Source organism: Sceloporus occidentalis, unplaced genomic scaffold (genome assembly GCF_023333645.1).
Source record: "Sceloporus occidentalis isolate IW3139 unplaced genomic scaffold, rSceOcc1.0.p SCAF_59, whole genome shotgun sequence".
NCBI classification, from domain to species: domain Eukaryota; kingdom Metazoa; phylum Chordata; class Lepidosauria; order Squamata; family Phrynosomatidae; genus Sceloporus; species Sceloporus occidentalis.
In genome coordinates this window covers 1,819,724-1,891,812 of record NW_028317039.1, presented here as the reverse complement: position 1 = coordinate 1,891,812, position 72,089 = coordinate 1,819,724, and the positions used below count along the sequence as shown (strand labels likewise).

Here is a 72,089-nt window from a genome sequence, read left to right as displayed (position 1 = left end):
CACAGGCAAGCTTTTTCAGGGGCAGAAATGACACAAGCAGGTTGTTTAAGGAGCAGAGATGGCAGGGACAGAGATTGCATAAGCAGGCTGTTAAAGGGGGCAGAGGTGCCACAGGTAGGTTGTTTCAGGGGCAGAGGTGACACAGGCAGGCTGTTTATGGGTAGAGATGGTACAGGCAGGCTGTTTCAGGGGCAGGGTGGCACATACAGGCTGTTTCATGGGCAGAGGTGGCACAAGTAGGCTATTTCAAGGGTAGAAATGGCACAGGCAGGCTATTTGGGGGCAAAGGTAGCACTGTGGGACATGTTGCTTGTGAGGATGGGGTGCCCGGGGCCCTGTGGCTTCTAGTAATATCCCTGGTTTGGCATATGGGCACATGAGCTCGACCACTAAAAAAATATATGGGGCAGGTGTCCAAATATTTCCAGGGCTGCTTTTTTTTTTACTCCCGGTCCGGCCCTGCACACCTTCACAAACCTTTATAAATCAACTCAAGTTGCATGCTAATTTTGTTACCAGAAGCAAACATTTCAATATTTTCCGTAAAATGTTAAAGGGTAACCTTAACTGACCACACTCTACTTCAGTCTTAAGCCTTTGCATGCTAATACTCACAGACCAACTCTGATCTTCACTGATATATGAGTGGTATAAAAGTACATGGGAGTTCATGTGAATACATTTTGTGAGTTGCAGGCCAGGGTTATTTAAAAATGATGATGAAGTATCAGTGTCAGGACATATTTTTCCCTGTGGGAGGCCAGGCATTTTTTTGTAGTTTACATTTAGTTTACAATGCTTTAAACTAGACTTGGGCACCAGGGGGGTCTTCGTGTTCGTCTTTGTGCTCGTCTTCTGCCCAAAAAAAAATCTTCGTATTCCACGAATATTCGCCCATTCCTGTCATCTCTTCGGGTGAATATTCGTGGACCTTCTTCGTGTTCATTTTTTCCAGTTCTGTATAAGCGGTTAATACGGGGTTAACGCATACCGCAGCAGCTGCGGCGCCAGGAGTTTAAATGTCCGTATGAGCAACTCTATTGGTCCCCAGCAGGGGGCTCGTCTGCCATCAACCAATGTTAAGGAGTTAAGGGGCCGTGCGAGGTAGCCTATTGGTAGCTTGCATGGCCCTTTAACCTACGGATTTCCGCTCCCGTTATCTAACGCAGCATTTAGCTGGGAATAATTTGTCCCGGAGTCTTATTGCCATAAAGGACCATGCATAAGATCTCTAAAAGTGGTTATCATTAATATGGAGTTTCTCCCCCCCACTAGGGTGACCACATGTCCTGGAATCAGTGGCCTCCCCGATTGAAACCCTGTCTTTTTTTTACGCCGAGGAGAGGGGCGCCAAGCGGTCGCTCATGAATACGTGTTCAGCAACCGCTTGGCGCCCCTCAGTCTCCTCCGCAAGGTCTCTAGCTTAGGTAAGTGAACTTCAAAGGGGAGAGTAATAAGCGGAGGAGAGGGGGTAGATAGTGAGAAAAGAAGGGAGAGGGGGTAGATAGTGAGAAAGGGGAAAGAGGGGGTAGATCATGAGAAAGGGGGAGAGGGGGTAGATAGTGAGAAGGGGGAGAGGGGGGAGATAGTGAGAAAAAGGATAATAAGAAAGAATATTAAAATAAATAAAGACTGAGAATGAGTGAGAGAATGAATGAATTAATGTGTGGATGCATTATGTGAATGAGCGAGAAAATGAATTAATTAATGTGTGGATGAATTGTGTGAATGAGTGAAAGTATGAATTAATTTGTGGATGTATTGTGAATGAATGAGAGAATTAATGAATTAATGTGTGGATGAGTGATATTATGAATTAATGTGTAAATGATTTGTGTGAATGAGTGAGAGAATAAATGATTGCGTGAATTGTGCTATTGAAAGTGTGAATTAGTAAGTGACTGTAAACGTGTTTGTGTGTATCATAGATGTCAAATTGATTTGTGAAAACACGGTACAGGCAGGGCATTTTTGGGGCAAATATGGCACAGGCCGGGCTGTTTGGGGGCAATTATGGCAAGTCATATGTTAACCGGGTGCTGGTCGAGTTCTAAGTGGGCAGTGTGGATGCCAGGGCTGGCTTTGGGGTGTGTAACCTGTGATCTATGCCTGTAACTTAGGGGGTTTTATCTATACCTTTAATGCTGATTTTTAATGCAAATTACAATTGATCTATACCTGCAAAGCTGGATTTGTGTGTTTTTCTGTTGATCCATATCTGCTATGCTATGCTATGCTTCCATGCATTATTTATGTATACCTGCAAATACAGGGCTTGTATGTCTGATTCTATTTATTTGATGTATACCTGAACTACAAGGAGTAAGTAAAAGAGAGGTGTGATTTAGTGAATGAGGGGACAAAAGGGACTCTGGGGATGATTACCAGGAAGAGGACCTCTCAATGTCATGGTAGGGTCAGAACAGTAGCGTCACCAGCTTTCATATTTTGAGGGGGCACATGGGGGGGCAGGGACCCCTCCCTATCTACCCCTTCTCCCTCCCTTCGGCTTTATCTATCCCTTCTCCCTCCCTTCGGCCCTCTCTACCCCTTCTCCCTCCCTTCGGCTTTATCTATCCCTTTTCCCTCCCTTCGGCCCTATCTACCCCCTTCTCACTCCCTTCTGCCCTATCTACCCCTTCTCACTCCCTTCTGCCTGATTTACCCCTTCTCCCTATCTACCCCCTCCTCACTATCTACTCTTACCCCTTTGAAGTTCACTTACCTTGTGGCGGTCCTGCAGTCATCTGTCTCCCTGCTCAGCCGCGGTGTGCGCTGCTTCATTGCTGAGCACCGGAATATGACGTCATATTCTGGCGCTCAGCGTGAAATGCCGGCACCGCGACCAAGACAGAGGCCTCGCAGAGAGGCGCCAAGCAGTTGCTGAAAACTTATTCCTGAGCAACCGCTCGGCGCCTCTCTCTCTCTCCTCTGGTTGCGCAATAAAAAAACGGTGTTTCAATTGGGTCAGAAAGAGTGAAGACTGCACTGACTCTCTCTCTCTATATATAATATAAAGAGAGAGTCATATATAATGTGTAATCTCATGCACTTCATAGTGTGTCCTTCAATGGCAGAAATAAAATGTGGTCACCCTACCACCCACTTTGTAGAAGGATTTCTATGAAATTTTGCAGTATGTCTGCTGGGATTTGTGACCATTCAGCCAAAAGAGCAGGCCACTTGAGTTCCTCCAGACCAAACTATTCAAAAACACCCAGATATGTCTACCAAACTTCCAGATAGACAAGCATAATTCATCTCTCCAGATAACATGCTTCCACTGCTCCAGAGTCCAGTGGTGGTGTGCTTTACATGTCTGGTGCCTTCCAGCCTTCGATTGGTGTCCTGTCTCCACTACACTTACCCCCGGGGTCTATGTGAAGCTTAACAGGCAGCTAAACACCCTCCTACAAGACAATACATGAGACTAGGTTGAAGCCTGTAGGGAAAAACAGAATGATGCAAACTGTAAGAGTACATAAAGATAATACACCATTACAATAATACAATTGATAAAGCATGTTACCAAGTGTGATAGGCCATATGTAAGTAAGCCAGACTGCGAACTATTTAAAAGGCAGCTGACTATTAATATATAAATATAACAAATATATCATAAATAAGGTGTCTCTAAAGCTACTGAAACCTCTAAACCTTATCTTTTACCGACGATGCTTGCATAAGAGGAGAGATTGAGACGAGGTGCTCTTCCTGGCTCATGTGGTGAGAAAAAAATGGCCTTCTCTTACCCACAAACTGCAGAGGCAGAAAAAGGAAATACATCACCCTTTACAGCTGCCAGTATTATGCAACTCCTACCAGGTAGGGCTAAGATGCTCAAATATTAAAAGCTGGTGATTACAGCAAATAGCCACCAGATGGCACCAACATCTATAACACTATACATAATAGGACATCATAGTAGATCTCAAATGTACCTGATTATAAGACGACCCCCCAAAATCTGAATATTAATTTATGAAAAAAAAGAAAAAGCCTGAATATAAGACGACCCAATTTTTTTTAAATAAAAGCTATGATTGAGAAAAATATTTTGTTTTTAATTCCTTTTTTTTTTTCAACCTGCCCCCCAGTTATGCACATCTTGCCACTGTGCCCCAGAAATGCCTTATACCCCTATATGCCACTCTGGCATTTAGGGGGTTAAAAGGCATATTATGGGGCAGAGTGGCATATAGGGAGGTATAAGGCATTTCAGGAGGCAGAGTGGCGTATAGAGGGTTAAAAGGCATTTCTGGAGGAAGAGTGGCATTAAGGGGGTTATTAAAAGGCATTTCACAGAGCACTCTGCCTCCAGAAATGCCTTATGCTGATGGACGCAGACAACCCCCGCTGCTAGCCGCACCTCCTCCTGGCTGCAGTGGAAGTGGTGTACGTGTAGCGCTCTACACGCTGCCCGGACTAATCACCGGGGACTCAAAAGTACCGGTAAATGGGGGGGGGGCAGGAGGATCCAAGTCCCCTGCATTGCTGCGGGGATCTGGATCTTAGTCTCATAGTCAGACCTAGTTGAGGTCTGATTATAAGACGACCCCGATTATAAGACGAGAGGTATATTTCAGAGCATTTACTCTGGAAAAAACCTTGTCTTATAATCGAGCAAATACGGTAATACCCAAACATTTCTACATCATACGTCCTAAGGACAGCACAATTGGCATCAGACGTAATGATTTTTGCAGAGCTGCTCAGCCATGGAAACTCAATTCATTGAGTGCTGATGTTGCTTGTCCAATTTGTAACTCTGTATTGAATGACGCTACATAAGACAGGTAATTTATTTAGCACTCAGAGGCGCCATTTGAAAGGGGGCAAGTGAGCGGCTTTCAAACGCCGTCTTTTTTTTTTTTTGATGCGGAGGAGAGAGAGGGGCACCTAGCAACTGCTTTGTAGTTCTCTCACCTTGAGGTCCAGCGACAGGAGCACGAAGCTTCTGTCTTCCTGCACTGCTGCGGTGCCCGCTGTTCACTGCTGAGTGGCCTAATATGACGTCATATTTCGGCACTCAGCAGTGAAGCAGCGGGCACCAGTGAACGGCTTTTAAACGCTGTCTTTTTGTTTTGATGCGGAGGAGAGGGGTGCCAAGCAACCGCTCGGTGCCCCTCGTTCTCCCCCGCATAAAAAAAAAAAAAAAAAGACTGATTAAAAGCCGCTCGCTGGTGCCCGCTGCTTCACTGCTGAGCGCCGAAATATGACGTCATATTAGGCCACTCAGCAGTGAACAGCGGGCACCGCAGCAGTGCAGGAAGACAGAAGCTTCGTGCTCCCGTCGCTGGACCTCAAGGTGAGAGAACTACAAAGGGGAAGAGGGGTTAGAAAGTGATAAGGGAGGGAGAGGGGTTAGAAAGTGATAAGGGAGGGAGAGGGGTTAGAAAGTGATAAGGGAAGGAGAGGGGTTAGATATAGGTAATGAGTGTGAATTGATGTGTGGATGCATTGAGTGAATGAGGGAGAGCATGAGTTAATATGTGAATGTATTGTCTGAATGAGAGAGAGCATGAGTTGTCTGTATGAAGGAGAGCATGAGTTAATATGTGGATGAGTTGTCTGAATGAGGGAGAGCATGAGTTAATATGTGGATGAATTGTCTGAATGAGGGAGAGCATGAGTTAATGTGTGGATGAGGTGTCTGAATGAGAGAGAGCATGAGTTAATGTGTGGATGAGTTGTCTGAATTAAAGTGCGAATTGACTGTAAAAGTGTTTTTGTGTATCATAGATGTATAATTGTGGAAGGGCAAAGATGGCACTAGCAGGAGGTTTGAGCCTTGGGGACCAAGATGGCAAAGGCATGGTGTATATGGGACAAAGATGGCACAGGCCGGACTGTTTGGGGACAAAGTTGACTTGTGCTGGGCTATTTGGGGACAAAGATGGCAAATCTTATGTGAGTGATCTGGGTGCTGGTCAGGTTCTGTGTGGGCAGTGAGGACGCCAGGGCTGACTTTGGGGTGTGCAACATGTGATCTATGCCTGTAATTTAGGGGGTTTTAAATATACCTTTAATGCCGTGTTTTTATGTGAATTCCAATTGATCTATACCTGCAAAGCTGGGTTATTGTGTTATTCTGTAGATCTATATCTGCTATGCTATGTTTCCATACATATTTATGTATACCTGCAAATACAGGGTTAATATGTCTTATTCAGATTAATACATGCAATGCTGTTTCCATGTATTTATTTGATCTATACCTGCGATGCTACGTTTCATATATTATTATTGTATACCTGCAAATACAGGATTTGTATGTCTGGTTGTGTTTATTTGATATATACCTTCATTGCTGAAATCACAAGTGAATTTCAATTGATCTGGGATTGTGTGTTGCTCTATACCTGCTATCGGCAGCAGGGACTAATATTTATATATATATATATATGGGCAGCAGGGGCTAGTAAATGGGTTTTAGATATTTGGACAGGGGCGCAATTTCAGTGCTTGCCATAGGTGCTATTTTCAGTAGATACACCTCTGTTAGCACTATATGCTTCAACACTTAGCTGCTAAAGTCTGCTAAAATTAGTGTGTGAATTACCACTCAGTAGGTGATCTGTTGTTACTCCTAAATGCTTCTACTTATTCATTGCTTCACAATAATAGCACTTAGAGTTGACAAGGGATGATCTAGCAGGGCAGACATTTCACAAACTGACTTACCCGGAGTGCGGATATTCTAAACTCCTTAATGTGATTATCTTTAAAACAGGTAGTTGAGGAACCAACTCGTAAGGAGGCCATATTGGATTTAGTGTTCACAAATGGAGATTTGTTAACAGATATTTCTGTAGGTGAAAGTTTGGGATCTAGTGATCATCAGTCTGTGTGGTTTAATATACGAACAGTGACTGAGTCATACCACACAAAAACAAAAGTTTTAGGTTTCAGAAAAGCTGACTTTTCTAAAATGAGAATATGTATAGAGGAGTCATTATCAGACTGGGACAATTTAAACGGCGTTCAGGAGAAATGGGATTTTGTAAAAGCTGTATTTTTGAAGATAACAGAAAATTGTATTAGGCTGGTCAGTAAGAGTAAAAAATTCGGTACTCTGCAGAAGTGGCCAAAATCGTAAAAGACAAGAAGTTAGCCTTTAGTAGATACAAAAATACCCAAAGTGAGGAAGATAGACAGATCTATAAAATTAGGCAGAATTTAGGCAAAGAAAGTTATAAGAGCTGCCAAATCACATGCAGAAAAGCGAATTGCCCTCTCAGTAAAAAATGGAGATAAAACATTTTTTAGATATATAAATGAGAAAAGGAAAGTTAAACAAGGATTAGTTAGACTAAAAACAAAAGGAATATATGTAGAAGATGATAAAGGTTTAGCTGACTGCCTCAATGAATATTTCTGTTCAGTTTTTACAGATGAAAATGAAGGAATGGGACCTCAGTTGGGAAAAAAGACTGAATCATTTGAAATATGTAAGTTTATCGAGGCGGAGGTTCTACTTCAGCTGTCTAAGGTAAAGACAAATAAGTCGATGGGGCCTGATGTGATACACCCCAAGTTATTAAAAGAGTTCGGGGGTGAACTAGCAAAACCGTTAACTGATATATTTAACGAATCATTGGTAACGGGAGTTGTCCCTGGGGATTGGAAAATAGCGAATGTTGTGCCCATTCACAAAAAAGGCAGTAGGGAGGAGTCGGGCAACTACAGGCCAGTCAGTCTTACATCTGTAGTGGGGAAATTAATGGAAACAATGTTAAAGGAAAGGATTGTTGAACATCTGAAGTCACATGGGTTTCAAGATCAAAAACAACATGGGTTTTCCTCAGGAAGATCATGCCAAACAAATCTTATTGATTTCTTTGATTGGGTGACTAAAGTAATTGATCAAGGTGGTGCAGTAGACATTGCGTATCTGGATTTCAGTAAGGCCTTTGACACTGTCCCACATAGAAGACTTATAAATAAACTGCAATCTCTGGGTTTAGATCCCAATGTTGTTGAATGGATTAAGGAGTGGCTGAGTGACAGACAACAGAGGGTTGTAGTCAATGGCGTATATTCAGAACAAGGTCTTGTTACCAGTGGGATACATCAGGGATCTGTACTTGGATCCATTCTCTTTAATATTTTTATTAGTGATATTGCAGATGGTCTTGATGGAAAGGTATGCTCTTTTGCTGACGATACAAAAATTTGCAACAGGGTTGATGTTCCTGGAGGAGGAAGCCAAATGGCAAACGATCTAGGTAAACTGGAAAAATGGTCAGAGCTGTGGCAATTGGCATTTAATGTAGATAAATGCAAAGTAATGCACCTGGGGCATAAAAACCCAAGGGCAGAGTATAGAATATTTGATACTGTCCTAATCTCAACGTGTGAGGAAAGGGATTTAGGGGTAATTATTTCTGAGGATTTAAAGGTAGGCAGACAATGCAGTAGAGCAGCAGGTAATGCTAGCAGAATGCTTGGTTGTATAGCAAGCGGTATTAGCAGTAGAAAGAGGGGAGTGCTCATGCAGTTGTACAGATCACTGGTGAGACCTCACTTGGAGTATTGTGTACAGTACTGGAGACCGAATCTCCAGAAGGATATAGAAATGTTGAAGAAAGTGCAGAGAAGGGCTACTAAAATGGTTTATGGATTACAAGATAAGCCTTACCAGGACAGGTTAAAGGATCTTAACTAGACTTGCGCATTCGTCTTTTGGCGAACATGAAAACGAGCACGAAGAGGCTGTTTTTTTGTTCGTTCCAAAGACACGGCGAAGAGAATACAGTGCCGGCAAAACGTAGGAGAAGACGAAGACTCACAACCACGAAGAATCTTCATTTTTGCCGCGCAGCCGGCAAAATTTCAAACAGGAGTGAGCTGATCTCGTCTGTCCAATCAGCTCATTCTTGTGACGTCACGCTAAGGGTCTCGTCCAATGCCTGTGCTGCTGTTTTTTGAATGCGCCTTTATAAGACCAGAGCTTGCCTGAGAGATCCATTCATTTTTCGCTGTGACTGCTGTGCTGCATCCGAGCGTTACAGAGAGATTGTTCTGTTCTGTGTGAGACTGGTAAGCCTTAGCCTGCCATTTCTCACAGTGTACTTCATCCTCACTTAATGTGCTACTTAATATAATTAATAATAATAATTTGATTAATTAAATTTTTTTTTTTATTTAATTTGTCATCAACTGTAGTGTAAGTGCTGTTGAGTTGACAGTGCACCCAGTGTCTCAGTGGCACTGGGGTGCCCTTGCCCTGGGCTGGCACTAGTGCCTACTGCCTGTCCTGCTTAAATAAATTAAATAGAATTTATAAATAATAATTTAATAGAATCTATAATTTAATAGTTCATTATAATATTATATATATATATATATTTGTTAGTCATATATATATATACTATAGTATACTAGTGTAGAGTGTACTGTAGACATTCATCTACTAGTGTCTAATTTAAAATCAGTAATATTAATTAATATAATTAATAATTGAATTCATTATAAAATTATATATATATTTGTCAGTTATAGTTAGTAATAGTATACTAGTGTAGAGTGTACTGTAGACATTCAAGACATCTACTAGTGTCTAATCTAAAATCAGTAATATCAATAATTCTATAATTCTTTCTTATCTTAATAGTTAATTAAATTAGCTATAAATAAAAGTAATAATATTAATTAATTACTACTAGCGTATAGTTCAGCTAATCTTATTAGTACTAGTGCTGCAGCTCTATAGTTTGTGCTTTGTTTTAGCAACAGCAAGAGACCAAGTCAATTTTTCTTAATTAATAATCTTTCATTTTATTTCATTTGTTTTGCTCACCTCAGTCCATCAGTGAAGTGAACTTGTTGGGCTAGTGAGTGCAGCTGCATAAGTGCTGTGTTTTTTTTTGATCAGCAAGCAGTGACGTTAACTGTTTTGCAAAGATTTTCTCATTTATTTTACATTTTATTTCAATTTTATTAAAAGTACCCTTAGTGTTTTGCTCACCTCAGTCCATCAGTGAAGTGAACTTGTTGGGCTAGTGAGTGCAGCCGCATAAGTGCTGTGTGTTTTTGTTCAGCAAGCAGTGAAGCTAACTGTTTTGCTGTGACATTTTATTTTATTTCTAATTCTTTTCAATAAAAATTGACTGTGACGAGCTGTACTAAGCAAAGCTTCTTTAATCTTAATCTATAATATATTATAAATAATATATAACAATATAAATTCTAATTCATAATCTATAATATAAGTAATTCTAATTCTAAATTCTAATTCGTAATCTATATTCTTCTATCTATAATACATAATATAATCTATTAATATTATATAACTTAATATTAATTAATAAATCATATACTGAATCTGATTTAACCTCACTTTAGCTTAGTGGGTTTGAGAGCGTCTGCCTAGAGGTAGACTTATAGTAAGGAAATATAGCTTTAGGCTAGCATAGTAGTAGGCTAAGCTCTTAGGCCCGTGTAAATTCAAATTAAAAATAAAATACTGCTAGTTATTAAATAGTTAATCTTGAGTTAATAATTTAAATAACTTTAGCACTTTGGCAGATTGCACACAACAGCACAGTGCAGTAGTGCATAGTTTTACTTTTTAAGCAGTAGCACTGAAGAGAACTTCCTCTAATTTTTTTGTCTTTAATTAGTTTTTCCTTTTTTTTTTTTTTTTTTTTTATATAGTTTTTTAAACACTACACTACACTACACTACACACAACACACAATTTGAAATGGATCCTCCTTTTGGGACTAAGGAGGGACAAGCTCCATCTACCACCACCACCACCAGCACCACCACCAGTTCTAAGATGCAGCCTTTGCGTCAGTCTAGTCGGCCAAGTAGGCCAAGCTCTCGCTTATCATTTGGGGAAGCATTGCTTGAAGGATCATCAAGTAAAGGAAAGGCACCAAAAGCAGGCAGTAGTAGTGCGGCTAGGCCCACAAGCTCTATGTTTTTTTACGGAAAGCCTAAAGCACCAGAAGCACGTTCAAAGTTAAAGGGTAGCACAAGTAGTACCAGCCCAGTGACTAAAAAGAAGTGCCTTTTGCCCAAAGCAGCATCTTCCCCATCCACAAGCAGCATGCAAGGTACCAAGCAGAGCCAAATTAGCAGCAAGACTCAGAGGGGTCCCAAACCAAAGCGATCTCATTCCTTTGTAGGGAAAACCACCACCACCACCACCACCACCACCCCCACCGCCTCTACCACCACTAGTGCTGCGCCTACTGTTCCCACTGGTACCGCCACGCCATGTCCTCCTAGTACCTCTAGCAAGCCACCAAGTCCTTACAAAATTTTTGTAAAGACAGTAAGAGAGAGGGCTACACATAGTGGAACTCCACCTAGTGAGGTAGCAGAGGAGCCTGAGACTGAGAGGCCAAGTGCAGAGTCTATTCTTCCTGCTCGCACTACTACTAGTCACGAGTCTCACGACGATATCAGTCTTAGCTCCAGCCTAGCAGGAATTCCATTCGATCTGGCTAATGAAGAGCTAGACTATGAGCCAGAGGAAGTAGAGGAGATGAGTGGTCAGGAATCAGATTCCTCAGGGAGCAGTGTCCAAATGACTAGTGCAATATTTTCCCCTGAGCCTCCACCTTCTCCGCTACGATCATTACCATCACCACCACCACCAGCAGCAGCAGCAAAACCTAGCAAATCTAAAGCAATTAGCAGTCCCACTATGGCCAGTACTGTTATCACCAGTCCCACCACCACTAGTTCTGCCTCTGTTCATCCACCCCGGGCAGTAGGAGCAGCACCCAAGGCACACTCCAAGGCTATGCGCGCCCCAATTTGGGAGCACTTTGAAAATGTTGAAGAAGGGCGCTATGGAAAGTGCAAACATTGTGGGAAGCTAATAAGCAGAGGGAAAGTGTCTGGCCATTTTACCAGTGCTAGCATGAAGCATCACCTCAGCACTCAACACAACGCTGTGCTATTGGGGAAAGATGCAGAAGTAAAACTTAGTGCAGGCAGCATAGCTGGTGGCTGTGGAAAAGCCCCAACAGCTTCTTCTTCTGAGCCAATAGCAGCAGCAGCAGCAGCAGCTAGTGCTGGCAGCCAGAGACCAAGGCAGGTTGGAGCACTGCATGTCCAGCCCACCCTGGAACAATTTGTGGCATTCCAATCCAAAAGGTCAATGCCCAAACAGCAGGCCAATAAAGTAACGCGACTGATTGGTCAGTTCATTGCTGTTGGAGGGGCATCATTCTCTATGATCGAAGGGGAGCCTTTCAAACAATTGATGGCGGCTGTGGCTCCACAATATACAGTTCCGTCACGTTCCACTTTCAGCAGGAACATTGTCCCCTCATTGTATCGGTCCTGTGTTGCAGCAGTGAAAGAGGAGCTTTCCACGGCTGCTGGTCAGTCTGTTCATTTCACTACAGATTTGTGGAGTGCACCTAGCGGCCAGCATGCCTTTCTTTCTTTGACAGCACACTGGTGGCAGCCCGGTGTGTCTAAGGAAGCTGCTGCAGCAGGCTACCGATCTTTCCTTCTCCATGCAGAAGTGATGGATGAAAAGCACACTTCCCAAAATATTCTGCATGCAATGAGGAAAATGTTTAGCCTTTGGGTGGGAGCAGAGGCGGGCACCAATGTTGAAGTTGGTTTTGTGGTAACTGACGGAGGTGCCAATATGGTGAAAGCGCTGCAAGATGGTCATATTGTTGGTGTGCGCTGTGCAGCCCATATCATCCATCTTGTAGTGAAGGCAGCAATGTCAGAAGGAACTAATGTGGCAGCAGTAGTTCTGTCCCGCTGCAGAAAGATCGCTGGGCACTTTCACCATAGTGTTAAGGCTAGCCAACTTTTGAGGGAAGAGCAAGAGAGGTCAGGTCTTCCCGTACACTGCCTACGTCAGGATGTCAGTACACGGTGGAACTCCACGTTAGACATGCTGGAGAGGATTTTGGAGCAGCAGAGGGCAATCCATAATCTTGCCTCAGAGCACAATATTGGGATTACCTCTCCATTGAATAGGGAGGATTGGACAGTGATCGCCCAGCTAGTGGCAGTCCTTAAACCATTCAGGGATGCCACAGAAAATTTAAGCTCAAACACTGCCAGTCTGGCCCAGGTAATCCCAGTGTTCTCCCATCTAGGCAGCAAGATGGATGTGTTCCTTGGAAACCGTGAGGCCATAGTCAGGAAGCTGAAGGATCTGCTAAAAGTACACCTTCGCAAACGAATGGAAGAGAGTCCCGAAATGATGCTAGCATGCCTTTGCGATCCAAGAATTAAGGGAAAGCTAGCTTTGAAATTTAATGTTCTCAGTAGCTACCGGGAGCAATTGGTCAACAAGGTGCGTGACTGGCAGCGTAAAATGGGAATGCTGTCCGAGGAGGGAGAGGTGCAGGAGGAGGAAGAGATGATGTGGTCTGCTACTCCTAGCAGCAGCATCAGCAGCAGTGCCACAAGCAGCACAACACAGCTGAGTGGAGCAGCTGCGTTTTGGGAAGAGGCACTTGGGAGTATAGTTGGACCATCTGACAGAGCTAGCAGCAGAAAGGAGAGTAGTGCTGCTGAAATGGTCAAACTTTACCTCTGTGAAGTTCCTTCTGCGCCTAATGTTGATCCTCTTAGCTACTGGGATGAAAAGAAGAGTGTGTGGCCTGCACTCTCATGGGTTGCGCAGCAGCTTCTATCATGTCCGCCAACCACTGTTCAAAGTGAGCGCGTGTTTTCTATGACTGGAAACATACTGAGTCCACAGCGCTCACGCATGGCACCTCATCTGATGGAGCAGATTGCCTTTCTTAAATTCAATCTGCCCAAGTTGGGTTACCCAGCTCTTAGCTTGGAAAGTTAATTTTTTTTCTCTGTAATGTTTAAGGTAGTTTCTCCCCCTGGTTGCACGTGTTTGTGGTGTGGCAACGTCTGCTACCTCCGCCGGTGTAGCCAATTTACGCTAGGGCCTAGTGTCTGAGTTCTGGAAGTCCGCTCCCAAACGCCATGGACTGACAGACTTTCATGCTTTGTCCTGGGGTGAAACAGGTGAGCGGGTCGTCAATTGCCCACTCATTCACCTTTTTCCTTTTCCAACGCTGCTGCTGGTGGTGGTGCCAGCATCTTTTGCCAGTTCGCTTCCTGGCTGAAATCATGCCTCAAATGTCCCTAATGGAGAGGGTAGTTTCTCCCCCTGGTTGCACTTGCTGCGGTGTGGCAATGCCTGCTACCTCCGCTGGTGTAGCCAATTTACGCTAGGGCCTAGTGTCTGAGTTCTGGAAGTCTGCTCCCAAACGCCAAGGACTGACAGTCTTTGGATGCTTTGCCCTGGGGTGAAACAGGTGAGCGGGTCGTCAATTGCCCACTCATTCACCTTTTCCAATGCTGCTGCTGGTGGTGGTGCCAGCGTCTCTTCTCTGCCAGTTCGCTTCCTGGCTAGTGTCATGCCTTAAATGTCCCTAATGGTAAGGGCAGTTTCTCCCCCCTGGTTGCACTTGCTGCGGTGTGGCAACGCCTGCTACCTCCGCCAGTGTAGCCAGCTTACGCTAGGGCCTTGTGTCTGAGCTCTGGAAGTCTGCTGCCAAACGTCTAAGACTGACAGTGTTTGGGTGCTTTGCCCTGGGGTGAAACAGGTGAGTGGGTCGCCAATTGCCCACTCATTCGCCTTTCTCATTTTTCAATGCTGCTGCTGGTGGTGGTGGTTGTGGTGGTGGTGCCAGCATCTCTTCTGTGCCAGTTCGCTTCCTGGCTAGAGTCATGCCCAAAATGTCCCTAATGGTAAGGGCAGTTTCTCCCCCTGGCTGCGTCTGTTTGCGGTGTGGCAATGCCTGCTACCTCCGCCGGAGTGGCCAGCTTATGCTAGGGCCTTGTGTCTGAGCTCTGGAAGTCCGCTGCCATACGTCTAGGACTGACAGTGTTTGGATGCTTTGCTCTGGGGTGAAACAGGTGAGTGGGTCGCCAATTGCCCACTCATTCGCCTTTTCCATTTCCATTTCATTATTTTCCTTCTGATACACAACCAACCAACCAAACATAACACACACAATAACACAAATAACACAGTGACATAACACACAACACATATAACACACAGTGACAACACATAACACACATAAGACATACACGTACAATGCACAAATCACAAGGACCTTTCCTCTTGTTATTTGTCCTGGCCTTCACTTCTACACTCACTAGCATTAACGCTATAACTCACACTTCATACTATAACATTTTTCCATCCACATACCTGCCAACAGACCCAACTTTTTCAGGGACAGTCCTGCTTTTTTCCAGTCCTGTCCCATCTAATTTAGCTATCTAGGTATGCAAATACACGTTGGTAGTTATAGCTCGGTAGGTAGCACTAGTATAAACATTAAATAAATATAATAAAGTACTAAATAATAAATATAACTTTAAAATACATTTAAATAAACTAATTTTTTTTTTTTTAAACCCATTAAAATTAAAATTTTATTATTATTTAGACATAATACATCTTTAACCAAACCAGTGCACTGCTACTAATCTTAAACATAACCGTACATTAACCCTAAACTATTTTTTAGTTCTTGTCCAACATTTTTCCATCCGCATACCTGCCAACACACCCAAGATTTTGGTGGACAGTCCTGCTTTTTTCCAGTCCTGTCCAGTAAAAGTTGGGTTGTTGCAAAGTATGCCATTGTGAATAGGTAGCAAATGTTAGCCATGTATTACAAGTGGTCCAAAATCAATTTAAAAATGTAAAATAATCCCTATTCTTTTATTAAACATCTATGGATGTGTGATTGTGTATGATAAACGGAGGCCACGTTCCTTGGAGCATTTGTCTCTAGGTCATTTTGTGTACAGTACACCTCAGTACGTGTGTGCAACTCTATTGGTCGCTTCGGCAGGGGGCTGGCCTGCCATCAACGAATGAAGTGCGTTCTGCAATTCACTCGTTGATGCCAGACCAGCCCCCTGCCGAAACGACCAATAGAGTTGCACACACGTTCCTTCACGGCAGCTGCTGCTATTCCGATGTGTTGTTAACCCCGTATTAACCCCTGCTAGGCAACCGGGAAGGAAACGAAGATTAAACGAGCACGAAGAATGTCCGCGAATATTCACCCGAAGAGAAGACAGGAACGGGCGAATATTCGCGGAATACGAAGGTTTTTTTCCCCCTGAAGACGAGCACGAAGACGAACACGAAGAGCCCCCTGGTGCCCAAGTCTAATCTTAACCTATATAGCTTGGAAAAAAGACGTGACAGGGGGATATGATAGAAACATTTAAATACTTAAAGGGAATCAATAAGGTAAAGGAAGATAGTTTATTTAAAAGGAGAAATACTACCACAACAAGAGGACACAACCATAAACTAGAGGGGCAAAGGTTTAATGGTAACATCAGAAAATATTACTTTACGGAAAGGGTAGTGGACGCATGGAATAGCCTTCCAGCAGAAGTGGTAGATGTTAATACAGTAAAGTCATTTAAGCAAGCATGGGATAGGCATAAGGCCAAGCTAGATATAGGATAAGGGCAAGTACTCAGAGGTTGGGCAGACTGGATGGGCCTACTGGTTCTTATCTGCCGTCACTTTCTATGTTTCTATGTTTCTATGACTTGTGGTAAAGATGATCTTCTGTACGACCATTCAATGTGGTGATGACAAGATAAAAGAGGGATATAAGATAAAGGAGGAATGAGAGTAGATGGAAGACAGACAATAATTAAAACAGTAATTGAGAGAAAGGAAGAGAAGATGAAAGAGAGAGAGTGTGGTTAGTGAAAAGAAGTGAAGAACAAAGGAGCATGAGAAAGACAAAATAGAGAAAATTGTGAGGAAAGACAGGTCAGACACACCTATAGACTGTAACACACAGATAGTGGCACTAACACACAGACTGACAATCACCAATGCACCCAGACACTGACATTCCCCACCCACTGTAACACACATATATACCCAGAAACTAAAATACACCCTGATACTCACACTAACACGGATGCACATACCAACACACCCAAATGCCCCGACACTCACACACACATATAGCCAGACACTCACATTAGTACACATACCCAGACACCAATATTCAACCAGGTACTTAAACTCACACCAACACACAAATACCCTGACACTTACAGACACAAATGTTAACAGAGATAGACAGAGATTCACACAAACACCCACCCTCACTAACATAGACATATGCTCACACTAACACAGATACCCAGAACCAACACAGACATACACAGGTCACAGACACTAACGCTAACACAGACACACATACACTCACAGTAACTCACGCGCAGACATTTATAATAATGCAGACACACGCTGACTCACACTAAAACAGATGTACATACACACAGACACTAACTTGGGACTCTTTATTCTGGTATTGCCTGGCCAAACCAGGATGGGTGGCAACCCTAGTTGTACAGCAATAGCAGTGAACCGTGTTGGTATCTACCTAAAATTTTAAAACCAGGGGGGCAGGGTACTCTTATATGTATGGTTTTCAGGCAAGTCGGTTTACTACTTCTCAGGTGATGTGCAACCCCACATTGTGAATTAAGAACATATGATAGCATGCAACGGTTGTGATTATATTAGAGTAACATAATCTAACTAGCCTTTAACTGGCCTATGAAGTATACACCAATCAGCCATTACCTTCTGACCACCTGCCTAATATTGTGTAGGTCTGCCTTTTGCCTTGTCCAGGCAAGCACTCCACTAGACCAATGAAGGTGTGCTGTGGTATCTGACAGCAAGATGTTGGCAGCAGATCCTTTAATTCCTGTAAATTGCAAGGTGGAGCCTCCATGGATCAGACTTGTTTGTCCAGCACATTCCACAGATGCTCCTTTGGATTGAAATCAGGGGAATTTGGAAGCCAAGTAAACACCTTGAACTCGTTGTTGTGTTCAACAAACCATTCCTGAACCAATTTTGCTTTGTGGCAGGGCACATTTTCCTGCTGAAAGAGGCCAATGCCATCCGGCTTGCCTTCTTCCCAAAGTACATCCTGGTGTCATATGTTCTCCAGGTAAACAGCACACACACATCCGGCCATCCATCTGATGTCAAAGAAAACGTAATTTATCAGAGCAGGCCACCTTCTTCAATTGCTTTATGCTCCAGTTCTTATGCTCAGGTGCCCATCGTAGGAGCTTTCGGCAATGGCCAGGGGTCAGCATGGGCACCTAGACCAGTCTGCAGCTATGCATGTCCCATACGCCACCAAATGCAATCCAATGTGACACCTTTCTATGAGAAATAGCATTAACTTTTTCAGCAATTTGAGCTACAGTTGCTGGTTTGTTGGATTTTATCATACGGGCCAGTCTTCACCTCCGCATGCATCAATGAGCCTTGGCCATCCATGACCATGTCGCTGGTTCACCGCTTTTCCTTCCATGAACACTGCAGACTTTGAACACCCCACAAGAGCTGAACTTTTGGAGATGCTCTGACTCGTCTAGCCATCACAATTTAGCCCTTGTCAAAGCTGCCCAGATCATTACGCTTACCTATTTTTGCTGCTTCTAACACATCAACTTTGAGGACAAAATGTTCACTTGCTACCTAATATATTTCACCGACTGAAAACAAGATTAGTGTTATTCACTTAGTGGTCATAATGTTATGGCTGATTGGTATTTATGTGCAGTGTGCAGAGAAACCACTGCCAAAGCAGATGCCACTGCTAAATCTGCTATGGGCTCTAGCTTTGGATCCTTTGGATTTCCTACAAAATCAAGAGGGGTCATTAGGTGTAATTGCTGGACTGGAAGGGCTATGACTCCTAGGAATCAGCTTAGAATTTCCATGCTCCGAGGTTGGTGAGGTTATTCAACAGGTCTCATCCATCCAGCTCTTAGGCATGACCTCCAGGAATGGTAGGAGAGATGTCATGATTGCAACTTACCTCCACAGCAGGTGCTCCGGCATCCACTGCATGGAAAGTCTCCCTCCCATGTCACACTTGGTAGCAGCATAGATGGATGCTTTAGATACAACCCTCCAGATCCTGATGTCCCAGAATGATTTGGACCTTGCCTTTTCACATATCCTTGTGCTCCTGTTATCTGGTTCTCGTGATCTCTGGCTTGTTTAAGGTTTTGTAGATCAACACAGAAGATGGACACCTTTGTATATGATGGATTAACCATATTAACTCAACCTCTCTTTTCTCTATCAATCTCCCTTGTGTAATGGATCTCGGTACCCCAAATGGGTATATAAAGTCGGCTTCCTCCGTTACTCCGACTGCTGAACCCCTTGCTTATTAGAGAGAGACTGTGCACACTCAGCTGCTGGGGAGTTATGTAACATTCATCCCCTTCCTGGTACTCATGCTGCTGTTGGTGAGATGGGCCGGCTGCACCATCTTCTGGGCACTCACTCAGCTGCTGGGGAGTGATGCCTCCTCCATCCCCTCCCTGGCGCTCCTGCTACCGCTGGGGAGATGGAAAGGCTACACCATCTGCAGGCTCCAAGACAAGTAAAGGACTGTTTTCAAATAATTCTAGTTAATCTACCTCGAAGTACCATTCCTGGTAAACCAGCCATATCAGGTTGGGCTCCAGGGCCAGTGCTTCTGATAGCTGCAAGATCGCCTGTCATCTCGAATGTCCCAAGATGGTAAACACAGATATTTTTCTGACTTCAGGCTGAAAGGATATCAGCTCCTGGTGCAAATACTGGCCATAGAGGTCTCTTTCCTGTAAGTCCTGACCCGATGGAGAGTAAAGCACCACACATAAAACAACCTCCCAAAATGCAGATACCCCAAATCTGTGTCCAAGCTCCACAGTCTTTAGAGTTTTTAGAGTCTTGTAAAAGGTAATTGGGGAAACATTGCATTCTGTCCCAAATGACTCATTGTACCCACCTCCCCAAAAAGAGAACCCCATCCAAGGCCAGGACCCATAGTCTACAGGGAGGAGGGACATCTTTTATTTAATAATGAAGTAGCTCTAGAATCCTCTAAACAATGTACAGCTTGCGTCAGTTCACCAAACATGAGACAAGGGATTCATGGTTGAACAGACGTACGGTAAAAATCAGACTTATGCATTCATATTCGGGAGAACATGAAAATGAACACGAATGTTGCGTTTGCGAATAACGAATAAACAAATATGATGGCGTTTGTTCATGTTCGTCTTCGTTTTCGAGTCGCGCCTGCCATTTCTTGAAAGAGGAAGAGTAACATTGATTGAGTGAGCTGATCTCTGTTTGTCCAATCATCTCACTCTTGTGGCATCATGCATTTAGTAATACCTTTCACCGTATTTGCTCTGCTATAAGACGACCCTGACTATAAGACAACCCTATAGGAAAAAAGTTTTACTAGAAAGTTTTACTAGTAAATATCAATTCACATGTAAACTATTTTGTTGTATTTAATAAAAACTATGATTGAGGAAAATGCATTTTTTGTTTTTATTTACTTTTATTTGCCAACCTGCCCCCAGATATGCCTTATACCCCGTTATAAGCCACTCTGCTTCCCAGAAATGCCTTATAACCCCCTTATATGCAAATCTGCCTCCCAGAAATGCCTTATACCCTACTATGTGCCATTCTGCCTCCAGATATGCCATCCAGATACGGGACTTGAGGTACCAAAAACTCCTGGGACTGAAGGGGTTAATCTAACTACTTCTTGTTTTACTGTCCTTTTCTTCATTTATATATTAAAAATGGTCTCCCTTTTTTACTCACAGAGCAATTCTCTCTTCTGTCTGTGCTTTGGCAGCTTAACTTGTTTTGCATCTTTCTGCCTAATCTCATAGATCTGTCTATCTTACTTACTTTGGGTTTTTTGTGCTTACTAAATGCTAACTTCTTTACAACATATTTACACACACACACACACACACAAACACATTATAGAATACTTACACACAGCAACATAATTATACTCACACATGTTAACATACTTATATACAAAATAGAACTATGATTTCTCACATGGAAATAAAAAGAAATTGTTTATTATATTGCCAGTGCGTAAATAAAAGAGCTTGTGAAGCTTAATGCTTAACGCCCCAACTGGTTCTTACTCATAAGTAATTTTGTGCCTTGTTTGCAGGGGACCTTTGAGGATATTTGGCACCGGTACTTTCTCTCTATATGGGGGGATGCAGAGGATTGATGGCTGACAAAGACTTAAAAGTTTATCTCTTACACAGACACACACACACAGTAGCATGCATACACTAACACACTAACACACACATAAAATACTAACACAAGCACATATTAACACACAGAAAAGAACATACACACTAACACACATACAGTAACATAGTTACATACTTTTACACACACAGTAACATAGTTACATACTTTTATACACAGTAACATATCTACACACATACAGTAACATAATTACACACAAACATACAGTAACATTCGGGATTCCATAGACCTGCATTTGTCTTGCTTTGGTGGCTAGGGTGTTAGAAGAAATTAGAACTCTAACAAACTTTAAAATGAATGCATTGCAGGTATAGATCAAATGAGAATCACATGGAAATAGAGATCAGCTCAATATCACAAGCAACACATGTTAATCAGATAGATTAGCAATACCTATAAAAAATTTAAATAAATATCCTGACAAGATCTTCAATTTTAACAAGAAATGTGTTTGTATGTGTAAGTGTATTGTGTTGGAGTGGCTGTGTGTATGAACAAGTGTATGATGTTGGAGTGGCTGTGTGTATATGTGCAAGTGTATTGTGCGCCTGAGTGTCTGTGAATGTATGTATGTGTAAAGTAATAGGTCATGTCCTTAAAAAGGACATTATGGAATTAGAATTAGTGCAAAGGAGGGCTACAAAATTAATAAGGGGATTGGTAGATACTAGTTATGAAGAGAGACTAAAAAAGTTAAAATTATATCTGCCAGAAAAACAGCGTCTCAGAGGGGATATGATAACATTATAAAAATATATGCAGGGCCAATATAAAGAGCTCTTCAGTGACCTGTTCATTAACAGAAATATACAAGAGGGATTCCTTACAGTAAGGACAATAAAGGTATGTAATTCACTGCCAAGGGAGGTGGTGTTATCAAATACACTAGATGCCTTCAAAAGGGGTCTGGATATATTTTTTAGAAAGGCATGACATACAGGGCTATAAATAGAATAACACTACTATTTAGAGCTTCTTGATCCAAGGAGAAATCCGATTGCCTCTTGAAGTCAAGAAGGATTTTTTTCCCCTGATGGCAGAATTCAAAGTAGCTTAATTAGGGGAGTTTTTTTTTGCCTTCTTTTGGATCAAGAATAGGAAGGTTAGGTAGAAGGGTTCAACTTGATGGACTTAGGTCTTTTTTCAACCTTGTGAACTATGTAACTCTGTGTTTGTATGTATGTGAATGTATTTATGTGTATCCGTATTAGTATAGAGCTGCCCCTGACCATCATCACATCTACCCACATCATGATTCATAAAAGTCATGTCCCCAACCACCTTATTCATACCTTACACCATCATCATTATCATATTCCTCCCCACCATCATTTCCATCCCCTATCATCACCCTGTATTACACCCACATAATCCCCCTATCGCTAGTCCCAACATTATTTCAACTCCCTGATTCAGTCTGTCTACCTCTAGGTGTGCAGTGTGGTCTTTCTCTGCATGTCTGCCCATCACCATCACAATATGATCTCATATCCGGTGCGGCACTGACTGGCAGATGCTCAGTGGATGGTGAGAAGGCCTACTGGGAAATTTCCCCCTTTCCCGGTAGGCCAGGTAGGATAAAAACTTGTGGCAGGCCAGATGTAGTCAGCGGGCCATAGTTTGGAGATCCCTAGCAATAGACAGGATCTGTGACATTCATGTTTTGTTTTTTTAAAACTATCATAGTATCAAACAAAACACTATCAATAAGCATGGTGAATAAATTACTAGTGGAATTCGCATGTGTCCTACTTCTGATCAAGTATTATTTAATTCTACCTGATTAAGAGGGTCATGAATCATGCACAGAAGGACTTTTAGTTTCCATAGTAACAAGTGATTCTGGTATAACTTCTGATATTCCTTAAGTATGAAGAAATGATTCAGCAGAATTCCTGAGAATAAAATCTGAGCACGGCTATGAAAGAACATGCTTTTTTACTTACAAATGTGGCAACATTAGCTTAAAAAAAACAAACAAAAAAAAACAAAGAGAAAAAAAGACTTCCTGCTTTCAAAAATCTCACCATATTTTTGTTAGAAGTACATGAAACAATAATTTATAGGTAAGATAATATGGTCAGAATAAACAAGTAACCCCCTAAGACTGAGGGCACATGAGGGTAGGTTTGAGCATGGGAGAAGGGCACTGATAGATACCTGGGCAGACTCCTTGCCTGCCTGCCAAAGTCCCTTCTTATGTCTAAGTCACCCTGTGCTCATTGGCGGACACAGGATGACTGGAAAACCCTGTCTAGTTTGCCCTAACCAGATTCCCATGGACTAGCCGGCTATGAGGCTCCATGCGTTTGGCTGGGACCCGCAGCGATGCCGACGACAATTGGAACTACGTGTCTACAGATATCCATCATCCCACCACGTCACTCTTTTGGGGTTACACTTTTTAACACTCGGAAGTGGTTACACAGAGGGAGTTCATTTTTTTAGGGATATTAATGAGATCAAATAGGCAAAACCAATATTCTATCACATACACAAAATGCTGACGCTATTAATCATTGTAGGACCACCTCCACAATATTAATATAAAGAGATACCCTTTATTTTATCCCTGATCCTAAATCCTTTCATGATATAATGTATTGGGACCAAGTGGACCAAAGCACCACTATGGTCTCTATAATGTGAAAAGTATTCTAAGTATGAAATTAACCCTTTTCAAATTTACAGGGCATCAGGGACACCAGGCAACATGTGACCTGTGGACAGCCCCCTCATATGCAGTTGAAGAGAAGTGGGTCTACATCCACTGGACAGTGTGGGAGATCTCCCTATACCACCATACTTTAATGCCCAATAGATCTGTAAAGCTGTGGAAGGTTGTATCAGAAGCACTTTATGTGATGTCACACTGTGATTTCACCGACCCAGTAGATCACCAGGGAACACCCCCTGGGGAACAAAGCAGGCAAGGGGTATTATAGGGACTGGGGGAAACAACGTAGGGACTGGATGGGACATGGCAGGGGCTAGGGGAACAATACATGGCCTGTGGGGGCATGGCAGAGGCTGGTGGGGCAATCCAGCAGCTGAAGGGGACATGGCAGGGCTGGGTAGAGACAATAGAGGGCCTGAGGGGGACAATACAGGAGTTGGTGGAGGCATGGTGGGGGTTGGATGAGACATTGCAAGGATCTGGTGGGGACACGGCAGAGGCTGATGGTGACACGGCGGGGCTGGGGGAGTATACAAGACCTGAGAGAGACATAGGAGGGGCTAGTGGGGACAATACAGGGCCCAGGGGAACAATACAGCAGCTGTGGGGACATGGTAGGAGCTGGTTGGAACAATACAGAGCCTGAGGAGTCATGACAGGGGCAGGTGGAGACACAGCACGTCCTGGCAGGGGCAATAAAATACTACATCCATTTGACATAAAAAACACATATAACCCATTTGTGCCAGTTGATATCCACTTGACACATTGCTAGGTAATGTAACTAGGTGGGCTTACTCCTGTCTTGGTGCTATCAGCAGTCCGCATCTCAGCCATATAACTTCATAAAGAAGCAATCTGATGAAGGCAGGCAGCAATACGTGGGTGACAGCAGAGACAGGGAACCAATTATACAGGCTGGTGGGGACATTGCAGAGGCTGTTGTGGAAATACAGGGCCTGAGGGGGCAATATAGGAACTGGTGGTGACAATACACGAGCTGGAGGGGTGTGGCATAGGCTGGTAGAGACATAGTAAGAGCTGAAGGGAACAATACAGGGCCTTGGGGGACAATACAGGAGCTGCTGGGGAAATAGCAGGTTATATGTACTAGGAGATTTTATACAGAGGTTCGTTTAAGGTGATCTGCTAGAAGATAGATAGTATTGTGAAGTATTGGTATTGGTTATATGACAGAATGGAACATGATATGAAAGTGGGGGAAATATATTGAGGTTGGTTACACAACTTTAGTTCTTCAAGGCAACGAACAGGCTACAATTTTTGGATATCCCAGCTTATTCCATCTCAATGGAAAATGTACTAAAAAAACTTGTTTTCATGAAAGGATTCACAGAATTCCTGACCTCTTTGTGGCTCTCGAGCACTGGGGTTATGCATCCCTGGTTTCGATTTTTTTTGAGACAGGAAATTATAAAGAAAGTTGTTGTAGATGGCTTGGAGGAAGTTTGGAAAAAACAGAACAAATACTGGGGATACAGCTTTAAAAGTACTCTGTAAAAAGAATAAAAACCACAAATGGTGCAATAACGTTTAAAAGGTTTAAAACAGCCCCCACTAGTTGTGCCACACTCACAAGATTGTAGTAGGTACTGCACCTTTAAGATAGCCTGTATCGTAGGAATCCTGGAGGTTTGCTGGAACTTTTAAAACCACCTCAAAGTTTTAAAAACCAGTCATCTGCTGGATACAAACGAATGGCAGGCAGGGTATCTTCCAAAATCTCTTTATTTAAAATAGCCCATTAAAAATGCTTAATGCTTTAAGAAACTAAGTCCAACGCGTTTCGTCATATGCTGACTTCATCAGGGACAAGTTATAATGCATCAAGAAACATAAGCTAACAAAATATAAACTAAAAAAAACCCTTGCCCGCCCTCTCCTTAAATCATCTAATCTGTTCTTCTATTGGTCCAAAATCTTCACACCTCCTCTGTTTCAATTAGATGAACACAAATTTTTCTTGTTTCCAGGTGATAACCCTTTGCGTTCCAAAATGTGTTCCAAGGCTGTGTCCATTATTTCTGAATGCCGTCTTTTTTATACACGTTTTTTATTGCAATAAAGTTCCAGCAAACCTCCAGGATTCCTAAGATACAGGCTATCTTAAAGGCGCAGTACCTACTACACTCTTGTGAGTGTGGCACAACTAGTGGGGGCTGTTTTAAACCTTTTAAACATTATTGCACCATTTGTGGTTTTTATTCTTTTTACAGAGTACTTTTAAAGCTGTATCCCCAGAATTTGTTCTGTTTTTTCCATATATCTGTTATAAGGGGCTTTTTGAAGGAAGAGTCCTTGGGGAAGCTACCACATATGTGTTCCGATGAATGAATAGAGGGTTAAAAAGTTAAGTACCCTGTTTTTATATTATCTTTCATTCTTGTAGAACACAGTTACAACTTTATTGTCTTGGAGGAAGTTTACCTCAATTTTACAATTCTTTTGTAATTCAATGCTTAATGAATATATTCTACAATGTTTCCAGGTCTGTTAATTAATTGATTAAGTGAATGTGTATGTGCGAGTTTGGATAACTATTTTTTCAAATTTAAGTACATTTATTTTTCACATTTTTTAAGATTTGGGTTATTGCAAAACAATGGAAGGGAAGCACAGGGCCCTTAACGCGCTAGTTTTCTCACCAGTATCCAGTAGGAGTCCGCACAAAAATATAGCCAACCATGTGTCGCTGTATAATGGCGGCTTCATTATCCAATATTTAAGTAGATCGTGTGGCCACCCAGAGCCAACTATGTAGGAGGCCACATCAGTAGCGTACCTAGTGGGAGGCTGGGGGGGGGCGGTCCGCCCCGGGTGCTGCTCGTCAGGTGATCCCCGGCAGCCTCGTCACTTTTTTTTTTTTTTTTTTTTTTTTTTTTTTTACACGGAGGAGAGAGATGGACGCCGAGCAGACTCCTTCGCGAGGCCTCTAACTCCGTCGCGGTTGCGGGCATGTCATGCTGAGCGCCGAAATATTTCGGCGCTCAGCAGTGTAGCAGCGCAGTGGCAGAGCAGGAAGCAGCGGCAGAGCAGGAAGGTAAGTACAAAAACCTTTAACTACAAGGGGGGAAAGGGGGGGGAGGGGTGGGGGGTAGATAGTAAAGGGGGGAGGGGGTAGATAGTTAGGAGGTAGGTGGGGAGAGGGGGGTAAATAGTGAGGAGGGAGGGGGGAGATAGTGATGAGGGGTATAATATCCCTTTTAATGCTTAGGTATCTAATTAGCATGTTGTCTGGTGCGTGGCAAGTTTCCAGACACAATAACATGTTATGAAGTAACTGTGCCAATAAGGGCGCTAAACCCAAGATAAGGAGCGCAAATATTTACGCTGTGGGGGAACAAAAAAAAAGCTTTAGAGCGTAGTACTAAGCCTTGGATATTAAGTGCTAACACCTAGACTTAGCCAAGGCTTAGTACTATATATATCATTGCTAACAGCAATCACACTCCTATCATGCCAAGTCAGCTAGTACATGCTGGAATCCGGGTATGCCTGGGCATGATAAGAGTATGATTGCTGTTAACAATCATATATATATATATATATATATAATATTGTTATTGAAATTTTTGTCCTATTATGCTGTGTTACTTACTTTAAATAAAAGTGTGAGATTTTTTTTTATGGTGGGGGTCATATTTGGTTTAGGACAGGTAAATGCTGGATTTTGGTTTCAGTCCAGAATTTCCGTTTCGGTGCATGAAGTGGTAGGCCTACACCACATCAATGTTTGGGTTAGTATATAGTGATAGGAGTTATGCTGCCATATTATCAGTGTCTGGCTCAATGTATAGTGATAGGGATTACGCTGTACCACCGTCAATGTCGGCCTCAGTATATAGTGATAGGTGTTATGCTGTACCACCATCAATATCTGTCTCAGTATATAGTGATAGGTGTAATGCTGTACCACCGTCAATGTCTGCCTCAGTATATAGTGGTAGGTGTTATGCTGTACCACCGTCAATGTCTGCCTCAGTATATAATGATAACAGTAATGCTGTACCACCTTCAGTGTCTGCGCCAGTATATAACCAAAGAAGCTATGCAGTTTTAAAGTGTTCGGGGGGTGCCACATACAGGATCCGCCCCAGGTGCCAAACACTCTAGGTACGCCCCTGGACCACATGCAGGTTCAGCCATCAGTTACATAAGTAATACTTAGACCTGGAAACTTTTAAGCTCCGGCTACCCAGAGCCTATCCTTGCAGGACGTCAGCGGTCCCTCTGAGGTTAGGGGCGTTCCTGCTGATGCTGGGGGCGTTCCCGCTGATGTCAGTGGGTGTTCCCACTGATGTCAGTGAGGAGAAATGAGCGGGGAGTGGGGCGTGTCAAGACCTCGCTCCCGTGACCCCGAGGATTCGGGTATTGACCCTCAGAACTGGAGAAGCAGTGCTCCAAACCCAGAGAGCTCCCAGGTATGATTATAACTAAGCCTAAACACTGACACTCCCCGACCTAGCCTCATCGCTTTGCAGTTGTATGTAAGATGATGAGGCTTGATCTAGGCTTGCTCAGTGTTGTAATTATCATCCTAACATAACCTATGTTTTTTTGTGCTCCTCATGTAAGGACTGCAGCATGTCAATGAGGAGACTTGGACGGCTGGGAAAAAAAACATTTGTATGCTACGAATATTCGCCCCTTCCTTTGTTCGTTTCAGGCAAATATTTGTATACGTTCTTCGTGTTTGGTTTTTATCTTTGTTTTCTGCCAGTTTTCTAGCAGGCGTTAATATGGGGTTAGCGGGGTAATAGTTAGCAGCAGCTTTGGGAAGCCCCCTGCTGGCGACCAATAGAGTCACTCTTATGGACCTTTTCTGGCGCCAAAGCCATTGGTCTTTCCATGCCACTTTGCTCCGAGGTGTACCTTGCCCTACCAAAACGGTTGTCTGAGTCTGAGCAGTATAGCAGTGGAAATATCAATTTAAATTTGCTCTCATAGATCTTTTGAAGAGGTCTTGCATCATATTGCATATTGTTTACTCATATTGTTTACCGAGATTAGTTCCAACAGAGCATTTTTGCGCACTTTCCCGCTCTGGCACACATTGCTCTGTGCTTATGCCTGAACTCCATTTCCATCGAGGCCCGTTCTTTCACTGCTGAGTACTGCGGTTTTGGCTTCTATTTCTATTGTAAATAGGACACACTAACATCCACAGACACTTACTTACACATACCCACTCAGACACTGACAACATAACCAGACATATTAACACACACTCACTAACACACAGACACCAACACTAACAAATACACATACACTTATCCAATTATGCTTCTGTGTATAAATACCCTAATTTTTCGAATAAAAGGCATACCCCTCGTCTTATATTTAAGGTCATCTTATAATCAGACCTCAAATATTAACTATAAGACTAAGATCCAGATACCCTCAGCACTACAGGGGACCTGGATCTGCCTCTCTGGCAACCTCCGCTGCTGCCGGCACTTCCTCTGGGGCTTCTAAGACCAAGCACCGACATGACATGACCTTCTGCTGCTCTGTCATAGAAGCCCCAGCGGAAGTGCCGGGCAGAAGCGGAGGTTGTCTACGCGCGTAGCGCAGACGTTTACTGTCTGCCAGAGAGGACGATCCCTTGCAGCGCTGCGGGGGACCTGGGTCCTCCTCTCTGGCAGCCGGTGAATGTCTGAGCAATGCGGACAGACAACCTTCGCTTCTGCCCGGCACATCAGCTGAGGCTTCTATGATGGAGCGCCAGCATGACATGACCTTCCGGTGCTCATAGAAGCCCCGGAGGAAGCGGAGGTTGTCTATGTGCCCACTAGACACCAGGGAGTCTGGAGTAAGGGGGACAAGTCTGAGGATGCATTGGTAAGTCCAGGGAAGGTAGAGTGGCATTTAGAGGGGTATAAGGCATTTCTGGGGGGGGGAGTGGCATATTAGGGACAGAGTGACATATCTGGGGGCAGATGTGCATAACTGTGGGGCAGTTCTTCCTTGTGCCCTACTACTACTGTTTTACTACCTTACTTACTTTAAGGGATCAATTCAATTAAAATGGTCCAACCATGAGAGGAATTCAGTCCCACAGCATGCTGCTGGATGTATATGTCATTGGTGTAGTTCTGCTGTTGCTGGCGGTCCTGCAATGCAAAATTGAGCCTGAATCTCTTCCTAAACCTTGAGATCAAGGGTGTTTCCACGTTTCCCAAAAATCCGGGGCTAAAGCCCATAGCAGATTTGATAGCAGTGGAGTCTACTTTGGGAGTGATCTCTGCGCTCACTGCACATATACAGTATCAGGACAAAAGTATTGGGACATATAAAATACAACAGGTTGTCACCAATTAAGTGGACCAAAGTAAAAAGAAAGTGTGAAGGAATAAATTAAAAAGTGAAAAAATTTGTAATATATATTTCTCCTACAGGTTCTGTGGCTCCCCCCCCAAAAAAACACTCTTCACAAATGTTCAATACAGGATAGACTTCACAAAATTGGGGCGCAAGGACATGTGGAAAAACAAAAACAACAATAGTGTAGTATAGACAGAGACCCAAATGGTGCAATATCTTTTATCCAAGTTTTAATAATAAGAAGTAAAAGCACTTACAAAATTGGTGGCATAACTCAAAAGATGCTATGCAAAACCAGCCATAAAGTGTATAAATCCCGAGATTCGAACAAAGATTAAACGTCCACAGATGAATCAGGATCCGGAGATATCATAAAGATAGTATAGTAGACAAATAAAATTCAATTCTCAACGCGTTTCGCCGTATTAATAAATGGCTTCCTCAGGAGAAAAGTAAGATAAAACAGTCCGGGGTAAGAGTCCATTTTCATATTATTTCCTGGTGGCGTGGTGACGTCGCTCCGTTGCGTCGTCCCGTTGTTGCAGCCCCGTCAATACATTCTACCGTCTCTCTGATCTGGCTAGTGTTGCGGTAATTGTAATTGTAAATAAAGTTGTTCTGTTGTTCACATAACGCAGGCTGAAGGAAATGCTTCTGCTCGAACAGCCGCTGTTCTGATCGTATGAAGGACAAGCCGCTCACATAAAGAGAAAACGAAGTGCCGGACGAGAAAAAGGGGTTTTAATAAAACAATATTGAAATGTTTCAAAGAGTTGGTGGATTATTAATAATTTAAACAATAGAATAAGCAGCCCATGGCAAAAAAGGAAGATGTGGGTGTACATATGATTTCTAAAGATATACACGATTAAAGGTGCAGACAGGTAAGTGTAAAAGGATAGTAATACAGACAATTAGAATAAATATAAATACGGATCTTTTAATTATTAGTTATTTAAAAGTTTGCATAAATTTAATTAAATTTAAAAATAGCCATTGATAATAAATAAGATGATAAAATATAATGTAAAGTAAGAACATGATCTAAATATTATATGTATTATATGTAAATATATCTCAATTTTATAGCGAGACAGGAGGCTTCGTATTTTGCATTAAACCTTCTTTATTGTTAACCTCCAGCAGCAAAACAGTTAACAGAGAAACAATAAAAACAACCAATAGGAACACAGGAACAGTCTATAAATGTCTGTGCATTCAGAAACTCCTCCTCTTTCTTTGCTGCTTAACCTCCAGGTGAGAACTTATGTATATTTTGATATATATTTTATATATTTCGATTCTTCTGTTCTCCAGGCCTTTAACCATTGCAGTTTAGGCCTTGGATCGTTTTTTCTTTTCCTGTCTCTGCCTTTCAGGGGTATTTTTATTGCTTTAGGCTTTCTGCATAGTGCTCTGCTATAGGTTTCCTCTGGCTCTTCAGGTCTACGATTAACCCTTTGAGTCTCTGGCTGGAATTAACTCTACTGCCTATCATTGGGGTGAACCCCTACTGCCTCTCCCTGGGGTGAACCCCTGCCATTATTGGGCTCTAACCCAGGCCTTCCTCGGCCTTGGAGTTTTGGGATCTGCATTACGGGTGCTTGCCACCTGCTCTAGGGGTGACCCCCTTCCCTTACATCTGACCTAGTGGGCGAACCCCAGTCACCTACGGGCGAACCCCGTGTTTTGTTTCAGCCATATGAACATATGAACATTTTTATTGATACTCAACTCCTGTGTTTGTGTCATCCCTATAGACACACATTGGTGTAAGATGGCTGAGGATTCCCACGCTCAGATTCCGGCCGCTGTCCCGGCCTGGCTCCGCTCTCCCGGCCTGGCTCCGCTCTCCTCTGGCTGGATCTTTCCCTGCCCACGCTGAGGAGCTCCAGTCTGGTTCCATCCAACCTCCTCCTTCTCCTCCGGGCGTGGAGGATTCGGAAGCTGGCGGCTCCGCTTCCTCGGCTGATGCTAGGTCTTCTCACAAACGCACCTGGACTGATGCCCCCTCTACATCTGGTAAGGGGAAGGCTCCACTGAAGAAGTCACGCAGCGCCATTCTCCCTATCATCTTGGACGAGTACAGCGCGGGGTCCTCAGGGCCAGCCTCACCTGCACGGGCTCAGGGCCTTGCGCCTGAACTTCCTAAGACGTTACGCACCCCTTTCAACGCACCGGATCAGCCATTTGAGGTGACGGACGATTGCGGCACTCCACTTTTCGACCCCAGAGCCCTGCGCCACCCCCGCTCCTCTGAATGGACACACTCGGCCCATATTGCCGAGTTCTTAAGATTTTGGCTCCGTTGTCCTCTTGATAAGGAGGTTCGTCAGCGGCTACGTTCGGAGTGTCCTCGTCCCACTATTCAGGACAAGGTGCTGCACACACCAGAGTTTGATCAACCGTTTGTGACATTCCTCACGAAAAACGGTAAGGACCCTCGCAAGGGCATTGAATTAGGGCTACGTTCTGCCCAGGACAAACTTTTGGATGTTTCTGGCCCTCTAACTCAGGTGTTCCAGATGGCAGATGAGGCCATAGCCGACGGCTCTTCCCTGGACCCGCATCTGGTCCGTGATTGGACCCAGAGAGCCCTATGCCTATTGGGCAATGCGAACTGTGGAATCTCCACGGAGCGGCGTAAGGCGGCCCTATTCAAGTTAGACGCCAATCTGGCAGACCTCGCACCCAAGGAACTTGGTGCTGACGCTAAGGGCTTGCTCTTTGGCGAAAAATTTATTAAAGATCTAAGCCAACATGTTAACGTGTTTACGTCACTCACCAAGGCCCAGAACAACATGAGGCGAGTCTTCAACATGGGGAACCGTTTTTCCTCCAGAGCTGGCCGGCAGAGATCGTGCCACCAGCAGGTCGGCCTCATACGGCACAAGACCCCGTTTTCCGGATACCTCCACCGCTTACCGCTCCCAGTACCGGCTCCCCTTCCCCAGAGGCGGATCCAGGGGCAGAGGCTACTCATCCACCTGAGGAAGATCAGCTTCAGGTAAGACTCACCTCTTTTCTTCCTCATATTCCCATTGCGGGTCGTCTCGCCCATTTTTCCCATGTCTGGTCCCGACTCACGTCGGATCCCTGGGTTCTGCAGACCGTGGAGGGTTTCAGTCTGGACTTCCTCTCCCCTCCCCGTCAGAGTTTTGTTCCTCATTTTCCCAGGTTGTCTCGCGACGCGGCGTCCCTAGTTCATTCCGAGCTTTCGTCTCCGCCTCGGTCTCCGTCACATCTTTCTGGTGCGAATTCCGTCCCGTCATCAACCTCCGGGGCCTCAATCGGTACGTTGTGTACCGACATTTCAAGATAGAAGGGATCCATCTCCTCCGCGATCTTCTCAGGGATAACGATTGGTTCTCCCGCCTCGACCTCAAGGACGCTTACCTCATTGTTCCCGTTCATCGCGAAGATCGAGGGTTTCTGCAATTCAGCTGGCAGGGCCACCTCTGGCAGTTCACTTGCCTCCCTTTCGGCCTCAGCTCGGCTCCATGGTGTTTCACCAAGCTCATGTAGCCGGTCATGGAGTTCCTTCGGGCGCGCGGTATCCGCTCCATCATTTACCTGGACATCCTTCTCATGGCCCAGGATGTCAACTCCCTTCACCGCGATACTTCCCTCATGGTTCATCTTCTGCAGGACTTGGGTTTCGTTATCAACGAGACCAAGTCGGTCTTGGCCCCGACGCAGAACATCCAGTTCCTCGGTTTCTCGGTAGATTCGGTGGCGACGGTTCTCAGGCTCCCTCGCGAAAAGGTCCTGGGCATCAAGAAAGAAATTCGCAAGCTCCTTCGTGGCGGCCTGGTCTCTCTCAGGAGCCTTGCCAGGGTTTTAGCCCTCCAGTGTCTGAAGAAACGGCACCTACGCGAGTCGGCCTCCTACGACTCTATGATTACCTTGTCAGACGAGGCTCGGTTAGAGCTCCATTGGTGGTTGGTGCACATGGACGCGTGGAACGGCCGTGCCATTTTCGGGTCAAGCCCAGATTTTGTCCTAGACTCCGACGCAAGCCTGTCTGGTTGGGGGGCTGTTTGCGGGGACGTGGCTACCGGGGGTCCTTGGACCACGGAGAAGCGCGATCTCCATATCAATTGCTTGGAGCTCATCGGGGGCTCGTTCGCGGTTCGCAGCTTCATGAAAGACGTCACTCATTGCTCTCTGGTGCTGTGCATGGACAATGTCTCGGCCGTCCGCTACATCAACAGGCTGGGGGGCTCGAGATCCAGGCTTCTCACAGAGCTCACCAAGGAGCTTTACCAGTTCTGCCTGGACAACCATCTGTCCATACGCGTGGAATATCTGCCTGGCAGAGAGAATCTCGTGGACGATTGGTTCTCTCGCCATTGCAGGGACATGAGCGATTGGCATCTTCGTCCGGACGTGTTCCACTCTCTCCACCGTTGTCGCGGTCCACTCCATCTGGACCTGTTCGAGTCCAGGGTGAATCGTCAGACTGACGTGTTCTTCAGTTGGCTTCCAGATCCGCTGTCTTCTAGGGTGGATGCCTTTCTGCAGTCGTGGCCACTCCAGGGAGCGTATGCCTTTCCCCCATTCAACATGATCCTTCGGGTTCTCCATTCTGTCAGTCGTCAGGGTGTTTCAATCCTCCTGATAGCGCCCCTGTGGAGGATGCAGCTGTGGTTCCCGCTGCTTCTGGAACTGTCGTGCGCGGATCCCCTGATCCTTCCCTTATCCTGGGATCTGCTTCGGGATCCGGAGGGGAACCCTCATCCTCCAGAATCATTTGACTCTGGTGGCTTGGTCGGTTTCCGGGGATCCTGGCATGTGCCAGGCTTATCGGAGTGAGCTTGAGATCTGCTCTGGAGATCCTGGGCCCCGGGCACCAGGAGGTCCTACCTCCAGGCTTGGCATGCCTGGGGTCGCTGGTGTCTGGTTCGTCACCTTGATCCCCTTACGGCACCTGTGACGGCGGTCCTTAATTTTTTGGCCCATCTGTTTTCCCTAGGCAGGTCCTACCGCTCTATTAATTTGTTTCGCTCGGCCATTTCGGCAGCTCATGTTCCGGTGCAGGGACTGGGTGTTGGTAAGGATCCGGCAGTCTGTCGTCTCCTTCGGGGTGTTCGGCTTTCCAGACCCCCGAGGGCTCGTTATGAATCCTTTTGGGATGTCTCCCGGGTACTCCGTTATTTGGAGGATTGGCCGGATAACGATGGGTTGTCTTTCCGTCAGCTTTCCGCCAAGACCGCTCTTCTTTTGTGCCTCGTTTCTTTTTGACGGGTGTCTGATGTTCGGGCTTTTGATGTATCCTCGTTTGTGTTTTCTCCCGAAGGTGTTTCGGTCTCCGTTGTTCGGACTAAATCTAACTCTACATCTGCTCGCCTCCTGTCTTTAATAAAATTTAGATTAATACTGCACCAAGGCTAGATTAATCCCTAATTCATCAAGTGATTAAATCTGTATTTATTTAGTAACATATTAAATAATTACTTATATAATTTATTAATATAAAAATATATGTATATAAAAATAAAAAATATATTTTATATATAAAATTAATATCACTTGTTTGATTAATAATTTATTATCATAAATATTAATATAAATAAAAACCAATATATAATAAATAATATAAATATATAAAATCAATAAATATATGTGTCTTAAATGAATGTTAAAATATCCAAATCTACATTCAGACCCTCTTTTTTAAAAGTTTGAAATTTAAAAATCCACTCGGTTTCTTTCTTTGATAAAGATTCTTTAATGTCTCCACCTCGCCAGTGGGGAGATACCATATCAATTCCTATCATTTTGAAACTGGAAAAAGAGAATTTTTGGCAATTTCTGCAATGTCTTGGCATGCTGTGTTTTACATTATTGTTTCTTATACCGCCTAGGTGTTCTAAACCACGTATTTTTAATTCCCTAGAGGTTCTTCCTATGTATTGCATTCCGCATTTACACTCTAAAAGATAAATTAAATTTTTTGATTTACGTATTCTTTTGTAAAAAACATGTTTTGCAAAATTTACAGCTGCCACATCGACAAAAAACAAGGGATTTGTATGGTAAAAACGATTCGTCTCTATTTGGATCTTCTTTTGGAAGAGTGCTGGGAGCTATAATAGTTTTCAGATTGTTTAATTTCTTATTATTTTTGGTTTGTGTGGAAGATGATCTTGAAGTATGATGTCACCTTGGAGTACCGGTCAACATTTGTTTATAGCTTTTTTTAATATGATACGCCTTGTCATTAAACTGAGTTAAAAAAGCAAAGTTGAAGTCCTCATTCCTTTTTTGTTTCTTATTACCATATAAGAAATATTCCCTTTTTTATTTTTAATTTCCCAAAAGCTATTTGTTAGGAGATCATCAGGACAGTTTCTCTCCTTAAATTTATTTATAAGATATTTACTTTGGGACTGAAAAAGTACATCAGAGGTAGTTTCTGCGGATTCGGGCTAACTGAATACATCACTTACCTTTCTAAATATTTTTCTTACGTTCACTCTTTTGTCATTTCTAAAAAGGTATTCTCTGTAAGTGTCAAAATCTCTTTGTCTTTCTGTTCTCTCTTTAGCCTTAGGGCTTGCATACTATGTGATATATGATACAGTTTTGTGTCTTCAAGTTGATGCCGTCGCTTTGTTCGGTTTACTGTAGTGTAGGGTATAGCTAGGGGAAACTCGCATGATCGCGAGACAATGACGCTTATGGGACTAGATAATTGTTCCTGCCTGTCTCCTTTCTATACATCGAGTGTGATGATGCGGCACCGCCTATCCCACACGTACGCGATGCTGGTATACGTCCAGCTCGCACGTACGTAATGACGAGACGCCCGGAAGTACTCGCCTATAAGAAAGGACCGACGATAAACTTGGACAACTCGCATCTTTCCGTCTTTTTGATTTTTCTCCTGAAGAAGCTGACGTGCCATCGGCGAAACGCGTTGAGAGACTTCCGAGACATTGTACCGGATTATTGGTTGCTCAAAGCGCTTATGCACATTACTCATTGAGTTCTGCCACATCTAATTGTAAGTGTATTTTGATCCTTTTGAGATCACCCCATAGAAGATACTGCACCATTCCGGTCTATTTGTTTTTACAGATTACAGATTTTAGAAGCTATTAAATACGAACAATCCTTTGAATCTTTTGATGAGCCTACTTTATCCAGCCTGCTTGTGAGTGGATCTTACACCATATTAAAGCTTTTTTACTTTTAACATATTACACTATTATTGTATTTAGTTTTTTCCCTATGTATATGCGCTCCATAATCTACCGTCTGTTTCTGTATACACTTTGAGGAAGAGTGTAGCTGCTTACATTTTGGGAAGTATTATTTTTATTGTTTCTACATGTGGGATTTTGGTTCCTTTTTTGTTTCTTTACCCTTTGGGTATTTGAAATGCTTTTATTAAAATTTTTCCATGTCAGGATTTTTGGGAAGATACAGCGCTAATTTTAGCACTTGCTCAATATAATAAACTTTATTTTTTTATTTTATTCTTTTTGGACTTTTTTTTTTTTTTTTTTTTAACATTTTGCTGGAACTGGACAGTTCCTCTGATGCATAATAATTTTTAAATTTTACCATGTTTTTTTTTAAGCTTTTTCAACCTGCAAGTGGAGCCAGAGTTCTCTAGAGGGTCTGGAGACCATCTAGCAAACTTTTTCAACTTGTTTATTTTTTTTACAAGGCGGCCGCCATCTTGCAGATGGTGAAGATCACTGGCAGTGGCGGCTGTGACCGCTCTCCGGAGTGGTCACATCCCGTCCTGGGGTAAGTGTTTGGTGCCGCTGAATGCCTCCTGATCGAGGCATTCCAGCGACACCATTGAAGTTTAGGAGCGATCGTTGATCGCTTCCTAAACTCTTTTAAAACTGGCGTCTGCCGCCATACAATGTATGGCGGATGTTGACACCCCGGGGAGGGGCCAGACATGGCCCATGATGCCGATCTCGGTGTTGCTGAATGCCTCAACATCGTTGGTGTCAGGCAGCAGGATCTCATTTTTTATTTATGCAGTTGAGTGTCCCTCACTTTCTGAGATTCGTACAAGTGCTCAAATTAAGTAAAACGCACAAGTCTGACATTTATTAGCACTAAAAATATAAAAAACTTGGAGAATTTCAGCATTACAGTAGGGCATGGACAGACTTTTTTAGGGTTTATTATGCTCTCACTCACTTGACAAAGGTACAATTTGCCTTTGAATATTTAGGTATCTAAATCTGGACCATTAGAGGTCCCAAAAAGTAAAAAAAAACAACAAAAAAAAACAGCAAGGAGGCTCTAATTGTATGATCAACTATGAAATTTAAGCAGCAAGTATTTATACTTAAATACAAATGTTAATAAATTCACAGTAAACCTTAAGTCTTTCAAACCAGATTGTAATATTTTTCCTTAATATAAATGTCATATTTTTTATATTTGAAGCCACTATGTGCAGGTCAGCATGAGGAACAGTTAAACAGATTTATAGTCAAGCACATCTATTTAGAAAAGTTAGTATATATGAGGTTATTGATATTATCTATCTATATATAGAGAGAGCTATATATCAAAAATCATCTTAATAAAAAAAAAAAACTGCATCTATCACATAATTACTAAAGCTTGTTATTGAGATTTCCAAGTTGTGTTTTCCATTCTTTTATTGAAGGCTCTCCCACTGCTACTATTTTCTTCAAAAGAAAGGTAGGCTTCATGCTTGGAACATCGGAGTTGGCCTTGTAATAGCTTTCCAGTGCACCAAGCACTTTAGACAAACCAGTAGTATATGCATAATACATTGGCCCTCCTCTATATTTAGGAAAGCCGTAACCGTTGTTGTATATGACATCAATATCTTCCGGTCCAGAGGCTATTCCTTCTTCTAATACCCTAAAACCTTCATTGATGAGTGCATAAACACATTGCTCTTGAATTTCTTGTGGGTTTACAGGATGATGCACAATTTGGTGATCCCTTCTGTATTTTTCAAGGAACTCTCTCATCCATGGATCTGGCTTGGCGTTTCTCCCACTGGGTTTCTCATACCGGTACCATCCTTTGCCAGATTTTTGCCCAAATCTCCCTAGCTCGCACAGCATGTCTGCAAGAGGGCTGTATCTGTTACCATTACGCTGTCGAGCAGGAGCTTCCGGAGGAACTCTGGGACCCGTAAGGCCTTTCTCCATACGAGATCGCCATCCAACATCTAAGCCAGCCAGATCCATCATCCTGAAAGGACCCATCGCAAAACCAAAAGTTTCAAGAGCTTGGTCTACATCTTCTGGATTACAACCTTCTTCCACCAGATAACTTGCTTGTTCAAGGTATGGACCCAGCATTCGATTCCCAACAAAGAGAGGGCAATTACCAACCAGTACAGCAACTTTACCCAAGGTTTTGCCAAGGTTCATAGCTGTAGCAATTGTTGTAAGGGATGTATGACAACCTCTGACAACTTCCAAAAGCCTCATGATGTTGGCAGGCGAGAAGAAGTGAGTGCCAATGACTTGCTGGGGTCGGTCTGTGACAGATGCAATTTCATCAATATTAAGACCTGATGTGTTTGTACATAGGAATGCATCAGGCTTTGCAATGGAGGACAGTTTTTTGAATATCTCTTTTTTCAGCTTCATGTTTTCATATACAGCTTCAATGATGAGGTCTACATGTTTCAGTTCTCCAAAGTCAAGTGTAAATTGGACAGAACCGAGTTCACTGGCTGTTTTCCCCTGCTGCTTCAGCTTCTCAAACTCACGTTTCAGCAGACTGTCCACTGCATTCCTTCCAAGATCCAGTTGCTTTGCATCTTGTTCTATGGCAATCACTGGGATATTTGCCTTTAACAATGAAATAACAATACCTCTTCCCATTGTGCCCAGTCCTGTCAGAAGAAGAAATTTTATATTTAAATATTTTTTACAGGCAGACTGAACAAGTAGACATTGTGTCAGCATACAATAAAAGGGTGACTCCAATAACAAATAAGTGAATACAATCTAATGTAAATATGCTATCTAGACTAATGCAAACATTTTATATCTCAACCAGCTTTGTTAATTTTAGGAGTATGTTTCTATGTTCATCATAACCATTTAGGGACCAGACAGAATTATATCTACATTTATATGCATAAAATGTGCCCCCATGTAGCAACAAATCATGTATGTATTATCTTTAAAAAAAAAATTTGAAATATTCACATGGGCATCAGAACATTATGAAGAGCAGTCCTGTAAAATAGTTCCTAATTTAAAGCAATCATTCTATTAACCAGTGGAATGTCCCAGCTGATTTCCTTTTACTTGGCATTTATATGTATGTTTTTTAAATACATTGGACCTATACAATTTCTGTGTCCTCAATTCTAAATCAACTCGTCTAATTATTTGTAATATATATTTTAATAAAATAAGCTACTCCCTAATTTGGAAGAGGGAATACAATCCATGTCAGATATTTACCACCGTTTTTGTTGCACCATACTACTTTGTATGATTTAAGCATGCAGCAATCCTTTGAAACAACAGGTCTAATCAAGTACCGTATTGGCTCGGATATAGGCCGCACCCGAATATAGGCCGCACCCTAAAAGTTAGGTGCTTTTTTAAAGAAAAAAGTTTCTGCCCCCCCCGAGATATGCTGCCACTCTACCCCCCCCCGAGATATGCTGCCACTCTACCCCCCCCTGAGATATGCTGCCACTCTGTCCCCAAGATGTCCCCCCCACCAGACTTACCGGTGCAGACTCTACGGGGTCTTGCGGGGCACATATTCAATGGAACTATTCAACTTCCGGTGCCGGCACTTCCACCGTGGGAAGTACCGGCAAGGAAGATTGTTCGCGCAGACGTTTACCGGCATCGGCGATGCGAGCATAAATAACCTCCGCTGTCGGCACGTCTGCAAGATGTGCTTAGACAATCTCCCGTGCCGGCATTCCCCCCGTGGGAAGTGCTGGCAGGGGAGGCTGAGCGTATCAGAGTAGGGCTGAAACAACGAATCGATAATAATCGATAACTGAAATCGTTGTCGACGATTTCCGTTATCGATTAATCGAGTGATCGATTCGTTGTTTACTTACCTCCGCGAGCGTTCCCCGCTTCTGCAGTCTCCGCCTTCTTTTAGTTACGTGACGCGTTCCGGAGGTAAGTATTCTTCATGTCTGTGCGAATCGCTCTGTGCGAGTGGCTCCATTCGCACAGAGCGGTTCGCTCTGTGCGAGTGGCTCCATTCGCACACAGCGGTTCGCTCTGTGCGAGTGGCTCCATTCGCACACAGCGGTTCGCTCTGTGCGAGTGGCTCCATTCGCACACAGCGCTTCGCTCTGTGCGAGTGGCTCCATTCGCACACAGCGCTTCGCTCTGTGCGAGTGGCTCCATTCGCACAGAGCGGTTCGCTCTGTGCGAGTGGCTCCATTCGCACAGAGCGATTCGCGGGGGTGGGGGTGGGGTTTCAGGGGATGCAGGGCAGGGTGTGAGTGTGGGTGCAGGGCAGAGTGGGGGTGGGGATGCAGGGCAGGGTGTGAGTGTGGGGGCAGGGCGTGAGTGTGGGTGCAGGGCAGAGTGGGAGACTGGGTGCAGGGCAGGGTGTGAGTGTGGGTGCAGGGTGTGAGTGTGGGTGCAGGGCAGAGTGGGGGCAGGGTGTGAGTGTGGGGGCAGGGCAGAATGTGGGGGCAGGGCTGGGTGCAGGGCAGAGTTGGAGACTGGGTGCAGGGGCACAGTGCAAAGTGCTGGGTGCAAAGTGCCAGGGCTGAGGCAAAGTACTGAGTGCTGGGCGCAAAGTGCCAGGGCTGGGCGTAAAGTGCCAGGGCTGGGTGCAAAGTGCTGGGTGCAAAGTGCCAGGGCTTGGGCAAAGTGCTGGGTGCAAAGTGCCAGGGCTGGGTGCAAAGTGCTGGGTGCAAAGTTTCTTGAACAGTAATAGTCCACCTCTTTTCAGAATGTTTGGGGTTATTTTGTTTCATAAATATTGTGTTTGGGTTCTTGTACTTTGAAAATATTGTTTTTTATTACATCATAACAAAATAAGAATGTTAATGTAAATTTTAAGTTGTTTTTTAACATCCAGTTCATTAAATTATTTTAAATAAACGAAAAATTTGCATAGTTTTTTTTTTATCCGATTAATCGAAAAAATAATCGGCCAACTAATCGATTATTAAAATAATCGTTAGTTGCAGCCCTATATCAGAGAGTAGGATACAGGTCTGTATCCTAACCCCGCTGCCTGCCCGGCGCCCAGGACTGCATGTCCCGGGCGTCGGGCGCTAGACCCCGAATATAGGCCGCACCCCCACTTTAAAGTGGGGGGAAAAAGTGCGGCCTATATTTGGGCCAATACGGTAATAACAATGACATTTAGTCACGAAAGGGGAAGTAATTTGCAAAAGTGTTGTTTTATCTGCTTGATTTCACTGTATGCTAACAAGAGCCAACCACAGTGAGTTCTTCCTGCAGGAATAGTTAGGCTGGCACTGTATAAATCAAAATATTTACCACTTTGCGTCTCTTGGTAGCTAAGCATCACAAGGTGATTTTTTGGCTAAGGTTGGTGGGTGGTAATTTGGACACCTTAAATGTAAGGGGTTTGTCAAAGGGTAAGATAATATTTATTTGAAAAATCCTAACTATCATAGCACTAGATAGAGTGCAGAGGCGGGCTATAAATTTAATAAAAGGAATGGAGCACTATAGTTATGAAGAAAGGTTAACAAATTTAAATCTGTTTAGTTTAGAAAAACGGCACCTCAGAGGGGATATGATAGCAGTATATAAATATATTCGGGGCCAATACAAACCATTGTGTGGAAATCTGGGAAGGGTTTTTTACAGTAAGGACAATAAGGAGGTGGAATTCTCTGCCTGCAGAGGTAGTTTTATCGGAGTCTGTACAGACGTTTAAACAGCAACTGGATGAATACTTGGAAAAACATAATATTCAGGGATATGATTTTAATTATGGGGAAACCGCTTATTAATCCAAGGAGAAATTTGACTGCCATTTTGGGGTCAAGAAATAATTTTTTCCCTGGTTAGTGCAAAATTGGAAAGACAGGACTTTAACATTTTTAATATCAAGTGGTTCCCGATTAAATATCTCTATTTACACCAAGACTTCAGCCATACATTTAGCTGCCTAATCTCCTGCTGCCTTTCTGGTGTAGTGCATGGCACAGGTAGTATATCTGAGAATACTACCTTGGAGGTCCTTTTTTTAATATCTTACTCCCTAAATCCTTAAAATTACCTTTTAGGACACTCTATCTTCTTCTTACTATGTCATTGGTGCCAATAGGCACCAAGATAGCTGGATCCTCCCCAGCCCCTCCCAATAATCTACCCACTCTGTCTGCAACATGCCGATCCCGGGCACCCGGGAGACAGCAAACCATTCGGTTGCTGTGATCAGAGCCACCCTGTCTGTTCTCTTAATTATAGAATCCCCTACCACCACAACCTGCCTGGGCTTTCCTTCCTTGATCACCTGCACACTGCATAAGCTGCTTTCACGGCTGTTAGGGAGAACAGCTTTTTCCAGAAAGCCCACCTTTGAGTCTGCTTCCCCAACATGCTCACTTAAATGGGCAAATTTGTTGGGATGGAGAAAAGAGAAGAAAAAAGAGAGAAAACACAAAATTGAAAAGAGGAGAACAAGACAATGCAAGAAATGGAAGCATACCTGCAAGAAACGTAAGAGGAAGTGGTCAGCAGAGGAGGTAGGGAGATATTAAGAGAGCATGAGAGAGGGAGTGAAAATAATAATCATAATAAAAGATGACACAATTTATCCGGTACCTTTGCATTCAACCTACCTATGACACCTGCTGTTTGGAAAGTTCTAGGGGGCACTCTGTCCCATCTTCCTCCAGAGGGTGTTGTCCATTTTCCAACATTCCTCTCTGAGAAGAAGGCATACTGCTGAGCCTGTGGCTGTCCTGTAGCCCACAGAGACTTGATAAGTTCTTGTTCCTTCTCAATGCCTTTATGAAATGGCAGGCAAACAGAGGCTTTAACAGCCTCAATACAAGCTAGAGGTGCTTGGGCTCCACGAAACTGCCTTGTCGCCTTCTCCACTGCAGTGTCTAGCAAGGTGCCCAGGTTGGTGATGGGTTGGATAGGCTTAGTACTCAGTCTTCTAGCATCCAAACTTTGTCCTAAAAATAGGTAAGGTGTTATAAAGTTACATATATAATGCCTAAGGCAGAATCAGTGTTAGGTAAATATAGAAAGACAAACATAAAAATATATATTCAAGATAATTGTAGTGCTTTGTGATGTACATAGTTGCTATTTTCTGGTATATTATCAAACATGTTGAATTATAAAGCAAATACAGGTTGAGTATCACTCAACTGAATATTCCTTATCCGAAATGATCCAAAAACTATTTGTTGTTCTTCAGATAAAGGATAACTAAGACAAAGAGAGGGGACAGAAGACAGTCAGTGGATACTTTCCCGCCCTTCTTCCTGCTGTCCGCTACGTTATCTAGGCCTCTTCCCCTGGTCCCAGAGCGTTTTCGGTCCGGACCACGGACTGGAAGCTCTCTGTGACTGCGGGGAGAACCCTGAACGGAGCGGACACAGTTCCTTTATTTTTATCCGGAATTATCCTTTATCCAAAATACTTCTGGGCCCAAGCATTTAAGATAAGGGATACTCAACCTGTAGACTTAAACATGTCTTCCTACAGGTTGTGTGCCATTCAAATTAAAGGTTTCTCTCAGTGCACAAAACATCACTCCATCTCACCCCACTTCACTCACACAATTACACATCCCTGCCCACACACAAAATATTACCAATTCATGCAACGTACGAACACAATAGTACACATACCTGCCCCCCACACACACACTTACACATCCATGCTCACGCACACAATTAGACATTCATGCTCACACACACACACACACACACAATTACACAGGCCCCGTTGCAGCTGCAACTGCTGACACCCCTGTAGTTACGCTAGTGGAGCATTCTTTTATGGTGTGATTGGCAACCCAGAAAGCAAATCTCAACATCTGGTTCAAGAAGACTGGAGGAGCATAAGCTAGAGCTGAACTACACATTTTTTTTCTACTACACATTTTCCATACACAGTTGAGTCTGTAAATTCAATAAGTCAGTGAGAGGAAAAGTAAAACATATTGTGTCATTTTCTCTTTCAATCTGCTTATTTTATTAAAAAGGCTCAGCACTTTTTTTTAGTGTACCGAGGTACTCCCAATCCTTTTAAATAAGACCATATGCTAGAATATCCGCCTAGCACTGATGTCATCTTTATCCAGTACACATGGATGCCAATGAGTTAAGATTCTGTCTTCTCTATGGAGACCAGATTTTTTAAATGCATTTATTAAATCTAGGGACACTATTTTATAAACTTATTTTCTTCAAACTATATATTTTGGCATACGTATATGAAGTGATTGTATGATGTTTACATTATTTCTCACATCAGTACACTAAAAAAAAACACCTCATCATACACGGGACGCTGGAAGCCACAATTTAGTGCCACTCATGCTTTTTAACCCCTTCAGTCCCAGGGGTTTTTGGTACCTCAAAACCCAGAGCAATTTTGCCATTTTTGCGGTATGTCGGTTCTCCTTTCCATTATTCTCCTTTCCTGCGAATAGTGAAACCATGTAAACTATATATTGTTTGTTAAAGGAGAGATAGAGCTTTCTTTTGATACCATAGTTAGATGATTAGCTGAAAATGTATGATGAGAAATTTAGTAAAAACTAGCGAAAATTAGATTTTTTTATATATATATATATATATATATATATATATATATATATATATATATAATTTTCCATCTGTATCCTCACAAAATTAGGTAAAGTTTAATTCAGGTGTCCTGATTTCAGAAATACCTAATTTATATAGATTTTCCATACTTTCCTGGTACCGTATTTGCTCGATTATAAGACGACCCCCCAAATCTGAATATTAATTTAGGGGAAAAAAAAAGAAAAAGCCTGAATATAAGACGACCCTATAGGAAAAAAGTTTTACCAGTAAATGTTAATTCATTTAAACTATTTTTTTAATAAAAGCTATGATTGAGAAAAATATTTTGGTTTTTTTTTCTTTCTATTTTCCAACCTGCCCCCCAGTTATGCACATCTGCCCCAGAAATGCCTTATACCCCCTATATGCCACTGTGCCCCATGATATGCCTTTTAACCCTCTAAATGCCACTGTGCCCCATGATATGCCTTTTACCCTCTAAATGCCACTGTGCCCCATGATATGCCTTTTAACCCTATATGCCACTCTGGCACTTAGAGGGTTAAAAGGCATATTATGGGGAAGAGTGGCATATAGGGAGGTTTAAGGCATTTCAGGAGAGCAGAGTGGCGTATAGAGGGTTAAAAAGGCATTTCTGGAGGCAGAGTGGCATTAAGGGGGTTAAAAGGCATTTCACAGAGCACTCTGCCTCCAGAAATGCCTTATGCCCCCCATTTAAACACTCCCCCCCGCCCCACTTACCGGTACTTCTGAGTCTCCTGTCATGTAGCTGGGGCAGCGTGTAGACTCACGCTGCAGCCGGAAGGTGGAGTGGCTAGCAGCGGGGGTTGTCTGCGTGCATCGCGCAGACATTCCCCGGCTGTCAGAGATCAGAGTTCCCTGCAGCTGCGGGGGATCTGGATCTTAGTCGTCTCATAGTCAGACTTTGAGCATTTGCTCTGAAAAAAACCTCGTCTTATAATCGAGCAAATACGGTACTTATAGGAAACATACTAGGTGTACATTATTCGTAGAACTTTTATGCTTATGGCTTAACGGGTTTGGGGGTTGTGAACAGGGGCAGGAGGGTTATACTTTTTAGATATTGTGTTAGGACAATGTGATGTAAGGTTTTTTTTTTCTTTTTTATTATTATGTTTTTTATATTTATTTTTTTAAATGCACTAATATCAGTGCAGTATGGTTAGAGGTCCTCTTAGGGACCTCTTGAATATGTTGTTAATGCCACTTTATTGTTTTTTTTTTTAATTATTATTTATTGTATTTTAGTGATTTTTTTTTTTTTTTGCTGATTTGTCTTTCAGCATGTGAGGAGAGTGAGAAACTTCTCACTCTCCTCCCTGCGATCCCCCTCCACCAATCACACTGTGATCTGTGCCTCATCGGAGTGATCAGATATCCCAGCAGGGTCTGGACAGAGCCTGCAGGGGATATCCTGTCCTCCGATGACCTTCTAGGTGACGTCAGCAGTGACCCGACCCAGAAGGGAATGCCCGATTGCATGATCGGGTATTTAAAAACGTAAAACGTTCGCGCTGGAAGCTGTTACAGGAGATTGGGGAGCAGAAAGCCAGCAATGGCTTCTGCTGACAAGGGGGAGTCCAGGTTGTCAAATGACAGCCTGATCTCCCGTGTAGCGGCAGGGATGTGTCTTTAGATACGGTTTTTGTACGTACTGGTACGTCTATAGGGGACTAAAGGGGTTCATAAAATATGCAGATTTTCCTCTCACTGATTTCTGTGCCTAGAAAGTTTTGTCCTCTGAAGTGACTACAAATTCAGGAGGGTGTTTTATCTCTAGATAAATAAAAATGACATAGTTCTATTTATTCCTACAGTAAGTAAAGTGCCAGGAACCAGATGACCAAATACACACACCAGCACAGGCTCTGCCCAACCGACACCCAGAAACACACACACACACCAGGACAGACTCTGCCATACTGACAGCCAGACAGACAGACACAAGCGCAGGCTCTGCCACACTCATGCATGGCTGGTATTACTGTACTTGGAAGATGTTGCTAAACACATATTGGGGTGTTGTGTGACATATACCAGGACCTATAAATTCAGACCTGAAGTAATGTATGTGGGAAAAAAAGGACCACCACAAAGTTTGACAAAGACTGGTAGTAGAATTAGTGCTTGGAGCATTTGAAATAGCTCGGGGTGTCTAGTCTTCAAAAATATACAGTTTGACCGGGAAAATTGCATTGGCTGGCTTCAAAGAGGACGGACACAAGAGGCGATAGAGTATTGCCCCGCCCACTGCAAAAGGGGCACATGTGGTGATATAATTTATATCACCAGGAATCAGGACAAGCCACCAATTGGATAAAAGTGGTGGACTAGACTCCAGTACTGCATACATCCCCACCAACCTTTGGGAGAAGCTGCAGCTCAAATGTAAAAAAGAGGGAATAGTTTAGGAGCCCAGAGATAGGAAATTCTACAGTAAAATGGCTAGTCCTATTTCCCTATTTCATTACGATCAGTGCATATCCTGGCCTAGGCATAGGGTGGCAAGTCCAGGGGGCGGCAATTCTCCTGCAACAAAATAAGGGGGCAGATTGCTTGGTCAAGTCCCCGGTGTCCCGCTGCTGAGGTAGTTACAAGGAAGATCTTTTATCTCCCCAACTGGCCTATTTATGCTATGGAGGGTATGGAGTGCTGTGGTGATTCACCTTTTAATGTGTTTAAGATGCCGACCGCAGAGGAGGTGGCTGGGGGCACTGTCCTAGGTTGGGCGTAGGGCACCCCCAAAAGGTAAATCTTGCACTGTTTATTATACTAAACATAAAAAACTGCAAAGGTACCTGTTAAAATGTAATAAAGCCTACACAGGAGCTGGGGAGGATTCTCAGATATCATATACATTCAAGTGCATATGATAGCTGGAGTATCCCTTTTAGTTAAAACCCGGTAACAAAAATCTTTGGAAAAACACATATGTTTTATCAAACTTCAGATTCAGCAGCTTCACAGACAGTGTTGCAGGTCAGGTACTGCAGCAGAAGCGAAGCACTAAGGTACATAACAGATCAAAGTCCTCAAGATATGGCTGTGTATCTTGGGGCTGTGGTGCAAGAGTCACGCCATTCATGGTACAAATGATTACACTTTGACCTTTGGTTTGTTTGTCACAAGGCTGGGACATGGATATTAGTTGTAAACTATAAAAGCTTTGAGTCAATAACAAGTTGCTTTACTATATAAGTCTGCAGAGATGTTGTGTAGTGATAATTGATACTTACCTACAACTTTCTGGGCAAACTGGATAGCTGCATCAACAATGTCACTGTTTACAACTTCATCAACAATACCCAACTGGAATGCTTCACCAGCAGGAACATGTCTTCCTAAACATAAAAAAGCAAAACATAAAATATAAATATAAAAAACCTTTAAAATCATATCTTATGCAGAACTTTATGTAGTCATTTGCAAAAGAAATGAAAGAATTTCTTCAATTAGAAATCAGGCCCTCTTAACTAACAATTATGCAACTTTGGAATGTAAAGAATTCCTCTAGTGGTTAATAGGTCAAAGAAAAACAAACAAAAACTCTGGCCAAACAATATAGATCTAGTTTACAGTATATTAAACATGTACACCTCATGTGGCACTAGCCACACCTAACAAATTAACTCAATCGCTGTAGTACCATTTTTTAGTAACAGGCTCACTTGAGATTGCAGGCTACAATATATAGGAGATACTTAACATAACTACCACATAAAACAATGGAATATGGAACACATTAATTCAGCTAAGGGGGGTTTGGATACAGCCATTGGTAGAAATTTAACATTTCCGGATATTTTGAAGCCATGGAAAAAATCTGTTTTTTTTCCCAGAAAAAAATAATGGAACATTTCAGAAAAGTTGTGGAGTAGTTTTTACAAATGTAACATTATGTTGGGAATATGAAATGCAGTGTATATAAAGTATCATGTTTGAAATACAAGTACAGCTTATTCCAGGGCTCGACAAATCCCAGGTGCCAGGTCGCCATGGCGACAGAGAATTTTGTCCTGGCGCCTAGGTTTTGTCAGCCTCTTACATCCATAAAAAAAATGTGGATGTAAGAGGCTGAGTAACCACACGGGGGCGCTGCTGCTGCTGTCTGCCCAGGAGTCTGGGCAGACAGCACAGCCACTCCGAGCCCGCCCCCGAGCCTGAGATCCCTCCCACGGAGTGATCCTGTAGGCTGAAACCGCGGTTGCTGCAAAACCAGCAATCGTGTTTTCAGCTGCCACAGGCAGCTTCAGGGAAGGGGGTTGTGTGTTTGGTTCCCCACACAAGTGTGGGGACCTGACCCAACACCCCCCTGCTGCCTGATCGCTCCATGAGAGTGACAGTGCAGCGTTAACCCCTTCAATGCCGCGATCGTGGCATTTAGGGGTTAATTCCCGTTTTGTACCGGGGCTCTGCTGCTGGTGGTCTGCCTGGAAGCCCAGGCAGACCAGCAACAGCAAAAACGATGGAAGCATGGAAGCCTACAGCAGTCATCAAAGACTCCCCTCCCTGCAATGGCTGGTCTATAGACCAGCAATTGAGTCCCAGCTGCCAGAGGCAGCTTCAGGGACAGGGGAGAAGGTTCTTTGGTCTCCACATGAGTGTGGACACCAGCCCCAACACCCCCCTGCTGCCTGATTGCTCCATGAGAGCGACAGTGCAGCGTTAACCCCTTCAATGCCACACTTGTGTATGACACATTCGTGGCATTGCAGGGGTTAACATTTTTCCCCATATCAGTCAATGCTGTGCTCCAATGGAACATCAGCATCGAAAGAGTTAAAAAAAATAATTAATAAAAAAAAAACAGCACTGACCTGAAAGTCCAGGGTGCTTCCAGGTCAAACGCGGTGAGTTTAGTAAGCGGGCTGATGATGATCAGATCACTCCTGACCAACTGTTAGTTTAAAAAAATCCTGGCTCCTAACTTTTTTACCTGGCGCCTAGATTCACAACAAATTTGTCAAGCCCTGGCTTATTCAGTAAATAATACACTACATTTGTCTGTATAAATTAAGAATATTTCAGCTATACATGAGAACAGGTACCCCCCCCCCCTTTTCTCTCAAACACAACAAAATAAATAAAACAAAACCATCAACACACAAAAAAAGACAGATCTCTTCTAATCCTCTTACATGAATTGGACTGTAAGAGCAATCACAATCGTCCAATCAGATTTGCACCTTAGCACCAATCGTAAATGGAAAAGTTAAGTAACTGGCATTATTTGTGCCTGTTGGATGTGGACCCATTGCATCTTTCATAAAAGTCTATATGTAATATAGTTTGAATGCCATATCATAAACATATTAATCATCATTATAGAAGAAGATATTCTCCACTCCATTTTGTTTCAATTTTTCTGGGGGAAAACAATTTGGAAAACAATTTTTATGGGTTTTTTTCCCCAGACCTTCCCATCTCTATCCATTGCTAAACATTTAAAGGCCTAACTTAACAAAAGTTTCAGTGTTTACAGGTATCAGAGTTCTAGTTGGCCTCAGGAAATCTTAAATGGTATCATTTTACAGCTAGAATAAAAAGGTACATTTACTGCATGTGGACTTTATTTCCCAGTGGTCTGAATGAAGGGTGTGACAGAATGACCCGTCATACAGGGCCCCAAGGTACTCATGGATGGCTCCAGCCTGGCTGTCAAACAAAGATGGCACAGGGAATCCATTGTTTAAATAATCCCATCAATAGGATTGCTGTCAGGGGATTAAAGGTTGGGTTGTCTACATGTACCTGTTTATCAATGTTAATTTATGTTAATGAAGTTCTGTGGATATATGAGTCTATGTTTTACAACAATAAACTGTTAATTCCTGCTGTACTCAATTCAAGGTAGTTGTGTCTACTTATTGGGTACACATAGCAGGGTTCCAAGGTGTGCTCGCTGACTGGTGCTTGAAGTGATTTCGGGGACAACAGGGAGGATACTGGGTGATCTCTGGGAGTTACATCTCTCTTGGTGAACCCGTTAAAAGGGGTTAAAGTATATCCCATTTCTCAAAGAATAAGTTGCTCCAGTGAGTAGGGAAGACATTCTCTACTTTTACTACTGTATGTACCTTTGTTTTAGCTAGTGTAATGTACGATACTGGTATAAGGGGCTTTTTAGTCCCCTGCTTGGAATCCAACAACAGAGTGCTTTATTTAGAGTGTCTTTAACCCCTTAACGTCCATTGCCGGGTCAGGCACGTCATGCAAAACGGTCACTTTATGACCTATGACGTGCCTGACACGTCATCAGACTTAAACAAGCTTAGAAAGTGATCAACGATCACTTTCTAAGCTTAAACGGTGTTGCTGTAATGCCTCGATGTCGAGGCATTCAGCTACACCGAGATCGGCATGATGGGCCATGTCTGGCCCCTCCCCGGGGCGGACGCCCGTTTTAAAAGCGTTTAGGAGGCGATCAACGATCACCTCCTAAACTTCAATGGTGTCGCTGGAATGCCTCGATCAGGAGGCATCCAGCGACACCAAACACTTACCTCTTGATGGACTGTGACCGCTCCGGAGAGCGGTCACAGCCGCAGCTGCACGCAGTCTTCGCCATCCGCAAGATGGCGGCGGCCCGGGAAAAAAAATAATAAAGTTGAAAAAGTTTGCTAGACAGTCTCCAGACCCTCTAGAGAACTCTGGCTCCACTTGCAGGTTGAATACAGGTACTGCATTCAACCATACAAGTCAATGGAGCCCAGCTTTCTAATCACTATGTGATTAGTAAAATATTTAAAAAAAAAATAAAAAAAAAATAAAAAAAAAAAAAGGAAAAGAAAAAGCTTAAAAAAAACATGGTAACATTTAAAAATTATTATGCTTTAGAGGAACTATCCAGTTCCAGCAAAATGTAAAAAAAAAAACTCCAAAAAGAGTTAAATAAATAAAATAAAAAAATAAAGTTTATTATTATGAGCAAGTGCTAAAATTAGCGCTGTATCTTCCCAAAAATCCTGACGTGGAAAAACTTTTATAAAAGCATTTCAAATACCCAAGGGGTGTCTAATTTAAAAAAAATGAATGGTTTGATGGGGTAAATTGGAGTGGCCGGGCTCAAAGATAGGGCATAGGCACAGACTGACCGAAATGGGGGGAAAAAAAAGCGCACTTCCAAAATGTGGCATTTTAACCTCAAACACCAGACAAACCCATACATGTGGGGTATGACTGAACTCGGGAGATGTTCCTGAACACATATTAGGGTGTTGTTTGATAGTGACGTATACCTGGAGCTATAAATGTATACCCAAAGTACAATTTGTGTGAAAAAAATACTACCACAAAGTGTGGCAAAGGCTGGTGGTAGAATCTGATGCATGGAAAGGGTTAAATACTACCATTTTAAGTACCTTGGGGTGTCTAGTTTTCAAAAATATATGATTTGATAGGGTAAATTGCATTGGCCGGCTTCAAAGATACCCGAAATGGCACATGGGGGAAGAATTACCAGATTTGGAAAAAATGGTTTTGAAATAGAAAAACGCTACCTGTACTTAATGCTCCATAACGTGCAGAAAAAAGCAAAAAAACATAAAAACATTGGGTATTTCTAAACTCAGGACAAATAGTAGACTATATTTAGTAGGTTTTTTCATTAGCTTTTTTGGATGAGTAAAAGATTTTTGGGGTAAAAGTCAGAAAATTTGGTTTTTTTTTACATTTTTCATCATATTTTATTATTTTTTTTATGGGAAATTAGATAATATGATTAAAACAATGGTATCTGAAGAAAGCCCTTCTTGTCCTGAAAAAAACAACATATAATTTGTGTGGGTTCGGTAAATGAGTGAAGAGAAAATTACATCTAAACACGAACACCGCAAAAGTGTTAAAACAGCCTCGGTCCCAATGGTACAAAAGGTAAAACACAGCCTGGTCCTTAAGGGGTTAAAGATCCTTCGTGTTGTTCCTATGATTGCAGATTGTGGATTTGTCTCCATTTTAATACACTTTAGGTGTATTAAAGGAGGTTCTTTCCATCATACTTATTGTGATAGTTGAGGATTATGTCTTGACATTAAAATGGCTTCAATTATCTAATCAGGGCCTCAGAGGCATCTAGTTATTAGTATCTTAATTAGTACCTTTCATATTATGTTGTTGGTAGGTAGGGTTATCCCAAATTTAAGCCACACTTTGGCATCTGCTCTAATCTCATGCTGCCCATGATGAAGCAGAAGCATTATCAGCGAAACACACGTTAGGTATGACCATTTTTTTTCCAGATAAACTGGTGCATAACCGCATGTTTACATTATTGCATGCTTTGCGTTCTGTGGCAGATTGATTTCTTGGTTCAACCATGTTCCTTAAAAAATGAGAAAAGGCTTCTTCATAGCCTGGGCTTGCACCCCCTATCCTTCTCACTAATGTGAGACCAAGGGCAGTCTTTAGAGTTAGGAATTTTGGAGGAGCATCATCCAGTAGTTCAAAGAGAGGAGCCATTAGGCCAAACAAAACAAAATTCGGATCATAAGCTCAACACAAAAATCTCTGCCTAAAAACCGCTTTAATTAATCGTCACATCCATGGATGTAGCACAAGCTGTGGGTTAAGGAGGAAAACTCACAGAGCCCAAAACATGAACTTTCAGTATGTCAAGTGATGGAGGAAATCTAGAATCCTACATGTGGAAATATCTGGAATCTGAAGGTGTGTTGCCAAACATCAACCTCTAAATACCTAACAAATCTTCAGATTATCTGCTACTACCACTGAAGGTCCACTCCTAAATAAAGTGCCCCTTTAATATACCATGTCATCAGCTTCAGGTAGGCAAGATTTTGATTAAGAATTAGACATTAATATAGTAGCTGCAGCTTGGCCTCTAGCTTGATTGGGTTTGCAACCAAAAGACGGACAAGATACAGATACCATATCATATCCTTTTGAGCTAATACGGAGGTTTCAGAATAAGTCTTTCCTGATCTTGCTTATCACCCGTGCAATCGGTGAGAGGGAAGGAGACATGTATGTTAGCCTAAACAACCAAAGAAACCTTTCACCTTTATGTTGTGTATGAATGCCTGAGAATACTTACTCTTCTTTGTCTGTTTCTGTATAGGTAGCCCTGTTTTGTTGTATCTTTACCAACTTTCTATATGTTTTCCCAGGTCCTTAGTGCCTTCCAGATGCAACAAGATCAAAAAGTTGATGGGATCATATGCTCTGCATGTACCCCCTATCTAGGAAATGCGCATCAACCTCTCAAGCTGGCATCTGTAAGTACCACTGTCCAAGCGAGCTGAACCCGAGCCAGGCCCTACCTCCAGCTCTGTCTGTATTTATCATCTGAGAAAGTGTGTCACAGCAGTTGTAGTTTGAAACACCCTGTCCAAGGAAAATAGAGAACTATCTCAGACATTCAACACAAAAGACCGGAGATGGCTGAGAAGGTGTAAAGCCCAGGGAATCATGTACCTTGCATGTGGAGATTCCACCAGAATTCTCACTTTTCTATTCTGGCAGAACAATCTGTGCCAAGAAACCAAGCTAACCTTGTAGGCATGACTAATCCATATTTATTATGCACCCGAGGCTCTGCAAATGCTTTAACAACTTGCTCTCTGCCAAAGCAAAAGGTCACTTCTCTATTCTAATTCTACTGGATCTCTCTGCTGCTTTCGATACTGTTGATCACCACCTTCTTCTACACTCACTTGCTTCTATAGGCATTCGAGATACAGCTCTCTCCTGGATCTCCTCATATCTGTCTAACCGTTCCTTCTCTGTCAACTTCTCTGGCAAGACATCATCACCCCTTCCACTTTCAGTTGGTGTCCCCCAAGGTTCAGTCCTTGGCCCTCTGCTGTTCTCTCTTTATACTTCCTCTCTTGGCACACTAATCAACTCATTTGGCCTCCAGTATCACCTATATGCAGATGATACCCAAATCTACCTGTCTTCTCCTGATCTCTCTCCATCTCTCCTGTCCCGTATTACCAATTGCTTGTCTGCTATTTCTTCATGGATGTCACAACACTACCTGAAACTTAATCTTTCTAAAACTGAACTCATTATCTTCCCTCCCTCCATCTCCACTCCACTACCTGAATTCTCTATCACCATTAACAACACGACTATCTCTCCTACTAACCAGGCCCAATGCCTTGGGGTCATCCTTGACTCAAACCTCTCCTTCATCCCTCACATTCAGTCCCTCGCCAAATCCTGCCGCTTGCACCTAAAAAACATCTCTCGTATCCGCCCGTTCCTCACCCAAGAATCCACAAAAACACTCGGTCATTCCCTTATCATTTCCCGTCTTGACTACTGCAACACTCTTCTGGTTGGCACTCCACTGTCTCGACTCTCTCCTTTACAGTCTATCCTAAATGCCGCTGCTAGGCTCATCTTCCTTGCACGTCGCTCCTCTTCTGCTTCCCCCCTCTGTGAAACCCTCCACTGGCTCCCAATTACCTTTAGAATTAAATTTAAGATCCTGGTACTGACATATAAGGCCATCCATAATACTGCTCCTCCGTACATTTCTGACCTCATTAGCAAATACTCTCCTACTCGATCCCTACGTTCCTCCCATGGGCTAAGGCTCTCCTCCTCACTCATCACCTCTTCCTTTTCCCGTCTACAAGATTTCACTCGAGCTGCCCCATATCTCTGGAATCTACTCCCAAGGAACCTTCAGCATTCTCCTTCCCTCCCAACTTTCAAGAAACATCTAAAAACCCACTTCTTCAGAGAAGCATACCATCTTAGCTGCTAGAACTTCCTTGTCATCGATACAACCCCCACAATACCTCTCACCCTTTCTCTATGCCTTATGTTTGTCACCCCATTTCCCTCTAGATTGTAAGCTTGCGAGCAGGGCTCTCTCCACCAAATGTATCGGTTTTTCTTAGTCTGTCAATTCTTGTCTTGTCATATCCCTTTAATTTATGTATTGTATTAAGCGCTGCATAAACTGTTGGAGCTATATAAATAAAGGATAATAATAATAACTATGAAAGTTATCAAGGAGAGGGTCTCTTAAGCCAGCTGCCAATCATCCAGTTATGATATCTTTATCCCTTCTTTAACATTGTAAAAGAAGATGCCAGACCAAATGGAAGAGCCTTGAACGGCAGTTTCTGAATTCCTTCAGAGGATGAAGTAGCCGTACTGAGACATTTCTAAAATCCCCTCCTGATGGACATGTGCAGGTCCTAATGACCTTAAACACTCCAGCTGACTTTAGCATGGATTTTACAGATTCAGTCTTAAATTTTGATATTGTATAGAATAAATGAAGAATCTCAGATCTACCACAAGTCTCAGCTTTCACGAGTTACAAAAACAGGAGAATAAATGTACCAGACTTTCTTCTGCAGGGACTTGTGTACCGCAAAAGACAATGCTATATTGTGCAGACCTGACAGAATCTCTGATACAAAAAAGATCCATGAGAGTGCTGTGATCTGAAGACCATCATATAAGTTGCATGTAATTTTGAAACAAATTAGGTATAATAATATGGAACACTTTGGGTTTCTTTCATTCACCGTTTTGTATTGTCTACCCAAAACACTGCATTGGTCAACAAAATGAAAAATAGTTACCTCGTATAATCATATCAAGAGCAGCTGGCACACCAATCAATCTGGGGAGGCGCTGGGTCCCACCAGCTGCTGGGAGAATGCCTATAAGAACCTCAGGAAGACCAACAAAAGCCTACAATAACAACACATTTTGTAATATAGTGAGCGCCCTTAGTGTTTTACTTAACATTCAGTGATTTTGAAATTCACCAAAGAAATATTTGCACAGCTGGACTATAGTACTGAATAGATGGCTGAAACTAATTTAGAACTCGAATATAGAATAGGATGACAAGGGTACTAAAACCCACAATGTATGTAGATTGCATTATAAGTCCTATTTTGATGATCTAAAACATAACCTTTATTGTTAATACTTAAAATGCACAAATACAACTAATTAAAGAGTTTGAGATGTTTTTGTATCAGAGTGCTATCTTAAAGATAGTGGTTAGGCAGGAATTGGTTTAGGTAGGGCAGTTTCTCTACAGTATGTAGTGATAAGGATTAGAAGGAAATATCTTCTGTGGGGACTGGGAAGTTTTTAGCAGTCCTTATATAGTGTCAGGAGATTGAGCACTCAACTAATAATTACCGTATTTGCTCGATTATAAGACGACCCTGATTATAAGACGACCCCCCAAAATCTAAATATTAATTTAGGAAAAAAAACAAAAAGCCTGAATATAAGATTACCCTATAGGAAAAAAAGTTTTACTAGTAAATATTAATTCATGTAAACAATATTTTCATATTTAATAAAAGCTATGATTGAGAAAAATATATATTTTTTTTATTTCCTTTTATTTGCCAACCTGCCCCCCCAGTTATGCACATCTGCCCCCAGAAATGCCTTATACCCCCTATTTGCCACTCTGGCCCATGATGTGCCTTTTAATCCCCTATATGCCAGAGTGGGTTAAAAGGCATTTCTGGAGGTATATATAACTGCTAACAGCAATCACACTCCTATCAAGCCAAGGCAGCCAGTAAATGCTGGAACCTGGGGATGATAGGAGTCTGAGTACAGCTTCCCTATGCCATGCTACCACCACCACCCCCCTTACACATCCATACTAACACACACTCATTCACAAACATTTAAATACTCATTCATTCCATTAATCACACATACTTGCTCAAAAACCCTCCCCCACCCCCTTACCTGAACTGCAGATCTCTCACTCGAAGACTTCTGCAGGGGCCCGGCTGTGCAAGCAACTTCTCTGGCCCCACCCCCAGAGGAAGGAGGCAGAGTTATGTGACACTCTTCTAGCTTCCTGTTCTCCTGCTGCTCGCGCCCAAAGCCCGGTAAGCAGCATGGCCCCAGCGGACATTTTGAGGTCTGATTAGAAGACGACCTTGATTATAAGACGAGGGGTACTTTTCAGAGCATTTGCTCTGAAAAAAACCTTGTCTTATAATTGAGCAAATACGGTATTTAGTATAATGTTATCTTAGCCTCACATCCATCGCAGTTTGCAGCTCTAATAGGGACTAAACCTATTTATCGATTGGTTGTATTTGTACATTTTAAGTATTAGCAATAAAGGTTATTTTTTAGCTTACTGTAGCCTAATAATGAGCTTTACTCTCACAAACTTACAAAAACTACTGTTGCCCGACTCATTCAGCTCACTCTAACTCTGCGGACACTGTCTAGTTTTTACCACAATGCATTTATATTATAGACACATCGTATGCTTTTTAAGTTGCATATAGATATTAATTGAATTTTTTTTAAAGGGGTAATTTCGCATTAATAATAAACTCATAGTTTGCCTAAAACTAATAATGCAAATACCATGAAGATAGGTTTCCTGAAAGCGGATGTTTTTTCAAACAAATATAACCGCTCAGTAATTTACATGTCATGTTGGACAAAGAATGCTGTGTGAATTTTAGGATGCCAATACCTGAGTATTTGCCACCCGATAGTGGCAAGACAGTGCCAGTTCTAGCCCACCTCCAAGTGCCACTCCTTCAATAGCAGCTACCACAGGCTTCGTGGATCCTTCAATGGTGGCATTTATAAACTCTAAAGAAGCAGTCGCTGCAGACGTGGAAAATTCCCTGATATCTGCACCTGTGGCAGGTTGAATTGTTAGAAACTAATAAAAAATCAAAATACATTCTCAGGGATAAATGAGTAGTAAAAGAAGTATACCAGCACTGAACTTTCCATTGGCTCCAGTCAGAACAATGGCCTCCACTAAGGGATCCTTACTGGCCTCTCCAAACTCCTTCAACAGTGACTGACGGACAGAAGAACTATATGTGTGGGGGAAGACAAATCATAAATATAATAAAATACTTGCTAATCTCTGAGAAGCTGGGCCCATGAGTTAGCCCATTGTTATATAAGCCATGTATTATATCTATAAACAGTATAATTTAGATTTTAACATTAGTTTTGCAGATGCAAACTTCCATTGGGTCAACAAAAAAGGTGTCACGCAACAAAGCTACCCTACTTCTTATTTTAATATTTGGATTTATTATTATGGGTTTTGTCAAAACAAAAATAAACAGCTTCATAAAGGAAAGGGAGTTTTTCCTGAAAGATACATATGATAACCAGCATTGCACTGCATACTATTAAGGTATAATAAATCTTTTTGCAAAATATATAGATAATGGGATATTACTCATGTTTCAATCCATGATGAACAATATGTAGAAATACCGCATGAAAATGAGATACGTAATATGCTTTGAATGCCTTGTTAGCTATTTATCATTTTTAAAGTACTACATTTGATGGAACCATTTTATATAGTTATTGAATTGTGTTCTACTATTTATCCTTTATTATGTTTAAATTACTTTAAATATTCAATTTTTACCCAAATATTCCTGGATCAGGAGCGGCATGGTAAGCACCATATAAACACAGCATATGCTGTTACAACAACTTATGAGAAAACACAAAATTTGGATAAAAAAACAACAGGACAGTTTACCGACGTATCCCAAATAGCTAGAAAAAGATATTTGACATCCATTCACAATTAATTCACAATTCACATTCACTAAGCAAGGCAGTTTACATAGTTTGAACATATTAAAATTCGACTATGTAACAAGTTTATGAACATCCCAAATACGACAACAAATAAAATCAGCATCGTATGCTACAACTTCTTGGGACTACAGATTTACTGGTGAAATGTGTTTTATACGGGGATGTAAAATGGTATTTAGTATTTATTTTCTCGTTTAAAGGCAGGTTAACTATAAGTGTATGCTTTGACATTGCTAAAAGTTATATATATATATATATATATATATATATATATTATATATATTGCAGTGTGACGTAACAAACACTTTTCCGACTATTATTAAATTAAAACAACTAGAACAGGGAAACCTTAAAACCGCGAAATATTAGGAGTTCTAAGCTTCTATAGTAACGCCATTATTTCATAAAATAAAAAGACGACAGAAAAGTCGCTGACAGGAACATTATACATTAGTATAAAAAAAAAAGTGAAGTGACCCGAGGTCTCATGGGAGTTGTAGTTCTGCTCGGTTACCTCAGTGCATTGACAGGAGGATGGTTTAGGATGATTACGGCTACTGTATGCGACAAACGTCGTGTAGCTGCCATGTCTTCTTGTTCTGAAGAGCTGCAAAGCTCGAGGGGCAGAAATAAAGAGGATTAAACATCTAGAAGAATCTACTACCTGCCGTATACCAATGAGAATCCTGTGTATGCCGACACCCGCCTGACGCGCTTACGTTTAAGACACGTAACCAATGAAAGCTTGGTTTGAGGGCCAGTTATTTATGTCGTTAATGTTAATTATTGTTAATTTAATTATATATTTTATAATTATTTTCGACTGGATCCTACTAAATATGAGATTGTGGCAGGATCTCTTTTTTGTTTTTCTAAATCCACGTTTGCTTTTTCAAATAGACTGCATGATTTTGTAAAAAGTTAAACAACTTCTTATTTACTGTACCAACACAAGCTATATACTGGTTCTTTTCAGTACAAGAATTACTTTCTTTTGATATTTGTATATACTGCAATGTGAACGTCGTATATCTGACTAATTGGTTGCTTGAACGGCTTCCAATATGTCCCAAAAATAATGCAGTATGACCAGATTTGGAAAAAAAAGGTTTTGAAATAGCAATATGCTACTAGTACTTATTTTATATGGACATAATGGAAGCCGGTCAGGGAACCAATTAGTCAGATGTACGTTGTCCACATTGCAGGGCAACATTTTATATTGGCTGGTCAGCAGTATATACAAATTATGTGTGTCCTGGAAAACATGACTGGTGTGGTCACCCTACCCATTATGTGTTCAGCAACATCGCCTGAGGACAGTCCTGATTTTGGGTTTCTGTCCCGCCTATCCCTACCTTTGTCATGCTTTGCACAGCTGCCCGATCAGCAGCTGCAGCCTGCAGGACTAGTTGGGAGATCACAATCTCCCTCTAGTCGGCTCAACATTAGGGAGTGCTAGGTCTGTCACTTGTAAGGGTCCTGGGAGGGAGGATAACATTAGCCTTTTTTAAATGAAAAAAACAATCTCTGCTGTTGTTGACTACTCTTCCAATGATACTCAGTCAGCATTATGGTGGACACCTGGCTGGCTGAGAATCATAGGAATTGTTCACAGCTAGCATCTGCAGCTTTACTGTTGACTGCACTTCCCATGATACTCAACCAGCATCATGGAAGCAATATGTCTGGCTGAGCCTCATGTGAACTGTAGTTAACAGCAGATGATGTGACAGGTGTTAGTTGTGAATTAAAACTCCCTCGATGCCCAGTCCTGGTGGACACCTGGCTGACTGTTTCATGGGAATTGTAATTCACAGCTAACATCTACTGTTAACTGCTCTTCCCATGATGCCAGCATCATGGAAGTAGTATGTCTGGCTGAGCCTCATGTGATTTCAATGTGGTGGTTATTTTTAATATGTATGACTTTGCTGACAAAAATGAGACGTGTTTTAAGTAGCGATGCAAGCTCGACATTGTAAAGTGAAATTGCTTGTAGTGGTGAGTTTCGCGAGAGCGATAAAAAAAAAAAGTGTCCCTCTTTCATATTTTTAAATGTTGGGAGGTATGCAGTGATACCACCCATGCATGGGTTTGTCGGGTTGGTTTGGGGGTAAAAGGCCACGTTTGGGAGGTGCACCTTATTTTAGAATTCTGACATCTGGCCAGTCTGTGCTGTGTCCAATTTGGGACATCTTTGAACACCACCAATTTGATTTACCCCATCAAATCGCACATTTTTGAAAACTACACACTCCATGGGTATTTCAAATGCCAGTATTTTTTCTTTACATGCAAGGATTTTTGTGAAGATAGAGTGCTAATTTGCGCAAAAAAAAATAAAAAATATATATATATTATTATTTTTTTATAATTTTTTTTTACATTTTGTTGGTAGCGGATGGTTCCCCTGATGGCGACATCAGCGGGGAATCATTTTTACACATTACCACATTTTTTTTAAAACTAGAATCCATGGACTTGCATGGTTAAATGCAGTACCTGGTTCTCAGGAGGGTCTGAATAGGTTTTCTGTGTCGCTGAAATGCCTTAATATTCCTTGCCTTGATGATCAACTCCTAACCTCTTTTAAACAGGGGGTTGGCACCATGGTACACATAGACACCCTGTGGAGCGATCAGATGGGGCCCCTGCTGTGAATTTCGGTGTTGGTGAACGCAACAACATCAAGCCAGTACAGCACGACTGGTTGTGACAAGAAAGCGATTGTAGATTTCCTACCACACTCGTCAATTGTCGCCTACATGATGTTTTCCCATCAGTTGTTGTAAGGGGTTAATTTCCATTTTGTGTGCCATAAACATTTTAGCAGCAGATATCATTGCAGTGATATAATGATAACATATATGGCATTTCTCTGCAAACAACAGAACACAGATAAGACAGATAATGACTTGCATGCAAGCATTTGCAGACCTTCGCTTTAAGCCCGACCAGTTTAAGTTTAGTACACAGTCAAAGCCATATGAGTTAGTGCTGGAACTATAAATTAGACTTGTGCATTTAGACTTGCATGAATTTTTATTTTACCAAAATTTGCCAATTTTGTTAATTTATATAAATGTCTGAAAATGAGGAAGGACCCCCAATGAACAAAAACTAAAATTAACTGAATCCCCCCCAGTAAAGTAATTAAGAAATTCCCCTCAGGGCCGTAGGAATCCCCCCAATCGCAACGTCGTACGGCACCCAGGCGGAGGAGAGAGAGGGGCGCCGAGCGAGCGCTCATTAAAGAGTTTTCAGCAACTGCTCAGCGCTCCTCTGTTCCCTGCCGCCACCCTCCTAAGCGCTGCCCTGACTGCAGTTGTGGGAGCGCGATGCCTCTGTCCTGGTGCCGGCGCTTCACGCTGTCTCCCCTGACTGTGACTGGAAAATAGAGGGGCTTTTGCAATGGCTCATCCTTTTGCAGAAGTATTCAGGCAGACACAGAGAGCTGCCCTGCAGTACAAGGAAAGCTTTTCCCTTTACAAATGCAGCATTTTATTACGCTAAATTGTGTCACTGAAGCAGCTTATAGCAGCTGTAAGGCGATTTGGAATAGGAAGAGGTACAGCTGCACAATCATATTATAGAGTGATCGCGCAGCATAAAAGTAAATTTCAACTACCCTTCAATATAAGGGCACAGTTTTAACAGATTAAATCTGTTTTTTGGGAGCTGGGAGGTAAAAAGTGGTACTATATATAAGATAAGTGGTTGGCTCCTGGGGTTCACTTTTGCAACCACATATTTTATATGGGGTTGGCACAAAAAAGATTATTGTTTTTTGTTAGTATTTCTTCCACAGGGGAGTTGTTACTATGTGAAAATATTATATAATAATTAGTATCCCCTAATAGATTTATATCCCACATGCATACCAGGTACTTCCTGGGAGCTATTCCTCTTCTGACAGTGTGGCTTTGTGATGAGAGGGATGCAGCTGCTAGTAGAGGGGGAGTGGTTTGAGGAAGAGAGTTCACAAGCATGTATGCTCATATGCATACTGTGACGATACGGATACCTGGAGCAGCCTCTCCCCCAGGATGTATCGTCCAGAAAGGAGCGTTGCTGAGACCGGGGTCAAGTCGGTGACTATATCTCCCCCAGGATGCTGGTCTCAGTAGGGGAAACTTCTGGAGCGAGGCTGAAGGGTCAGTAGACGGTAGCAGGTTTGACCTGAGCTGGGGTAGGCATCGAGTCCTTTAACCACTGGATAGGAAGGCATGTATTGATCCCTCTGCCTCCAAGTACAGCCTTTACAGAGGCTGCCAAGTGTTAAGCTCAATGATTACAGATCCGAAGACTCTGCTGCAACCCTCCCAAGAAAGGGACGCACACCAAACTCTTGGGGAAGACTTCTCTGTTTCTTGCAAGGCATACAAGGTTATATAGGAAAACAAGGGGTGTGTAAAACACTACACACAACCAAGTACTTTGTATACAAAAGGAAAGTTAACATAAGGAAATTAACTCAGGCATTTAATTAATACAATACAATAGTTCACACCACAACAAAGGATTAATAACATCAGCTCAAGATAATGGCAGTACAGACAGGAAGCAGCACCAATAAACATAAAGGGATTATACAAAGAAGGAACATCAGTTTGAAAACACAAAATACACATTAGCCCTTGTATGCCCACAAGTCTCAGATGGCTACCATCACATTTCTCCCCCCAATTATAGAGGGCAGATTGGGGTGGTCCCTCCCGAGACCTCACAATGTCTGACCTGCAATATGTACAAGAGATTTAGTTAAACATCCTCTTGGCGGGATAGTCCATCTGCATTACTATGAGCGCGGCCTGGTCTATATTGGACATTAAAATGATAAGGTTGGAGAGACAGACTCCAGCGCAACAACCTCCCATTGTCCCCAGATACTCGATTCAGCCATTGCAGGGGGTTATGGTCAGTCATTACCGTAAACTCCCTGCCATACAGATAGGGCTGGAACTTTTTAAGGGCCCAGACTAAAGACAGACATTCCTTCTCAATGGCTGCATACCCTACCTCCCTATCCAGCAATTTCCTACTAAGGAAGGCTATGGGGTGTTCTTCTCCCTTCTCATTGATCTGGCTGAGGACAGCTCCAATACCAAACATGGAGGCGTCAGTTTGGACTACAAACCTCTTAGAGTAGTCAGGGGCTGCTAGCACTGGAGCATTGGCTAATATTTCCTTTAGCTTTAGGAATGCCTGAGCACAAGCCGGAGACCAGATGACAATATGGGGTAAAGCCTTCTTAGTCAGGCCCGTCAGGGTTTTGGCAATACTGCTGTATGATGGCACAAATTTCCGGTAGTAACCAGCAGTGCCTAAGAAAGCCAGGACTTGTTTTTTGGTAGTCGGGGTGGGCCAATCTACAATAGCGGCAACCTTTTGGGGGGTCAGGTCTGAGATGTCCTCTTCCTACTTTGTGGCCCAGGTAGTTCACTTCTGCCATCCCTATCTGACATTTATCAGGACGTATAGTGAGTCCTGCAGCTTGTATTCGGTCAAGTACATCCCCAAGGTGGTGTAGGTGTTCATCCCAGTTACGGCTATAGATGGCAATGTCATCGAGGTAAGCGCAGGCATAACTCTGCGCTCCATCGAGCAAGCGATCCACAAGCCGTTGAAATGTGGCTGGGGCATTCTTCATCCCGAATGGCATAACCATAAACTGGTATAGGCCAAATGGGGTGATGAAGGCCGACTTTCTCTGGTCCTCTTCTGCTAGAGGGATTTGCCAATAGCCCCGGCTGAGATCCAGATTGGTCAGATACTGGGCTTCTGCTAATTTGTCTAAAAGGTCGTCTACCCGGGGCATGGGGTAAGCGTCAGTAACAGAGATGTCATTGAAACGACGGTAGTCAACACAGAAGCAAGTGGTCCCATCCTTTTTAGGGACTAACACTACCGGCGATGCCCAGGGACTATCCGAGTGCTCAATGACCCCCAGAGCAAGCATCTCCGCTATTTCTTTCTCTAAGTGGTGTCGCACTGCCTCGGGCACTCTATAAGGAGGCTGACGCAGAGGACGATGTTCTGCTGTGTCAACCCCATGCTGCGCTAGGTGCATGCGGCCTGGGAGGGGAGTAAACATAGCCCTCCTAATCTCAAGTACCCGTCGGACCTGTCTGCCTGCCTTTTCTCCTAATTGGGAATTTAGGTTAACCTGGTCAAGAGAGATTGCCTTACGAGTCTCTTCAAGTAGATCAGGGAGGGACTTATTCTCTTGTTCCCCCTGAGGGGCGATACAGATGGCTGTCACTGTCTCAGGACGTTCTACATAAAACTTAAGCATATTGATGTGAAAGGTGCGTTGGCCGCCTTCTGGGGGGTCTCGCATTGCTACATATATGGTATTGTTAAGTCGCTCGCTGATGGTCCAAGGTCCACACCTGTAAGGCACGTACCGCCCGGCGTACGGTACGTGCCATTCAAGGTCCGGGACTTACCTCCCGTGGCAGACCGCGTCTGCTCGTGACAGGCTCCCGGTCCCTGTCGCCGGCTCGGGCAGTCTGTTCTTCACTCCCCGCGTCCACGCGGGGAGCTGGGGAACACGCCGGCGACGCGGCTCTGGTCCCCACGGAGGGGGCGGCGCTCCAGCACGCCGCTCTAAGTTCCTCTCCTCCTGCTAACAGTATGCAGGGGGGAGGGGGAGGAGTGGGGAGAGAGGCTTCCCCTGGAGGGGCGGCACCTCTGGTGCCGTCTCACAGGAGAGAGATGGTTGGGGGCGGAACCGAGGGCGGAGATCCAGACGTGACGTCAGACGCCACGTCTGGGATCTCAATAAAACCCTCAAGCTCCCTTATGTCGGCGCTCAGATATTCTGAGACGCTCTGTGCCCTACACAGCGTCTCCTGTACTGTGCTCCTTTACCCATTTGTCTCCTGATTTGATCTGTTACCTGACCCTTGCCTGTTACCTGTCTATGCTAGTTTGAGTACTGCCTCTACCTGAGTTTTCTACTGCGTCCTATCTCTACTACTCTGGACTATTCCGGTTACCTCCAGTAGTCCTGCATTCTGGGCTCCTTCTACCCTGCTAATACAGACACTTGCTGGTGTCTGATAACACCACTTAGCTTGCAATTTGTTCTGGGGGTTAGGCACCAGAGCTAAAACTTTCTGTCCCACTTGAAACTCATGGTATCTAGCTGTGCGATCATACCAGACCTTCTGACGTGTCTGAGCAGCTCGTAAATTATCATGGGCAAAATGGGCTACCGTCACTAATTTTTCTCGCAGTTCTAGAACATAGGGAAGGATAGCATTTTCTTCCGAGAGTGATTTTTCTTCCCAGTACTCCCGGAGTAGGTCTAATGGTCCCCGTACTTTATGCCCATATAGTAATTCAAAGGGGGAGAATCCCGTTGATTCCTGTGGCACGTCCCGATAAGCAAAGAGGAGGTGCGGCAGATATCTCTCCCAGTCTGGCTCAGTGTCCACGAACGCCCCAATCATGCTTTTTAATGTGCCATTGAAGCGATCGCAGAGACCATTGTTCTGGGGTGGTAGGGGGCGGTCCGAATGACTCAGACCCCACATAACTCCCAAATTTGTTGTAGGAGGTCCGAGACAAACTGAGCACCACAGTCCGAGAGGATCTCCCCTGGGAAACCTACACGGGTAAAAATAACAATAAGGGCTTCAGCTACCCTCTTAGCAGTGATGGAAGATAACGCCACTGCTTCAGGGTAGCGGGTAGCATAATCAACCACTGTAAGAATATATTGTTTCCCTGATCGGCTGCGTTTGGCTAATGGACCAATAACGTCTACAGCGACCCGCCAGAAGGGCTCCTGAATGATGGGTAAGGGATGTAAAGGCATTCTGGAGTGATCTCCTCTTTTACCAACCCGCTGACAGGTATCACAGGATCTGCAAAAGTTACGGACGTCTCCTGTGACACCGGGCCAAAAAAAAGCCTTCAACAAGCGTTTAGTAGACGGTTTCACCCCCAAATGACCTGCCAGTGGAATCTCATGGGCGATTCTAAGAAGTGCCTCCCGGTAGGGTCGAGGTACCACTAGTTGTTTTTTCTCTAACCAGGGTTGTGCAGGGTTTGGGCTCTCTATTATACGATATAACAGTCCATCCTCCCATTGCACTCGACCCATGCTCTCCCCCCTGCCCCCTGAATCTGCTCGGGACCGGAGAGATGACAAGGATGGATCCCTTGCTACCTGTGTCTTAAAGTCAGCAGGGTGGGGCCACTTTAAAGGTGAACAGTCAAGGTCAGGAAAGTCAGAAGGCAGCGTACTCACTTTAGAAGGGTCTCCGGCTGGTTCAGATACAGCTAGGTTGCCGTTCCCTCTGGTCTGGCTGCGAGTTACAGCAGTTATTTCTTCCTGCGGCCAGTATTCCCAGATCATTTCCCAATAATACATCCGCAGGTAATCCATCCATTACTCCAACTACGACAGTCCCTTGTCCTGTCCCCCAATTCAGGTGGATCTTGGCAGTGGGGAGGGTATGGTAAGCACCCCCTCCTGAGGTAACAGGTTATTTGGAGGTAGACATTTAGGTTGGACCAAGGTGATAGTGGCCCCAGAGTCTCTCAATCCTGTGAAGGGTCACACGCCCACAGTAACAGCCTGCATATGTCTGTCTAGACTTGAGTTACTAGGTAGATAGGTAGTGTAGGCCTCATAGACAGTCTCAGTCACAGGAGAAAATTTGCGGTATGATTCGCCTTGCACAAATCCCACAACAGCAGACCTCGGACATTGAGCTTGTCCAAATCCATTGCATCTGTAGCATTGTTTTCCGGGGGAGGACTGCCAAGGAGTAAAGGATGTGGTTTGGGTGGGAAAAGGTGGTGTGTTCTCTTAGGTCTGGTGTTGCCAGCTGGCGCTCTGGCCCAAGGCTGTCTGGTCCGTGGCTCTGTTAGTGGGTTATGATGGCGAACCTGCATATGAATATCTCGATTTGCCACATACTCGTCTGCCAGACGGGCAGCATCACTGAGGGTAAGAGGTTTCCTATCCCTTACCTAGTTCCGAATGTCCTCGTGGCAGTGCCAAAAGAATTGCTCCATAAACATCAGCTGTTTTAGTTTATCAAAGTCCTGGATATCTGCCATTAGGAGCCACTGCTCATAGGACCTGTTTATGCGACTGGCCCATTCACTATGGGTTTCTGAATCTTTCAGTCTATCTTTTCGGAATTGCCGTCGATACATATTGGCATTTAAGGCATATCGGTCCAAAATAGCTCTTTTTACTGTTGCATAATGGAGGGCCCTCTCACCTTGTAGAGCCAGAAAGGCAGCCCTAGCACGACCCGTAAGGTTACCTTGCAGCAGGGGAACCCAATCAGCCTCTCTGATCCGATAGACCTGGCACTGCTTTTCGAAGCCCTGTAGAAAGGCGTCAATGTCCTCTTTAGTTTCATCAAAGGGTAGGAAGGATTGCCGAGTCACCGTTAAATCAATTTGTAATCCATGGGAGTCAGACTCCCCTTGTGTACGCTGGCTTCCTCTCGAAGTTCCAAACAAATTTTATCCCGCAGCGCCAACTTTTCCTCCAAGGTGACAGGCCTATCATAGAGAGCAAGAACCTCCCTCATCCTGAGATCAAACTCTGTCTGCGGGGTAGCCATGTTGTGTTGTTCCCTATCCATGTTGTGCAGGGTTTGGATTAAAGCTGCTTTTCGCTGTTGACCAGGATCACCTCCTCGGGCAGTCACTAGTTCACGAAGAGTAGGAACAGTCAGCAGTTCATAGTCCATTGGTATTAGTGCTGACCAAGGCAGAGTAGGTACATCTCACCGCTTGCCCCCAGATGTGACGATACGAATACCTGGAGCAGCCTCTCCCCCAGGATGTATCGTCCAGAAACGAGCGTTGCTGAGGCTGGGGTCAAGTCGGTGACTATATCTCCCCCAGGATGCTGGTCTCAGTAGGGGAAACTTCTGGAGCGAGGCTGAAGGGTCAGTAGACGGTAGCAGGTTTGACCTGAGCTGGGGTAGGCATCGAGTCCTTTAACCACTGGATAGGAAGGCATGTATTGATCCCTCTGCCTCCAAGTACAGCCTTTACAGAGGCTGCCAAGTGTTAAGCTCAATGCTGACAGATCCGAAGACTCTGGCGCAACCCTCCTGTTGTGGTCGTGGCCTGTTTTATGCAAAATTATGCTAATGTTTAAATACACAATTTAGACAAAACACATCTAACAATACAACAATAAATTTGATTCAGGAATACAGTTAAATTATGTAAAGACGAATACCAACAGATGTTATGATATATAATGATATATTAATTATTATATATAATTATATATTATATTATTAATACCTCTAGCGGTACAAACAATATATCGAAAAAGGTTACCATAACAAAGTTACAGACAGTCAACAATTATATTCTAATAACATTGTAATAACATATGTACTTAATTTTAGAGAGTATCAGCATATCAAATGACTCCTTTGGTGTTCAGTTTCCAAAATGGCTCTAGATACCAGGATCATATAGAAGACTTTAAAGGATTCTTTCAGTAGTTGTTTTCTAATTCTTAGTTACAATACTAGGCACTTAACTAGTCCTAGCTTCTTGGCACTTAACTAGCCCAAGATGGAAGAGCAGCTTTCTATTTCATACTTTTTCTCTGGCAAACTTTTACAGCTCCCTTAGCTTCTGCCATGCTGCTTCCTTCCTGTCCTTCCAGTCTCCTCTGCTCCTCCCCCTTCTTCCTGGAGTTCCTGATATCCCATTGTTCTTGGTATAGCCCACATGGCTTTTCATGTAGGTAGCCATTATCTATTGTCTTAGATAAACAATAGATGTACACATCACTCACTCTATAGTGCTACCTGGTGGTAGAGGTAATGCACTTCTTAAACAATAGAAGTATAAACAATAGAACTAATTGATATTGTAATATATGCCACAGTTAGGGGAGTGGTTTATCCAAAGGTAGATACAGATATTGCGTCTGTGACGTGAATCACTAATAATGGACGACGCAATCCATGTCCACAACACCTCCCAAGAAAGGGACGCACACCAAACTCTTGGGGAAGACTTCTCTGTTTATTGCAAGGCATACAAGGTTATATAGGAAAACAAGGGGTGGGTAAAACACTACAAACAACCAAGTACTTTGTATACAAAAGGAAAGTTAATATAAGGAAATTAACTCAGGCATTTAATTAATACAATACAATAGTTCACACCACAACAAAGGATTAATAACATCAGCTCAAGATAATGGCAGTACAGACAGGAAGCAGCACCAATAAACATAAAGGGATTATACAAAGAAGGAACATCAGTTTGAAAATACAAAATACACATTAGCCCTTGTATGCCCACAAGTCTCAGACGGCTACCATCACACATACATTTTGTAAATCATTTTTTTATTTAGAGTTCAGAATTAGGAATACAACAGGATGAGAAGAATAAAGAAAAAAGAACCATGTGGGACACCTATAAGTAAAACAAAATGGCAAATAAATGCAGAACTCCCAATACACATACCATATAGTTATGATATTTATCATAAGGGTTTATGCTTTGTTACTTTGAGTGGTTTACCTGAATTAAAGGCATCAACCTGTTTGCCATAAAATAAGCCCTACGTGTAT

General features: G+C 43.0%; 1 protein-coding gene across 1 annotated transcript; it reads right to left on the bottom strand.

Annotated features, from left to right (window-relative positions):
- Nucleotides 1-38,761: 38,761 nt before the first annotated feature.
- On the bottom strand, nucleotides 38,762-61,086 carry LOC149287535 (peroxisomal bifunctional enzyme-like). Its single transcript, XM_089492777.1, has 7 exons — nucleotides 61,013-61,086; nucleotides 59,641-59,744; nucleotides 59,390-59,559; nucleotides 57,495-57,606; nucleotides 49,164-49,268; nucleotides 43,954-44,295; nucleotides 38,762-40,026 (listed from the first exon to the last, which is right to left on the bottom strand). The coding sequence occupies exons 1-7, from the start codon at nucleotides 61,084-61,086 to the stop codon at nucleotides 38,762-38,764; spliced, it is 2,172 nt and encodes a 723-aa protein (XP_089348903.1).
- Between the last annotated feature and the right edge of the window lie 11,003 nt (nucleotides 61,087-72,089).

Bases quoted from the DNA above. Each gene is read 5' to 3' on its own strand.
- LOC149287535 (XM_089492777.1), bottom strand. From the start codon at position 61,086: ATGGCAGCTACACGACGTTTGTCGCATACAGTAGCCGTAATCATCCTA. The intron at 49,269-57,494 runs GTAACTATTTTT...TTTTATGTTTAG, and splicing joins TCTTGATATGATTATACGAG to GAAGACATGTTCCTGCTGGT. The intron at 40,027-43,953 runs GTAGGTTGAATG...TTCTTCTGACAG, and splicing joins CCAAACAGCAGGTGTCATAG to GACTGGGCACAATGGGAAGA.